Genomic DNA, 72,089 nt, shown 5'->3' with positions numbered 1-72,089 from the left:
ATGCACACCTTACAAATGTGCAGGCCTGCACACATATCTGCTTGCGTAGCTATCTCTCATCTTAGGATGAATGTCAGGTCCTGCAGGGCTGAATCTCATTCACAACTTTCTGCAGCATTCATGGTAACTCCGGTGTGAAGTGTCTCTCACTGACTTCAACAAGGGCATGGTTTGAGTCAATCAATCAATCAAATCTTTAATTTCGCCATACAGTCATAAAAAAAAGGATAATATTTTTTTAATTAAAACATTATAAAATACATATAAATTAAATCAATAAGTAAAAAAAGTAATTCAAATACATTAGATACTCCGCTGATCAGATAGTGAAGTTTCTGTAACACAAACTTTACACTTCATGTAAACTACTGTGCAAAAGAAAAAAGTGCTGAGTTACCCCCACATTCATAAAGTGCAAATGTAGCTTGAAAAATGGAAAGGCGTCAACTATGACACGGTGGTTAATGAACATGAAAATGAACAGTAAGTGATAAGCTGCCTCATTCTCCATGTCACCTGAGTTGGTGCTGGTGAACTAAGTGTGCCTGAATCGCCACATAGGTTACAGGAACCTAGAGACAACAAAAACTATATATTGGTTTGTATAGGTTTGCAGAATCCTGTAGGCACCCCAATGGTTTCTGCTTCCTAGGTTGCGACAGACCCGAATTATCCATTTGACTCTGGCCTTCTTCTAAGCTGGACAAAAGAGAAGGACATGTACCCCTGATGGGCATACTTGCTCCATTGTTCTTATTGTGTGAGCCCAGCATGCAGTGAATGTATGCAGTGGCAGGGTCCCAAGTCTAAACTGTATGAATAGCTTCCTAGCCAGTCCAGATTGTATCTTTTCAAGATACTGCTCTGCATTATATTCGTCCTCCTTAGGAGGACGGTGTCTGTCAGGGAGCCCATGGCAGTGCTATTCAAAGAGAGCTCAATCTGTGCTCTGCGAAGTTTATCTTTAGGGCCACCCTAGAAATATGAGAAGAAGCCCCCTTTGGGTCCTCCAACAGTCTTTCATTCCCCGTCATCCTCAATGTCTCTGTAACGTACTTTAGCCAGGAAAGGTCTCTAGAACCTGGAATACGAAGTAGCCTGCCCTTGTCAATAGGAGTGTAGCTCAGGGGAAGTCCACATCTTTCTCCAATATAGGATTGGTTTAAGGCCAGACCCAACAGAGATCGGTTTGAGGCCCACATCCAACCTGAAGGGGAACAGTGGAGTACTAACCAGGTGGTCTAGCCGCTGCTGCAATAATCACTTCCCTGAGGTCACAAGGGCATTTACACCTTGGGGCCCCATAACTCACCTCATGGAGAGCAGCCCCCAGGGCTTTGTGTTTATTAACCTGAATTATCAGTGAGATAGGTCTAGAGAAGGAGCCCCGCTGAACTTTTGACAGCCCCCATATGTGATGTTCCAATTTAAGTCTACACCATGAGGTGTCCCACTCCAAGTCTCAGTGAGGGTGATCCTAAGGTATTCAATTGTTTGCACCAGCTCAAGAGGGGCCCCTTCAGTGTGGGGTTGGATCTAGTAGCACCACATATTTTGTTTTTGCCACATTGATTTCCAAGCCTCTCACTCTGCAGAAACTGCTGAATTTATCTAGGATGTTCTGTAGCCCCATTAGAAATGTCAACAATTGGAGTGTATCATCTGCAAATATTAGGGTCGGTACCTTCATATTAGTTAATCTTGGGGCATCACTCTTATATAAATTTAGGTAGGCTATGAAGTCATGGACACAAAGTGTGAAAAGGGTTGGCCAAGAACACTGCTCTGACTCACTTCCGTATTCACAGGGAATGGCTCTACTCCCACGCATCTTCTTGGGTAAAGTTGTGCTCATGAAGCCTTACAACCATGGCTAGGAGATAACTAGGGATCCCCATATTGTGTAATACTTGCAAGAACATGGACCTGGGGACCAAGTCAAAGGCAGTTTGTAGGTCCACAAACACCACCTATAACCGCCTGCCATCAAGGGCAACAGTTTCCCAGTATTACAGCTGAAGTCTAAATACTTTGTTCAATGGTAGAGGTGCAGTTGTGCAAGCCAGCTTGCAATGGAATGAGTATGGAATTAGCCTCCATCCAATCCTGTAGTCTATCTAGGATGATTCTGCTTAGCAGCTTTGGTGTACGGTCTATAAACCTGATGGGCCTATAGTTGGTTGGTAAGAGAGGGGAGCCCTTTTTTATAAATTGCTGTAGTTTCAGCACCAGCCCATGACAGGGGAATGGGTAACCCACTCATAATGGCATTGAAGTATAGCATAGAATTTTACCCCAGACATAAATCTCAGCAAGGAACAGGGCGCACTGGAAGTTGTCTCTGGTTACTTGTTGGGGACTATCTTCTTGGTTGCTGAGTACAATTCCTGATTCATGATGATTAGGTAATCTATGTTTCCAGATACTTCGCCAGACCCTAAGTCAAGTGAACCCTTCTCTGCTGGGATAGAGGTACAATCTCCTTCTGCCAAAGAATATAAGCCAGTAAATTATTCTATTGAAGTGACAGCAGCAATATTTTTGTAAATGGGACAAAAACCCTTCTTACTTCCTGTGGCTAGTAAATTCCAAAAGGTTTGGTGGTCACGCTCTTTTGCTACCACTAAGCGGCCTTTCCACCTCACTAGACCACATTCCTTTTTTGCTTCAGAGATGGCTTTTTTATAAACTGAATCTGAATCATCCCTTTGTCCAGCTGCTTCATAGAAGTGATTAGAGCAAAATAATGATGGATTAAACCCAGATCTTTGCCACTGGGGGTGAATGTTTGCATTATTCAGCATTCTGTTGTTCACTTGTTTCTTTTGCTTTTATCAATAATACATGGCCAAGCCCTACATCTATCAGTATTTAATCCATAAGACTGATACTGTGAATACGGTTAAAAATGTGCTAGTGTTGTACTGGAATCTCGTGTACATGGAATCCTGTTGATGTCATACTGCTCACGGATGACATCGAGAGGATTGCAGTGAGAGGAGTTAATGGTGCCTGACATTTGTCAGGTTGTTCATGCCAATGAACTTATTGAAGAAACTCCCCAATCCGGGGTCATTGTCTTTTTTCCCCACATCATTTGGTGAGACGAGGATGGGATTGTGGTTGTCAGGCACCTGTTGGTCTTTTGGGACGTGTTGGATGAACAACCTGCAGCAGCTGCCGAATGCTTAGGTCAGTTAGTGGCATGCCCGGCCATGAGTAGACTGTTCAGTCTTGTTGGAAGCTACAACTGTCCGAGGTGAGGGACATACTGTGTCCTACTTTCTTTCCCAATGTGATGAGTGGCAGCGCTGGCTTGATCCTGTCTCTTGAGAGCCGGCCGGAGCGGTTTTGGCCCTGCGGACCGACATCCTCTTTCTAGTTCCTGCGAGGATGGACTGCTCGGTTCCCCTATCTTGGTAACAGTTTCATGTGGAAGCACTTTTCCCTGTTTCTGCTGGAGGGCTGCCAATACCACAATGTCTTGGCTTTGCCTTCCACTGTGTGGTGAGTCATGATATTACGTGCACAGCAGCTGATGGAAGCCTGGTTTGTCTTTGAATGCTCTTATTTTTTTTTTTATATATTTTTATTGAAAGAAGAAAAACAAGAGGAAATATTACACATATCAGGTGTCATACAATAGAATATATTACAACAGTGAGTAGGTGAATAAGCCAATGTGGTAAAATCAATGCACAGGAGTGTGGGATGTCAACATGAACAGGTATATGAAAAAGGAGAAACAGTACGATCCACAACCCCGTTAAGCTGACGCCAGCAAGGTCCGTCCACCGACGATTCAGGATAATTAAGACCAGAGTAGATACCCAGATATGTGAAAAAGATCGACTCAGGATAAGCAACCCACCTCTCATAAAAAGGGAAAAGGAAAGAAAAAGGCCATAGAACTGAACAAAGACAAAATAAACCCCCCCCATTCCCGCCACCCTGCACCCCTGCAATGGCTATGGCCTAACCTCACTACCAACGTGCCTGTCGCCCAACAACTAAAACCTAAAAGAAGGAAAATAGTGGAGGAGGACATGTCATACAGGCTCCCGGTCCCCCTCACTCCCCGCCAGAAGCAAACCACCCCTAAATATAGTCAAAACATCGTGAAGCAGCAATTACGAAACAACCGGGGAGGTTTGTGAAAACCGCCCGACTCCCGCATCATTATAGGCTACAAGTCCTGTATCAAATGAAGCCTTTTTATCAAACCCAGACAATCAAACTCAACCCTGGCCACTCCGATTTTTCGTGCAAGCTCTCTCTGCTCGAACCGCCATCTCGACAGGAAAATCAAAACGTTCAAGAAAGTCAGTCAATACGGTAGGATCGAATCCAAAGTATTAGTACTCGAAGTCCACAAGTCAAACGGAGATATCTGTCCACCAACAGTAAGTCACGAGAACGTAGTTGAACCAACTGGGAGGAAAAGAATGATAAATCAAACCGATAGTCACTAAGGAAATTATCCTGGAGTATAAGATCGGCTGTGTCCATCTTGGGCGGGTTCGACATTGAGTATGATAAGTTTTTGGTAGTTCCAGGCTCGCTAGCTGTTGTTCGGGAGCTGACAAAAAACACCAGATCTGGTTTCCGCACGGGGCCCTCTGTCTCAGGCATGCCCTGCTTCGCGGGTAACACAACGTGTTTCAAATCTATCGAAGGGTCGTAGTCCGGTCCCAGACACATATTTTCAGCTGTTAAGACCATTTTATGGATGATGGCGGTGACCTGCGAGTGAAGCATCCCAATGGCGGCCATTACGGTCTGCAACGATGGCGTACATTCCACCTGCTCCATATCCTCTCGCGAAGTGACAGATCAGATCTTTGACCCCGGAGGTCGACTACTCCGGGGTAACAGGCACAAGCGGGGCTGACGTTAACGGTGGGCACCCGTCATTCTCGCAGTCTAAACACCGTCGCCGCCAGCGAGGATCCAGGCACGTCGACCCCGGGGGCGCAGCAGGGTCTTCGGGCAACGGACCCCCGTCCACAGCATCCGGTGCGTCTTGCCGCCGTATCCTTGGAATCAACCTGACCACAGTACCACCATCCAAACCGGTCAGGATATTCTCCACTTCGAGAGACCGGACGCCGCCCAAGTCCCGCGGCCGATGTTGTTCAACTCCAACCCGGATGGTTTAGAAATCGAGGCCCCGGCTTCCACGCTGGGTTAGGCTGAGAATGAAAACAAGGCGTAGCTTCATCATTCGAGAAGATGGAAATCTCGGGATTACACCTTTAAGCTCATCAACACTTCAGCCACATAGGAGTCTGGTGCGAATTAAGGATCAATATCAGGATTTATGAGCTACTGGCGGAGGTCGGCGGAGGCGGGAGCTTACGCGTCCATCTTGGTTGCTAGCGTAGCTCCTCCTCTTGAATGCATTTATTGAGCCTTGGTGAGTACCTACATCATGCTTTTAAGGGTGACACTCACTTTATTAGGGCAGGGATCAAGGGAGCATTACATCATTGTTGCAGTTTTAGAGTTTTGTTTGGCAGTAGTGCCAGTTTTAAACATACTATAAGAAAATATCCATGAAAGGGGCACACTTTTTACCTGCTCAGCATTCTGTTGCTACAGTGCTACCAGTTGTTAAGTTTCGTTCTTATCAGCATTGCTCTACAAAATGAATATTAGCCAATCAGTTACTGTTTCACCATCATTTTTGTTGTAACAAGGGGATCCACCTATCCAGTGGGAGGATTGGTCTGAAATATTTGACAATTATATGTTGGCTTTTGGGGGTACAAATTTTTCACCAGCACGGAAGAAGGCACTTTTGATGGGATGTTTGGGCACTGAAGGTCAACATATTTTAAAATACTTATCTTGGCACATGAGAATAATGGTGATATCATAGAGGATGTCTTCAAGGAAGCTGCATTAAGATTATAAATTGGCTATGAGACGACACAAGTTCTATACGCAACCACAAAAACCTGATGTATCCATTGATGAGTTTATTAGCCCAGTTTGTGTGAACTAGCAGCTAAGTGTAAGTTTGGTCCAATGACTGAGGAAATGATTAGGGATCATCTCATCGATCAATGCAGCAGCAAGAAGATCCAGGAGAGCTTGTGGGCCATGTGTGACCCGACTCTTAAAGATGCGATAAAGATAGCCAAAATTGTATACAAGTCGGAGAGGTGCAAGGAGGAAATGCAAAGAGTGTATGTTAAGTCTGATGGCGTTATAGCAAGACTAGATGATGAAGACGAGTTATTTAATGTTGTAATGTCGGTTCAAACAAATCTGCAGGAAAGGTGCCATGGAGAAATCTTGGTCCAATATGAACTTACAAAAAAAAAATGAAAGTGCCCGTTCTTGTCACAGGTTTGGTAGTTTTTCGCACTTGGCAGATTCTAAGAACTGTTTTGCCGTGGGAAGGGACTGTCATAATTGTGGTAGAAAAGGTAATTTCACTCCTGTTTGCAAAGCATCAGGCAAAAGGGTTGACTTCCTGGAAAAGGTCTGATAAAGACGGAGCACAGAGTGTTGATGGTGGATGATGAGGATTAGCAAATAGAAAAAAGGAAAATACAACCCATGGCTGAATTTAGGATTAATGACAAAGTGTTGGCGATGGATTCAGGATTCTTGTCCACAATTGTTCCTAAGCACATGTTTGATTAATTGTTACCAAAAGAAAAGTTGGAAATATCATGATCTTGAAAGTTTATCAGGGAGCTGACATTGGCGTCATCGGCTACTTTGCAGAAAAATAGTGCTGAAAAGTCGTTCGACAAAGGGGAGAGTATATGTGGCAGTATATGTAGCAGCCAAGGGACCTCCTATATTGGGATGGTCTCATCAGTATTACCTGCATATCATTGTTAAGGGTGGCCGGAGCTCGTGTAGTTGCACTAGTGGAATTCCGCAGAGTTGCACAAAAAACTCCATGGAATTCCGCGCAGTTCCACTCTGCCTAGCTAAAACATGGTTATTGAACCTTCATTAACATATAGATTCCCTGGGTAGTCACAACATATGTGCGGTTTCTGACTGACTGCTCTGGGGTTCATGTGAACTGCTAACAAGTCAGCTGCTCTTTCATAAAGAGCTTCCATACCCATCAATTCTGTGTCTCAGGACTCTCGCCTCCCCAGGACCCCTCCTCCCCCCTTGATGGAAATGCGAGCTCATCTGCAAATCACAGAGTGCAGATTACAGAAGATGAAAGGAGGAGCGCGAAGCTCCGGAATGTAGCTCATTATGCCAGTGCATGCCTAAACACTGGAAGCGGAATGAGTATATTGGTGCAGGTGAATAATGCTAATGGGGATAAGCGCGGATGCTCAGAGCAACAGATGGTACCCAGAAACAGTGAGGCACCAGCAAGGATCCATACCTCAAGAATAGAACAACCGGTGGCACCAAGGAACCCCTGAACGTCACCAGGGCTAAACACATCCATATTAGTGGGTAGTTGCTAGAATCACTATTTTAAAAATACTGTAAAATTACTTTTTTGTCACTCACAAGCGTGCACGAATACACACATACATGTTAAGTGGCACATACACAGACACACACAGAAGCTTGCACACACGTACACGCACAAGGACACACTAACCACCCCTGCAACTTTCTCCTCTCTCACAGTTGTGCTTCTGCTGCCCACTCCCTCTCCCTCACTCTCACTCACCATCTGGGTTCAGCCCGTGCAGCGAGCTGCTCACCGGGATTCGCAGCTGCAGGTGTGGGTCAACACAGGTCAGGTGAGGTCCCCCTCATGTCTCAAGGTGCTCCAGGCGCTGCAGGTGGTGGTTCTTTCCGGCGGTGAAGGCCCGGCTAATGGCATCCAGGCTCTGGCTGTCCTGCAGCTGCACCAGGCCAGCGCAGGGACCCAGTGGGGATCTGTTAATCTAAGGACCTCTTGATCCATTCCACCTCAACCATGAAGTACTGCTAGGACCCCGAGGACTTCATGGGGCTCACTGCTGTGCCCCTTGGCCCAGAAAGCAGCAACTCCCCATAAACAGGCCAGCTTCACGATTGCCAAAATGTAAATACTCAGGCCGGACATTTGCTCTGAGAATGTGCACTATGCACGGTAGAGACGGTGAGGCTGCTCTTTTAGGCAACACTGACCTGGGCCATGATGCTAGCCTAGAGCAGCCGATTTTGTGTCATGCTGCAATCAACAGGTCAGTTCATGAATAGTGCTGTCTCTCATCGATTTTGTGATCATCATGACAGAAATGAACCCTCCTTAACTTTCCGGGCTCTAGTAAACTCCAATCATTCCAAGCAGAGTGTGGAGCTCACCACCCACATTTAATCATTGTGCATCCCAAGCCCAGGGAACAAATGAAGATTGTCGAAAAAGGACAGGTAGTAGAGTTGCTCAAAGGGTTCGAAACAGTATTTGAGGATCGTTACGGAGAAGTCAAAGACTACCAACACAAAATAATACTGAATGAGAATGTCCTTCCAATAAAGCAGTGCTTTAGGAAGATTCCGCTAGCTGCTCATGCTGATGTCAAGTCCATCATTGATCAAATGCTGAGAGACAAAGTTATCAAACCCGTTGAGGGATTGCAGTGGCTGTCTCTGGCGGTTTTCACCAAGAAAGTGGATTCTTCTCTTAGATTCTGTGTAGAGTTGTGCAGTCTAAACCATGTAGTAGTGATGGATTCCTTTCCCCTTCCTAATATCAATGAATTGATCCCTTTCATATCTGAATGTAGCTACTTTTCCAAGTTAGACCTCAGGAGTGCCTATCATCATGTAAAATTGCACCAAGACTCAAAGCCTTCATCACTACTGAAGGTGTATTTCAGTTCAACAGATTACCTTTTTGACTTTCCTCAGCTGCAAGTGTGTTACAAAGGCTCATGACATGCTTATTTGCTGGGATCACAAAAATAGTTTTCTTCCAGGATGACATATTCATATTTGGCAAAGATTCCCCTGAGCAGACCACAATTTTGCAGCAACTGTTAAATTGCATAGCAGATGCAGGCATGACTCTGTGGAAAGACAAGTACAAATTTCTAGTCAGGGAGGTGGATTACTGAGGCCATTTGATTATAGAGGAAGGTTTGAAACCTAAAATGAATTTTGACAGCGCGATTGTCAATGCACATCAATCTACAAACATGACATCGATTATTTTTGGTCTGGCATACTTGAAAATGTTTTCAAGAGATGGAACATTCAGCACACAGTGCCATCTTCCTGGCATAGGCTCGATTTTCCATCCTATTTACAAAAAAGGCCCTATCTCTCTCCCAGACAGGTATAGACATATTGCCCTACTGGACATTGAGGCAAAATATTCTGCCTAGTTACTACTCGAGGAATTACAAGATTGGGCAATGACAAACAACTTGTTCTCCTTCAACCGAACTGGGTTTAGAACACAGGCCGGCACCACAGACAACCTTTTGGACAAAAAGATGCTTGCGACTAGACAAATACAGAAAAAGGAAGAGCTGTTTTGCTGTTTTATAGACAGTAAAGACTTTGACCTAGTCAACCGTTGCTTACTGTGGTCCAAACTTAAAGCCTGGAAATGCCAGAGCCAATATTACAAGGCATCATGCTGCTCTTCTCCAACATGTGGGCTAGAGTAAAATAAGGACGAGACAGCACCGTTTTGGAAAAAATCTGCATGGAACAAGGGGTCAAACAGGCATGCATATTAGCACCCACCCTTTTTAATCTGTATATGAGCAATTTGATTCCCGCATTGAACCAAGTTAGCTTTCATGCTCCTAAACTAGCCTACCAACATATCTCTTCCCTACTGTATGTGGATGACATCATCCTGCTCAGCCACGCGCCGGTAGGGCTTCAAAGACTATAGATGCCTTAGATGAAAATTAACCATGACATAACCAATATTGTTATCTTCGGCCGGAAAAAGATAAAAACAACATCATTGGCATCTTGACAACCTTCACCTGACCCTCGCTAACAAAAAAAAATACTTGGCTGGTGGTTATACAGCAAAGGAGGTCATTTACTACATTTGAACTCACTAAAACCAAAACTAGCTTCATTGCAATTTGCCTTTTGAACAATCTTTAAGAGCACCAACAAGTTTTTTTTGAGGCACTGTTGAAAATAGTCTCTGCCAAATTAGCACAAACATTGCCATACAGGTCAGAGGCCTACCCGGGTAAACTGGGTGACTTCTTAAACAGGGCACAAAACGCAGTGTTGAGGTCTTTATTTCAATTACCAAGCAGGACCTCCCCAGCTCTGATCAGGATGGAATTTGCATTACAGGATCAACTGTTCGTACAGACGGCCAGCGTAATAAAATAGCTGCACTCCACAAGGTCTGCTGAGAAAAAGGATCATTGAGAAATCTTATCTGGCTCGAGGTTGCGTGCTTTGACAGTGCAATCCACTCAAATGCCTGGTCACTTGCCGTCTCCGAAGCATTGGTGCAAACTCGCTCATAGGAGCGATGAAATTTAAAATTACCACACTTTCAGTTTAAAACAGCCCTGAACAGAAACGTAAAAATTACATCTCTTAAATCTGACCAAAGAGCACTTGCTAGAAGAGAACATGCCCACTTGGTCCTTAGCAGTTACAACAGAAAAGGCCCACAAAAATATATTGACAAACCATTCTCCTCCTATTACAAAACTAAATACCTGCAGCTACGGATGGGCTCTTTTGCATCTTTAGATCTGTCGCCACCATGGGCGGTTAAACCAGACTCGAAAATATGTCGACTATGCGGCCTATCCCAGGAGTCAATAACTCACTTGCTCTGTATATGCCCTATACTCCTGAAAGACAGCAGAAGATTGCTCCGGCTCTTGTGGCCTAAGGAGGGGATACGGACATTACCATCTGCCGTCAGCTTCCTAGTGAAGCCGCAAGTGATCACCAAACTGGCAAAATTTTTGGAGAGTATTGAGAAGCAACTAAGAATAAACCCAGAAGCACAAAATGAAGAAGGGGGGACCTTGAGTCTTAGTAGCCTCAAATACTGCCTTCAAATAGACAGACAGTATGGATTTAAAAAATATTTAAGTACTGGTCTTTATGCGAACAGACAGAACAGTAATAGCAAGCTAGACACAGCGAAATTTTAACTGTAGACTATTTTACTAAGTTATTAGTTGTCTATCGAATTGTATTATACATTTTCTAACCATTGAGGAAACCTGCGGATTAACTATGGGTTATCTGTTGAATTATTGACACTCATGAAAAATTGTGACACTATCTATGATTTTTAATCTATTTGGCACTAATGCACATTGACAGATTTCATTATCTAAATACATTTTTGGGAATAAATGTATAGGCTTGCTAGGTTTCCCTGGGTGCCGGCTGAGCTAGGGTCTAAAGTTCACAGCTAGGCAGATTTAAAAAAAGGCTCAGTTTTCACAGGAAAATGTGATGTGTCCATGCTGCGTGTTGGGCCATTTCCTGTTGTAGGCGCTAGGCCTTCCCCCACACAAGTGAGATACCATCTTTATTATGAGGCATATAGGAATATAGAATAGTAGAACAAGTGTTATTACCAATTGACTTCATTTGCATTTCTGCCTTCCAAATATAAGACAATGTGTAAAAAGAGATGTCATTTTGAAAAATTTCCTCTAATTCACATGTGTCTATGGGTAATCACAATTTTGCAGATATGCAAATAACCACTGCTTCTAAACTCTATATTTTGTTCCCATTTCGGAAATATATAGGTTTCCTTGGTTCCTATTTTTCACTCTTTATATTTTACCAAATGAATTGCTATATGCCCAGTACACAATGAAAAACCATTGCTAGATGCAGCTCAGTTATTGGCTCTGGGTATCATGGGGTTCTTAATGAACCTGCAAGTCCTATATATACCCTCATCCAGAAGGGTCCAACAGATGTAATGTTATATTACTTTAAAAAATATGCCATAGTTTGAGGTTACAGGTAAAAATGTTGGCACAGGGGGGCGTGGCTAGCGACCGAACAAAATGGCCACATAATTGCAGAGCTCTGTGACTGAAGAGTCCTTTCCCTGAAAATCTGTGCACTTCTCCTGGACACAGACGGCGCTGAGACACTTTAACTGAAGCGGGAGTACCTCCGATCCACACGGAACTGCTCATTTCGGCCCTGCTCCACACAGTCTCGTTGCACGCCTGAGGTGCATTTTGGGGCCTACCTGCAGCGCTGACGCCGGGGCCTAAAGTTATAAGGCGGCACGGCGACGTGGTGATCCGACGGCTGCGAGGTACACTGGTGGCGGCGGACGGCGGCTGAGAGATGGTGCCCCAGGGACAGCAACGTGCACTGCAGGTGACGGTGATACTGAGACGGCTCCAGCACCCACGGGAAACAAAGGGCCCGACCTGAGCCCGTAAGTGAATGGTTCGGGCCCGCCGGCGGGAAATTTCACGCCCTGTAAAGTTCAGAGCTGGGCCCCGTGCAGCAACACCTAAAATCCCCATCAGGCACCAGATCGTTCACCCGGAGCCGCAGTTAAGACGCCGCGGAAGGAGAGCGGGCCCCGGGAGACGGAAGTGCCACAAGGCGCGCCAATACAGAAAGAGGAGCCATCCTGCTGACCAGAAGCGGCAAAGGTATGCAACACCCACCGCAACTTAGCGCAAGATGGTGTGGAACCATGATCCGGCAGTCCAGCCAGTAAAAAGGGCGCCACAGCAGCGTCAAAGCAAGCCCAGACAGTGGAGATCTCCCGCCCTAGTGCGCCATTTTAATCACCTGGGGGAGAACTGTTGGACAAGAGGGGAGCCCCCCGCCAGTGTGATGTACCCCTGGTCTCCACGTACCACAACAGCAAAGGCACTCTCCAGGACAAGTCGAGATGAGTGGCAGAGGGCCAAGAATACAGCCGCCTCCGAGACTGGACAAGTATGCGTACAAAAAAGACCCCCAGGACAACCCAAAGGGGGACACAACACGTGCGCTGCCCCGGCCAACCAACCCTCCTGACGACGCAGAGCAAGTCACCCAGCAGGATGTCATGGCGGCATTTAAAACGATGCAATCCTCCATGGGCACAATTTCCACAGATATTTCCCTAATAAGGGCGGACTTCTCCAAACTTTCAGACTGCCTAATAGAGGTGGAAAAGGCGATGACAGGGCTTGCAGGCGACACCACAGAACTGGAACAGAAAGTAAAGCAACTAGAAGATAATAACCTCCTGCTGAAGGCCAAACTCGACGACAAGGAAGGCCGCTCAAGACGGAATAACGTATGCCTGGTCGGTGTGCCAGAGTCCGCAGGTGGACCGGCGCTAGATCTTTTCACAGAAGACCTCATACAAACCAAGCTACAACCGAAAGGGCTATCCAACTATTTCTCGGTGGAGCGGGCCCACCGAGTGCCAGGAGGAAAGCCACAACCGGGTGCCCCACCACGCCCAATATTAGCGAGGATCTTCAATTTCCGCGACTGGGATGCCATCCTGCAGGCAGCAAGAGTTGCCCCACCGCTCAAAATTGATAACGCTGAAGACACTTTCTATCCTGACTACACGGCAGTGGTGGCACAGCAAAGGCGCAATTTCACAGAGGTAAATAGAGAGCTCCGATCCAGGGAACTGAAATATTCAATGATCTTCCTGGCTAAGCTGCGCGTCGAATCGGAGAGAAAGACGTGGTTTTTTTGAATCGTCTGGAACGCGAAAGACTGGCTGGAGGGCTGGAGACCGACAGGAGGACCCAAACACTGCGACGCATGACAGAACAACAGATGAAGGGACAGGTGAGATTCACAGCACATTACATCAGCGGCGAGACAGTGTAATAAGGCCAACTGGAGAGTGTGGACTTCACCGGACAACCTACTTTATGTTGCCCAAAATGGGGCATGGATATCTGGGACACCGCCTGTGGCTTGGCGGTGACGGAGGGGAGGCGGGATGTCACCTTTGCCGCAGTCTCAGAAGGACGCTATGAGACGCGGTATTGAGAAAAGTTACGGGGACTCCCGCAGGTAGGATCTAATGCATTACAGCAGAGCCGCATGGACACTCATAGGGGGGGATTATAAAAGTCACAGCAGCCTCACCCTCACGATAACTGCAGTTGGTTTTGGGGAGTAAGCACTCTGCTCAGTTGGGGTGGTGGACAGTTTTGGATGCGCCGGGCAGGGAGGCAGGGTGGGGGGCTAGGGTTTTAGATGTTGTAAGTTTCCTTTGGTTTAGTTTTCAGCTGCTACGTTATCAATCTCTCCATGTATGTCTACCGTTATCCCGATGTAGTAGGACCACAAGCACTCAAAAAGAAATGTTGTTAGTATCTCCGAAGTATATACGTACATGCGTCACATGTTTCGGCCCCGGTGCCACAAGGAACATTGCATCCCTGACACTGCTATACACTGAACGTAATGTTACACCGTAGCGAACGGGAGTCAGGCTCCCAAACCCCAAGAACATCGCACCCGACACTGTCAGTCATATCCTGGTATGTAAACGGATTAGGGCACAAGATAAAAAGAGGGCTAGTTCTACAATATCACAAACGCAGGGGCCCTACAGTCGCACTACTTCAAGAAACACACTTAATGGGTAAGACATGCAAAGCCATGGACCGCTGGGGATGCAAAATGGCCACCCTCGCAGAGTTTACATCCGGGTCCCAGGGGGTCGGAATCCTGGTTCATAAAAGCTCCCCACTGATTGTACAGAAAACATGGTCCGACGACCAGGGCCGATTCACCGCCATGTCCTGTCAATGGGAGGGACATAGATACAACATGGTCTCAGTATACATTCCACCGGCGCTCCATCAAGTGACCTTCAAGGACCTGGGTAAATTTCTCTTAGATCTCCCTGAGGGTGAGCTGATTCTGGGCGGGGACTTCAACGCAGTGCTGAACGTGGCTGTAGATAGACAGCCACCACGGGACACTAATAGGCACAATCTAGCCCTCAAAGAATTCATGGATGCAATGGGTCTGACTGACCTCTGGCGCCTTAAACACCCTACAGATTGCCAATACACTTTTCACTCGGGTGCACACAATAGTCTCTCACGCATAGATTACTTGATGGCACACACTATTGCCCTGGAGAAGGTGCGGGCGGTGGAACACCTGCCGCAAGGCATCTCTGACCACTCCCCTATTCAGCTCACTTACAAGCTGCAGTTGCCGAGCCGACGGAGGGTTTATCCACTCTACCCGGGCTACCTCCAGAACCTGACAATAGCTAAGACCCTCATGAAAGCCACTGCACAATACTTTACAGGGAATATTCATTCAGTAGAATCACCAAGCATCCTATGGGAAGCCTACAAGTCAGTAATCCGCGGTCAGGCAATCTCCACTATTACACGACACAAACGGGAACACAGGGAACACCTAGAGGCCCTGGAACTAGCGGAACAGTGGGCGGAGGAGGCGCATACGGAGAACCCCACTGAAACAACGGCACACACCTTGTCACTTGCGATCCACGAGTTTCGCACATATGCATGGGAACAGGTGAAAGCAAAACACACCGACACGATGCACAGAGTGTATGAGCTGGGAGATAAGATGGGGAGGATGTTGGCATGGCTAGAGAAAAAAGAGAGGGTGCAAAGATGGATAGCACAGCTGACACTCGCCGATGACACGGTCACGACTAACCCCCAATGTATAGTAGAGGAGCTAGCAACTTATTACGAGCAGGTCTACACGTCACGCGCCTCACCCACAGTGGAGGACAGCGCAGAGTTTTTGAGTATGGTGGAAATGCCCAAGCTGCCCTTGGAGGATATGCAGGCACTAGAGGTAGACCTCACAGCCAAAGAACTAGGGGAGGCATTAGCGGCCCTCCACACTGGGAGGGCCATGGGACCCAATGGATTGCCAGTAGAATTGTACAAGAAGGTGGCAAAAACCATCACGCCCCATTTATTGAATATGTACAATGACAGCCGGAAAGAAGGAATACTGCCCAAAGATCAGAGAGTGGCGACGATAGTGGCAATACCTAAACCGGGAAAGCCAGCTACGATGACGTTGTCCTACTGCCCAATCTCGCTAATAAACGCGGAGGCAAAGATACTGGCGAAAACGTTGGCACTTAGGCTGCAGCCACACCTTAAGACATTAGTGCATCCAGACCAGTCTGGATTCATGCCTAGCCGCAACACCTCCCTAAATCTGCGACGCCTGCACGGGGTCCTGGCCCGAATACCCATGATTAAGGAAGACGCTGCCATCCTCTCGTTGGATGCTACGATGGCCTTTGACCTCGTTGAATGGGCATTTCTCTTTGCAGTCCTCCGCAAGATGGGGTTTGGCCCCAAATTCTGGAAATGGCTTAAGCTACTATATATGGCTCCATTGGCACATGTGGTGGCTAATGGTCATATTTCAAGGGAGATCAAACTGTGGAGGGGGATGCGACAAGGCTGCCTGCTGTCACCGCTCCTCTTTGCCCTCATACTGGAACCTCTTGCCGCCTGGCTCCGGCAGGAACCAAGGATACGTGGGATCCGGTGGGAGGCGGATTGGGAGAACCTGGTTTCGTTATATGCCGATGATGCACTAATCTATTTGACTTGCCCTGGTGAGTCACTGAAGGTCCTGATGGAAGTCCTCATGGCGTATGGGCTGACGTCTGGGTACACCATTAATTGGATAAAGTCGCTACTGTATGTACTGAATGGTCCCACGCCGGAGCTACCTCCGGGTTGCATGCTCCAAATAGTGTCCAGAGGATTCAAGTATTTAGGGATTCACGTAACCCCACATGATAGTGTTTTCATAGACGAAAACCTGACGAAACCCCTTACACGGCTTAAGGCAGATGTGGGACACTGGCGATCTCTGTCGCTGACGCTTCTGGGGAGGGCGGCATTATTTAAAATGTTGGCACTCCCTAGATTCCTCTACGCCCTACAAAACACCCCTTCCCAGTCCCACTTCCCTACTTTAAAGCTATTGAGGCTGAGATCTTCTCACTATTATGGGATGGTAGACAACCCTACATAGCACAACACAACATAAACTGGTACATAGTTGGTACGATGGTGGCATTGCCCTACCGAATGTCAAATTCTACTATTGGGCCTCGCAGCTAATGATTATAAATCAGTGGCTGCATGTCCCCCAGGACGAGCCCGCGTTTCGGCAGGACAGGACCCTCCTCTCGGCTCACAAATTGATGAATGGCCTATATACCAACAAATGGAAGCATACCCTCACAGGCCCCACCGCACATGCGATCAAAATCTGGCATACCGCGCAAAGGGCATTGGGCTGGGAGGGAGTATTGACACTTGCCACTCCACTCTGGGAGACGCGGCGGCTGGGCACGCTAGCACACACAAAAGGGTTCAGACAATGGGACCTGATAGGCATCACTAAAATTGGCGATCTTTGGGTGCGGGGGGATCCTCACATTCGCTGCACTACAAGAAAAGTATCATATGGGAGCTACTGAACATTATCGACACATTCAAATCAGGCACGCTCTCCAAAATGCGATTCCCCAAGGCATTAAACTGGTAGACTCCTCCCCTCTAGAGGATAGAATTCTCACAGACCATATGGAGAAAAAAGCCATCTCCCAAACTTACAGCTAACTGGTTAATAATCAACCTGACCACACACTGATTCTGAGAGGCAAATGGCAAGCAGACCTCGGGGATATGGAAGATTCGGATTGGTTGGATGCGCTGGCGTCTGCTTGGGAAGCGGCGATCCCATCCCGGCTCAAATTGTTGCAACTCAAGGTGTTGCACCAGGTAAACTACTCCTGCACCACTTTGCATAAACTCGGACACACACCAGATCGGTTTTGTCTTCGAGGGTGTGGGCAACTAGGAACATTTTATCACATGTTGTGGGACTGCCCCAAAATACAATCATACTGGTATCAGGTAATGACGGACATCTCGGAAGTGGGAGGGGCGGAGGTTTAACGGGACCCCCGGTGTTGCCTACTAAATATTTGGCAACCCACAGACCTCAACCTAGCATTACAAAACTGGGCTACACTGGGCTTGACATTCGCCAAACGGAACATCGCCAGAAACTGGGGCTCAGGGTCACCACTTACATTGCGGCAATAGGCAGCAGACATGGACACAGCCATGGTCGCAGAGGGGTCGGTTTATATTCACAGAGGGTGTCCCAAAAAGTGGTCCAGAATATGGTGGAGATGGAATGAGTCCCGGGGAAATCTCTGCGACCCACCGCACTCCACAGGGACCCCAGACGATAGCCCATGAATGGTGGTGAGACGAGATGGACAATGTGCTAGCACTATACGTCATTGCGAATATGGGGGGATAATAAGGAAGCCGGCGCTCCTTGCGCAATTATAACATCGATGGGCTATGATGGACTAATGTATGTACACTGCAATTTTGAGTGCTTTAATTAATTCTTACTGGGGAAGATGGTTGTTTATTGAAATCCGTGGACTCTATGATTGTATGATTAAGAAATGCCAATAAAATATGTTTTTAAAAAAATATTGGCACAAATGGCTGTTGTTTCCAACTCAATTTCAATATTTTTCTATTTCACTTGTTAGTTTCTATAGAAAACCCTTGAAGGATCTACACAAATGACCCCTTGCTGAATTCAGAATTTTGTCTCCTTTCAGAAATGTATAGTTCACCGGGACCCATTATTGGTTTTACACCCATTTCTACCACTAACTGAAAGGAGGTTGAAAGCACAAAAAAATAGGAAACTTAGGCAATGTCCCAGTAAAATGCCAAAACTGTGTAGAATTTTAGTTTTCTGACAAAAGTCTTCCTGTTCCTGAAAGATGTGAAGATCGTGATTTTAGCACCATAAAACCTTAGTTGATACCTTAAGCAGGGGAAAAACAGACACTTTCTTCAGCAGCAGTTTTCCCCCATTTTCCCTAAAAAAACTAAAATTAGCTGTATTTTGGCCAATTTATTGGTCCCCTCTAGGGGAATCCACAAACGCTGTGTACCTTAGAATCCTCATGATGTAGGAAGAAACAATTCAAATTAGTAAGAACCCACCCCAAAATTGTACTTATCATCCTGGCTGCCCTGAAAACATTGCTATTTCTTTAAAATTGAGTCCTTAGCCTGATGACAGCTACTGATCTCTGCCTACTGAAAAAATTCAGATGTTGTTGGGAAATTACAAATACCAAGATTAATATGATCGTCACTTTATAATCTATTTGGCACTAATGCAATTTGACAGACTTCATTATCGAAATAAAGTTTTTGGGAATGAATGTATAGGTTTGCTAGGTTTTCCTGGGTGCTGGCTGAGCTAGGGTCCAAAGTTCACAGCTAGCCAGATTGCAAAAAAGGGTCCGTTTTCACTGGAAAAATGTGATGTATCCATGCTGCCTGCTGGGCTGTTTCCTGTTGTAGGCGCTAGGCCTATCCCCACACATGTGAGGTACCAATTTTATTAGGAGACTTAGAGGAACACAGAATAGTAGAACACCTGTTATTGCCATTTGACTTCCTTTGCATTTCTGCCATCCAAATATAAGACAATGTGTAAAAAATAAGTCATTTTGAAAAATGTCCTCTAATTCACAAGCATGTATGGGCACATGCATTTATGGGTGCCCATAATTTTGGAAATGTTCAAATAACCATTGCTTCTGAACTCTATATTTTGTTCCCATTTCGGAAATGTATAGAATTCCTTTGTTCCTATTTATCACTCTTTATATTTTACCAAATGATTTGCTATATACCCCGCACACAGTGAAATACCATTGCTAGATGCAGCTCATGTATTGGCTCTGGGTACCATGGGTACTTGGTGAACCTACAAGTCCTATATATCCCCTCAACCAGAAGGGTCCAACAGACGTAATGTTATATTGCTTTAAAAAAATCTGTCATGCTTAGAGGTGAAAATGTTGGCACAAATGGCTGTTTTTTCCAACTCAATTTCAATATTTTTCCATTTCAATTGTTAGTTTCTATAGATGAACCTTGAAGGATCTACACAAATGAGCCCTTGCTGATTTCAGAATTGTGTCTACTTTCAGAAATGTATAGTTCTCTTGGATCCATTTTGGATTCACACCCATTTCTACCACTAACTGAAAGGAGGTTGAAAACTGTGGTTTGGTTTTGGCTAGTATGTAGATAATATATCTGTAAAAGAAATCAGTAGGCTGGAAAGGAAAGGGCAACATTACATTTATTGCCTTTAATGTTGTAGCATGGTCACTGTTCCCCAAGCACCAGCCTAAACTAAACTGGATCATAGTCAAATATGACATCACTCCACTGCACCCTTGGTTTTCTGTGTCTACTAATCTCACCCAGCTACATCATCTACGAAGCTTTTGTGGTCCTGATGATATCATATCTGTACCCAACCCATGACATATGGTGCAGGTACTGTAAACATAATCATAATTAAGAAACAAATATGATTTAGCCAGCATACATTTTATAACAGTGTACCAAATGGTGGTAAATAGTGAGCTTATTTTGAGCTGGTGGTTGCAGGTGGGGGGCACAGCACTTATTGTTGGGGACCAGCACTTATTTATCAGCATCAGACACTTAGTGATAGCAAGAGAAGAAGAAACACAGAAAACAACAGAAGGAGAAAGACAAAAACTGTTACAGAGGGAAAAAGCTGGAACATGCAAGAGTAAACTAAAGGGGGAGAGAGTGTCTGGTAGTGGATTAAAGAGACATGAGGTGAATTGAAGGCTACACACCTTTGTTATGTGTGGTGCTGACAGTTAATTGCACTGCCACAGCCTTCTGAGCAGAGCTTTGGGCACTGACACTCTTCCAATGACAAAATAAGCACTAGGTAAAGGTGTGTTAATGTCACATGGAGGGTATTCAGCTCTAACTGTGTCTTCTCAGAAGAAAGTCTGATGTTTATCCTATAAGAAACACATTTTTAATTTGTTACTGCATTGTCAAGGACATGTTTTAGTGGCAGCAAAGAAACACAGAGAATAGAGCTTTTAGTAGCATCAGATGCCTGTATGTCCTTCATTCATTTGATATTATCCCCCATTCTGAGTTCTGTCGTCATAGCAAAGCTGCGGTTTAACATTAGATCATGTCATACCTAGATTCTTCCCAAGTACCATAAGAGTACGCAATGTTCAAAAATAATATGTGTGTTAATAAGATGTTGTGAATGTACAATTTGACATCAGGCTATTTTCAGGTCTCGTCTAAGACAACGCACATACTGTTGCTTGTGCGATCTTTCATTTTCTTTATAGTGGACTTAAAGTCCCCCCATTACTTACATTGGTTGGCTAATTGTCCGGTAATGTTTAGAATTATATGATGCAGTCATGATGCAGTGGAATTGCATCACACTGAATGTTCTAATGTAAACCAGTACTTGATGGGTTTGCTGAAGGTTGCTGCATTAAATTTATACTCCATTAAAGATACTTCAAGAATTTATAAGAAGCTTTCTTGTGTGGATTACTACAAATTGTCACTCGTATTTCCTTTGCTTCTTATTGGTCAATGGCTTTAGGCTTCCTTTCTCTTCATGGATTTGTCCTTCCCTTGGAGCATAGAGGCATTACTTGTGTCCTTCCGCTGCTCGCTTTTTTTAGGTGATACTTACTTTCTTCTTTGTATTTGTATATTTTACCAGAGTGAGTCTTTTTTTAGCTGGATCCCTTGTGTTCTTCTCCCCACTCTGTGTTCCCCATCTCTCTGTGTTGGCTTGCCCACACCAGTCCTCCCTCCTCCTGTCATTCATGTTTGCTTCGCCCCCCTCCTCCCACTGCCCATGCTGCCTTTGACCCCTTCCTCCTTCCCTTCGACTGTCCATGCTGCCTTTGCCTCCTCCCTCCCACTGTTTGTGCTGCCTAGGCCCCATCCCTGCCTACCGCTGTCCATGCTCCCATTGCTCCCTGCCTCCATCTGTCCGTGTTGTGAAGTCAAGTCAAGTCAATAATACTTTATTCAGCTTTATGTTACAAAATCATGAAAGCACAGATTAAACAATTTAAAAGGATCTTTACAAGATTAAAAAGGCATTATTAAAATACAGATGATAAATTCATTAGGTAGTCAAGATATGCATTACAAGACGCTGTAACCAGTATAAGAAGGAAGAACATTATGTATGGATTAACAAATTCAGTTCAAATGAAAAATAGTGTATATTCACTCCGTGCAGTCACTCAAGTTGTATTCCGAATGAGAGGAATCATAATCAGGCATGCATAATCAAGACAAATGTGGATAAATATATATTTACAGGTTGCAACCCTTCACATTGTATTCCGATATCTAATGACTAGCTTTAAAAAGGAAGATACTGCCTTGATTACGATTTCAGTCTCTAATTGTTGTAGTTTTAAAAATGCAACCCTGCACCTATTTAGCCCCCAACTTTTGAATATAGAGATCAAAAACCTTTTTCTTGGAACCGAGTACAATTTACAAAACAGAATACTGTGGATGTTAGATTGATGGGATATATCGTCAAATGGACAGTTTGGCAAATCCTTTGACCAATCATTACATTCTGGGAAGGTTATCAATCTATAGAATGAGTCGGTGCGAAATCGTGACAATAACGTCCGAGAATAACTGCTTGATTCAAGTAACAAGTAAGCTTGAATCCCCTCGCAGGTGGTCATCAGCTGATTTTCCATAACTGTACATTTCACCTTTTCGGAGAACCACCTTTTATTCTCTAAGTATTCGAGGGCCACCTTTTTTTATGTATTTCTAGGTACTGATTCCATGCTTATTGGTGTCTCAAAGTATTCTGGGTGCCCGATCTCATGCATCATGTTTTTTATATACATGATCCATTTTATGTTGGCAACTCTATCTAGGTTAAGGCAGTCTGTGATTATATCTCTATTTAGGCCTGTTTCTGGTGTTACCCATATTTTGTGCCACAACAATAAGGGGGCAATTTTGATGGTATTAGTGATGTGTGTTAAACCCAATTCACTATGGAAGCTGTAAGTAGCCGTGGATCTGGGTACTGCTAATAAGGAACGGGCGAAATAATTTTTGCATCGTTGTATCTGTTCCACCTTTTTAATGCCACAAATTCCAGCTCCATAGGTACCAGTAGAAATGCACTTAGATTTGTAAATCTGCAGCAGTTCTGGGACAGGTCTCCCACCCAATTTCCTAGAGAAATTTATCACAGCTCCTATAGCCCTGGAAAAACCTAATTTTCTTGCGGTCATGGCCGCCTGCCATGTTCCATTCCTGTCAAAGTTGATTCCTGGATAGGAGAATCTTTTGGAACTCTCAATCTTGTTCTTGTCCAGAAAAATATCACAAGTGGTCTTTATCCTATTTCCACAAGTCATTGAATAGGTCTTAGAAACATTTACTTTTAACCCTCTAAATTTCATGTATGCTGCAAATTTTGTTACCGCCCTCTGAAGACCAATCTTGGTCCGTGACATAACCACGACGTCATCCGCATACAAAAGGATTGGGGCATGGATACATCTGACTGTTGGATAATCATACTGAAATTCACTGAGGTGGTGTCCTATGCTGTTAATATAGAGAGTGAAGAGAAAGGGTGCTAAAATGCACCCCTGTCTCACACGTTTCATTTTGAATTTAGTTGAGCACTCTCCTCTCCTGCCATACCTTACCCTAGCTCCCGCTCCCTTTGACAGTTCCTTGATAAATAAAACAATTTGAGGGTCTACACCTATATCGTTAAGTATGTTCCATAATTTTTCGTGATCCACGCAATCAAAAGCAGAGCTTAGATCAAAGAACGTCAGGAAGAGGTTCCCCTCCTTAGCCTGCGTATATTTGCCTATTATCAATGAACGGTTGAGACCCTTTTCAATCGTACCTCTCCCTGTCCGGAATCCATACTGCAGGTCAGAAATTACTTCCTTCTCCTCTGCCCATTCTTTTATCCTATTTAAAATTATCCTACCGGCCACTTTCATTAAGGCGTCTAGTAAGGATATGGGATGGTAGCAATTTGGATCGTTACTGTCCCCCTTTTTAAAAATGGGAAATACAATGGCTTCTGACCAAGTTGAATTGAATTTATAACGGTTAAAACAATTCAACACATTAGTTAACATTGGGGCCCAAAAATCTATTTCAAATTTATAGACATCAATCGGGATGCCATCCGGCCCTGGCGCTTTTCCTGATGCACTTTCTTTGATGGCTCTAACAACCTCATTACATTCGGAAACAATATCCAGAGGGAACGTCCTAGATAGGCTATTATCTTCTGTTGTTTTAGTTGCATTGTCCTTATTACTACCATCTATTGTGGCCTTATCATAAAGGCCCATTAAATGATTAACCCAGATTTCTCCAGGAATAGCTAGATCTATTATGTCTGTGCCCTTATTTGATAGGAAAGGGGCATTAACCGCTTTCCAAAAGGATATATTATTTTTCCTTAGACATGCTTCGTGTAGCATCTGCCAAGCTTCCATTTTGAATTGTTTTTTCCTTTTGGTGATAGCTGCACAATACGATATTCTAGCTTTCCGCACTGTCTCATTTGATCTGGGTTCTTCATGTAAGGCACATTTCAAGTTAGTGTGTGCCTTTGTGCAATCCTTATCAAATCATCTCTGAATTTTATTGATGCTGTGGCAGTGATCCCTTGTTAATAGATTCCTTACCTCCTCTGTTATTTTATGGAAGGAGTCATAAATTATATGATCTTCCTCAGTTTGTGAAAGGCATATTTCAATGTTATTATGGGTCTGTTTGACTAGGTTTTGGAGGAAGACCTAGGGTTCGACTTTAGGCCATTTAATGGAGTTCCCGTTTGAACTCATAAGAGGAATGGGGAGGTTATATAAGACATCTCCTTTCGTGTTTTCCTCCATCCCTTTAGTTTTCAAGAGGAAGGAGATAGGGTAATGATCGCTCTACAAGATGTCAATTATTTCCCATGAAGACACGTTTGCCGAATACCTTGATGATAGGAGTGCGAAGTCAATTATCGAATTGCACCCTCTCCCATTAAAGGTAGGCTGAAATGGTACCGGTGGTAAACATAATTCATTCACATGGGACAAATTGAATTGAAAAGTCAAACTATTCAACAGGTCCCCTAATTTTGAATTTATAAAATACGTGGGGGTATCCTCCTTGTTATCACCTAGGCCGCAAGTACCCAAGGCACTGCGTGGACACAGTGAACAATTAAAATCACCCAACCATAATAGAGCCATATCTCTTGTCATTTGTTCCTCTAGACTAAGCAGATTACCATTAAGATTTTTTAAGACATTTTCCCAGAGTAATCTTGAGATATTATTATAGAAGTTTATTATGACTATGTTTTTTTCTCCTCCCCAAGGGACTATTAAGATCTGGAAGTACTCTGTTGTAATACATTTTGCAACTGTAGCTCCTCCTGAGATTGACACGTAGGTGCATAACCCCCTTTTATTTCTCCCCTGTGTACTAATGCTAGCTGGAGTATTAAAGGTTTGACACCCGTTTATGTGGATTTCCTGGGCAGACCAGGTTTCTTGGAGGCATATTATGGAGTATCCTTTTATTAAATCTGACCATTGGGGGAAGCCTACTTTGTCGAACAGCCCGGCGATGTTCCAGCTCAGGATTTTTAATTGCTTAAGTGTTTTCCCGTTAGGAAAAGCTCTTTTCGGGACTGTCTCTTTATTTCTAGCCTTTACCCCCTTGGAGGGTATCAGTTTTACTGTTGTGGGGGCATATCCTATATTCGGGAGATCCTTTGACTTCTCTAGATGTGTCTTCTTTTGGTCGCTGTTGACCTCTATATGTGGTTTCTGTGTATCCCCCCGTTCATTCTGATGGTCCACCGCCCCTCCCAAGTAATCACTCCTATTTAATTGTGTCAGTAGTAAAGTAGTCGGCTTTGAGGGTACCGCCCCCCTCCTGCAGCTTCCCTGTCAATCTTGGTCATTCGGAGATGATAATAATTCATATTGGTTGTGCAATGGTTTACTCCATCTTGATATATGCCTCACCCGCTGGGTTCTTTCGTAATGATTTATGTCATGCCTAAGATTAAATGAGCTCGGGTGGTAAAAAGCCCTCAGTGGTTGGACGCTTATGGCATTATTATGTGTTGGGATATGTCCAGAACTTGAGAGGATAGCATGGATGAGTCTGGAGTTGCTAAATGTCAGGACTATACAGTCTCCTGGGGTTGTCTTACGTTCCCTACCAACCCATGCAACCCTTCTTGCCATCTTAAAACATTTAAACAATTTGTTGTGTAATCCAGTTTGGTTCCTAGCCAGTGAAGTGACTTATTCCTAAGTTCCCTCCATGTTTCGTTGTCAGTAATACAGGAACATTAGTCAGAACCACTATGTACGAGGTAGCGACAGGTGGTAAATCAAGATGATCTGCTTTGTGGAGGTCAGTCTACTCTTATGGGGCTGCATACCTCAGTTGAGGATTTAATTGTATCAGGATATACTTGTTCCTTATTCCTGTACACTGTTGATCTGGGGACTGGTTGCATGATGTTTACTTGTGGGGGTTCTACAATTAGTGTTGGTGTAACAGATGTAGTATGTGAACTTATAGTTACTGTGTCCTGAGTACTTGACTGTACAGGCGTATAGTTACTCTCTCTACTCATAGTATTTTTCCAACTAAGCACCGCCTCCAAATTTATCATTCTATTTGATAGGGACTGTAGAGCTTCAACCAAAGTACAACAAAGTGTATCTATTCCCTTTGTGATGTTTTCTATGGGCGCTATGTTGCGCTCAGATTCTGTGGGCAAACTAATTTTACGTGTATTTTTATTAGTCTTACGGGCATATGATTATTTAAAGGTTGTTTCCCTTTGGACTTTTTTTACCATAGGACGCTCTTTATTTGAGCGTGTGTGGGGGATACTTAGGTCTAAGATGGAATTACTTTCTCCCTCAATACTGTCCGGGTTCTTAGGACGTTTTGTGGGTGGTTGCGCTTCTTCCTCTGATAAACTTGCTTCTATTACATCTAAGTGCTGTTGTATACATCCATTACGTAAATTCCCCCTCAGGTGATTCTCGCATATAGGAACATCAAATGTCTGGGTGGGTGAACTTGGCTCTAATTCCATATTTTGTTTCCCTTTTACCAAAGTTTCTTCTACAGTATTAATCTGTTTTTCAGTAGCACCCATGGCCCTCACGAGATATGATAACAGTGACTTTTGGCCCCTTGTTTTGTCTCTATAGTTCCCTTTGGGTCGACTTGGCTCTTCTTTCTTTTGCTCATCCTGCAACCCTTATGATGTCCACCCAATATCACTGATATTTGCTTACTTGTCCAGGTGAATCAAGGAGATTCCGTGTTGCTTTCTTCCTCCCTCCCAATGTGTGTGTTGCCACCCACCCGCCATAAAAAAATGCTATGACGCGAACATCGCTGGCGATGTCATAATGCTCCCCCCTCCATGTTGCCTTTTGCCTCACTCCGTGTTGCCTCTGCCTGCCCTCCCACCTGAGACAAAGAAAAAAGGCAATTCGATAGAGACATGAATTAGCTATTGAACAAGCATTGGCATAGCCAATAGGTCTCACTTTTTGGACCCTATAAGTATTTAGTTATGCAGCAGAATATCCTTGGTGCAACAACACCAACTGTTGCATGGCTAAACAATTATAAGGTCCCAAATGCGAGAATTATTAGTTATGCCAATGCTTGTTTTACTTGTGAGTAGAGTGACTGTGAAGGTTTTTCTCTGCAGTAGTCATGGGTTGTATTTTCAGATACCTTACTTACCTCATGCCCACCAATGATGGGGAAACACTTTGACCATGGATAGCTGTTAAAATTATTGACTAAGCATTAGCATTGTAAGACAGCAAGTGTGCTTATTCCACATGGTTCTAGTGTTCGGATAAGGAGGTGGATGTGCCACCAGAAAGCAGTGTTGTTATACAAGTCCACACAAAACAATTGGAAAAAGTTATGAAAGGTATGGGCCTGATGGAATCTCTGTACCCTTTTTGGAGCTTTGACGCTTTCCACTCCTCCCAACTAATCAAGTGCAACTCTGCATTAAAATAAAACACTTTTTCAGTTTGTCTTGACATTTCCTTTTGTACAGTGAACCACAAAACAATGAACAACTAATGCATTGATGAATAATAGATTCATATTTTTGTTTTCCAGCATTTCCCCAGCATTAACTGATGATTCTCCAGGTTTTGTTCCTTTTATCCGATTAACAATCTTATTACATTGTTTTAATTTTCTGCAGTAAAATTTATCAACCCTTTTTGTATTCTGTGTCATGCTATCAGCCCTGAGGTCTTCCTGGCTTTTACTTGCGTCGACCTCCTTTATTTAGTGGAGAGAACCACTGACACTGCCATTTAATTAAGACCTAATAATTGGGGTTGAATTGATATTGATTAAACGTGGCTGAAATAACAATTTTGTTGATAGATTAGTTGGTAAAAATGTTGATAATGCATTTGGTAAAGTTGGGTGTTCATTTCTTCCTCTTTCAAGCGTCAACCAATCTTCCACCTGTAGCAGTGGCTCCTCTACAAGAACCAAGGCTTAGTCCAGTCATCCTAGTCTCTCTCCAGTTCCCTCTCAAGCCTGAGTGCCACCTCTCAGAGGAACAAATGTTATAGTAAACCTATGAATAGGAAATATATATCCATTCCCCGCAGGTGCAATGTCCTCTCAGTGCTCAAGAAAAGTTAGGGACTGTGGTTTAAAACAAAAATCATGTATTAGCTGCCTTTTTCTGCTGGAGAATGGTGCAGTTAAGCTTGGCCTTGTGTTGAGGCTACCATCATTGAATCTGATTGTGAGGATTGACCAAGCCCTACTCCTGGCTTTAAAATGGGTAGTGTAACCACCTGAATACAACGTGAGTGTCTCTGCTCACCCCAGCACCTTTGTTTGCGGCTTCAGCCGTCTCTGGGACGCTGTCACTGCGTCACATATAAGGAATGCAGGCTTCGCAAATGTCGAAAGTAACTAACAGGTCTCATTTGATCATCGTAGTACAGAGTCCGTTGCCCCCTACAGCAGTTTATAACTTTGTCTGTTGCTACTAAATAAAAAAGCTGCCTTCTGAAGTGCAGCCTGCTGTGAAGTTGTTTGAGCCTGCTTCCCATTGAGGAGTTGCGCACCCGTGCTTCACTTTTAATGTTAAAAGTAAAGGACGGGTTCCGCAAATATAGCAAAAGTAAAGAAATAGATTTTTCTTTTCTATTTCTTTACTTTTCCTATAATCGTGGCACCGGCGCTTTACTTTTAAAGTTAAAAGTAAAGTGCGGGTGCCGCAATTATAGCAAAATTATATAAATAGAAAAAAACATCTATTTCTTTACTTTTGCTATAATCGCGGCACCCACGCTTTACTTTTAATGTTAAAAGTAAAGCGTGGGTGCTGCGATTATAGCAAAAGTAAAGAAATGGAAAAAAACATCTATTTCTTTACTTTTGCTATAATCGCGGCCCCCGCGCTTCACTTTTATTGTTAAAAGTAAAGCGCAGGTGTCGCGATTATAGCAAAAGTAAAGAAATGGAAAAAAACATCTATTTCTTAACTTTTGCTATAATCGCGGCACCCGCGCTTCACTTTAATGTTAAAAGTAAAGCGCAGGTGCCGCGATTATAGCAAAAGTAAAGAAATAGATTTTTTTTCTATTCCTTTACTTTTACTAAAAGTAAAGCGCGGGTGCCGCAATTATAGAAAAAGTAAAGAAAGAGATGTTTTTTTCTATATCTTTACTTTTGCTATAATCGCGGCACCCGCGCTTTACTTTCAATGTTAAAAGCAAAGCGCCGGTGCTACGATTAAAGCAAAAGTAAAGAAATAGAAAAAAAAACCTATGAAAGAAAACAAGGGATCCGTGCACAGCAGAGGTGGAGTGTGGCGCGAGCGCTTGTGCGTGTGACCGCAAGCTGGTGGCTGCTTTGGTAGCACTTTTAAAACAGCTACTAATTGTCTCACCATGCCGTTTTTCTGGCACTTTTAAAGCAGCTACTAAATATCTCGCCAGACAGCGCATGTGCAAGCTCAGGCGAGACCTAAAAATCAACCTTTGGTGTCCCAGAGACAATCTGATAGCCATTATATATTTTGTTTACCTTAAAAAACATCAATATATATTGAAGCAACAAATAACAATGTATACCTTGTCAGTTAATTGGTGCTACATGTACACCCCGTTTGCCCTCTCCCTCCTTCCTGCAGTCTGTGTTCCTTTAACCTCCATCCTTCCTACTGTCTGTGTTACCTTTGATCTTCCTCCCCTCCCTCCTACCATATGTGTTGCCTTGTCCCCTACCTCCATCCAGCTATCCATGTTCCCTTGCCCCATCCATTCTCTCTCCCACACATTCGTATTGCTCCCCACCCACCTTTAAAAAGTGCTATGGCATAGACGCTGCTGGCTTTTTTCCCCAGTTCTCGCAGTCCATGTTGCCTCCAGCCTCACCCTCCCTCATTAAGAAAATAATACACTACGAAGTGGCCAGCGGTGCCAATGTGATAGAGCTTTTTATTTTTCTAGCCTCCGGCTATGCTTCTCAGCAGCAGTGCTGCTGCACAACATGGCTGCAAAAAACCATTGACAAAGCCAATACTTCACAATACTTTTGAGACTGGAGTCAGATGACTGTAAACGCCAGGTGGTAAGATAAGACTCAGGGCCTGATTCACAAAGGGCCAACACTTTCATGGTGGAACCCCCTCAACCCCCTTTTGGCACAGGCCGGCCCCTTCACAACCAGTAACTGCAGTGCGGAGGTCAACCAGGAGTGAGTCCCCTGCAGCGCATGCGGGGTCTCCAGAGGGCCGACTGCGAACAGCAACCAGCCCTGGCAGGTTGCTGCTCGACCGCTCAGCGAGCATAAGGAGGGGTGGTGGTGGGGTGATGGTAGCAAGAAAGCCTGCTCCTGCTTTTCTTACAGGGAGCCTATATTGCAGCCCTGTAAGAAATGCAGCCCCAGCAACCACAAAACCGGCCCCCAGCCCTCCAGCCCAACCGGGGAAATGCCTGGTGCCAGCTACGACCAGTCCGGCCCTGGGCCTCCTGCCACAAGTGCAGAGGCCCTTTGCGAACCGGGCCCTCAATAATTTAGTACTCTACTCCTGACCTGCTTAAATTATTGCTGAGTGCTTTGATCCCAAGCTAAATGTTGAGTCAGTCAACTTTCCACAGAAGTAGATGCCGGTTGTGGCCCCTGGCACAGGAGACTTCTTCCCGGCTGGTATCAAGCAGGTGATTGGTCGCTGCTCGCCTGTTTGCCCCGTCCAATCACAAGGCCTGTTCTCATGTAGGGAAGGGAGGACATGTTAATCCTTGCCCATAATTTATGGACTTGTCATAATATCCCACTGAATCAGCAGTTCGCAAACACTGGGACTGATAAGCCAAATCAATACCGCAACCTGACATGTGTTGACAATATTTATGGCCATTTCGTCATTAAAGGCCGATTATAATCTAACTTTATTAAAAAGTGATAAGCTCTCTGTAAGCGACTTTCCGAGACATTCTCTGTGCGTGGCAGCCGGTTCTCAGAACAGTCCTCCTTCCTTCGCGTAGTGTTCGTCCCTGAATCTAAAATGACGGCCCCAGTAAGTATACCTTCATTTATTAATGTATCAATGTAATGTGAATTAAACCTGGGATCAAGTATCAGCAGTGAATACTGTTATACTTTAACGCCTCTAGACCTCTGTGTCCTCAGCTCCATAGCCTATGGCTTGCAGCAGTGTTTGGTTGCATCGAGGGTGCTGCATGGTTTGTTCACTATCGCCAGGAGCATCCGTCCTCACATTGCTTGTCAGTCTGAGCTCAGGGTTACCCCTAAACGCACCCCAATGGATGCGCAGAACTGGCTGACACCACAGTGGTGTTTCTTTTCCATAATGTTGGCTTGTTGTCCTCCTCCTGTCGTTATTGTACGCTATATTCTGTCATTACATTTCCTGTAAAGTCATATGGTTCCATTTCAGGATCCTTAGGGCATCAACAAAAATCCGATTAAGCTCTGGGGTGGGCGAGCATTAACCTATTATCTTAACTACTGATCCTGTGTGTCATCCGATGCTCCAATAAATATGTTTATAAATATATTAAGTCTATCTCCCCAATTTCAGTCATCTTAACTGTGACTGGGCCACTTTTTCACATTATTATTCTCAGCAGAATTAGAAGAGGGTAGGTGGTTTGCTGTTCCTAATTCATGGTGGTGTTAGAACTGACCACAGTCTCGTCACACACAGTGCTGGTCATATGTGTGTTGCTAAATATATATATATATATGGAAGTGGAAACTTAGATACGGAAGCACCGAATGTAATATACCCTTCGTGCCCTTCGTGGGTAGTGAGAGGGAGTGTTGAAGGAGTCTGGTATTCTGGCGTCAAATGTTATAAATGTTTTGGCCTTTAATTTTTAATTGATGTAATTATTTTTAACACGATCTAACCAAGAGATAACATGAACACTGGAAGAGGGTCTGGGCACTTTCCACCAAGGCATTCACTTTCAAGTGACACAGTGAACATATTGGAAGAACGGATAGCAAAGGAAGAAGTAAGAGAAGAAAGAAGTATTTAAGCATTGAAAATTGATGCTTTCAAGACTTTCGTCGTTATATTTAGAAGATAATTGGGTATTTTAGTCATATGTAGTCACAATAAAAATATTTAGGGGCAGATTTATGTTAACTGGCGCATCCCCAGGGATGCGCCAGTTAACGTGCGCCACAGTGCGCCACAGCTCCGCCACCCATGGTGCGCCGCATTTATAATGCGGCGCACCATGGTGCAAAAACGGCACAAATGCGTGACGCATCTGTGCCGGAAATGTGGCGCATTGCTGGAGTTGCGTCGCAAGCGCGACGTAGCTCCAGCAAGGCTCGTGGGTGCCCCATCTACACAATGCTGCATCAAGACCTACGCCTGCTTCAAGCAGGCGCAGGGTTTTGACGCAGCATTGGCCTGAAAGTGACTGAGTGAAATCTCATAGATTTCACTCAGCCACTTTCAGGAGGCGTTCCTGCGTAGGAACAACCCCCTGCGCAGGAACGCCTCCTTATGGCGCAGGGCTTTACAACGTGACGCATCTCCTAGATGCGTCACGTTGTAAATGGGGAGCATTATTTGCGCCGCAGTCGCGTCAAATAAAGTGACGCAATTGCGGCGCAAGGGCATCATAAATCTGCCCCTGTGTTAGGGGGTGTAGTTAGGTAACACAGTTGTTAAAATTATGTAATGGAACCCCCAACTCTAATGTCCAATCCCGGCTTCCCGTTACTCCACTTTATGTGATCCTGAGTAAATCTCTGAAACACCCATGCTTCAATTGCCTTGTCAGTCAAAAATATGAGCACTTACAAATGGTTGGAAATCTGTTGTTAGATGGTACATGAAAAAGAACTCTACTTCGAAGTAACTTTATATAACTTAAAGAATTAGGGAACACGTTGCCATACCGAATTAATAAGGTAGTGAAAATGCCTAAAACAATAAAATATTATAAAATCAGAGGCAAGTAAGTTTAAAAAAAAAACTGAATTAAGCTAGTAACATATATCGTACTCCTTTGCTACCACGGTCTGTGTAGTCACTTTCGGCAGATCACCTTGTGTCGCCATATGTAACAGTGTTTCATTTTATCGCTTTCCTCGTAGATATTGGTTGCAGCCCTGCTGGGTATCTTCCTGACCCAAGCATTCGCTGTTCAGGTAAGGGGTACTTTAATTCAACATTTATATATGGTATCCTCCACATTCATTAAACTGCTTTCCTAAAGTGGGTACTAAGTAATCCTGCACTGGAGTACCTGACATAGCGAATAAGCTTTGGTAAATGCATTAGGTTTCGCCTGTGTGATTAATAATAAGCAGTTTTTTGTTGTAAGTTGTAGCTTGTTGATTAGTTGTACAATATAAGTTACAGAACGTGTGCTGAAGTGTTTATGTACAATAAGGCAATATATTGTGCTGTTACTAGTGGTATAGTGCCGGTAAGTAATTGCAACATTAAAAAAAAAAAGAGAGAAATAATAGGATTAATTGATGTGATAGCAATATTATGTGTTTAGTGTTTAGAGGAGTTCTAACAACTTTTGGGCCCGGTGTCACTGCGCCTGTGGCACCATTCCAATCATGACCCTATTGCCTCAAAGGTAACTGCACTTGTTACTGCCTGCTTAGTAGTAAAATATTGCAATATTTGGTGTTTAAAGGGGTTCCCAGAGCTTTGGGCCTGGGTGCCACTGCACCTACTGCACCATTCAAATCATGCCCTTTTAACTGCAAGACAACTACCTGTTTAGTAGTAAAATATTGCAATATTTGGTATTTAGAGGGGTTCCTAGAGCTTTTGGCCCTGGTGTCACTGCACCTGCTCCACCATTGGATTCATGACCCTGGTACCTAAAAGGTAATTACACTTGTGACTGCATATTTAGTAGTTAAATATAACAATATTTGTTTTTTACAGGAGTTTTGACAACCTTTGACCTCGGTGCCACTGCACCTGCATCACCATTAAAATCATTGATCTAGTGCCTGCCTGCTAGATAACTTCACTTGTGACTGCCTGTTTGGTAGTAAAGCTTAGCAAAATTCTGCGTTTAGTGGGGTCCCTAGAGCTTGTGGCCCCAGTGTCACTGCACCTGCTGCACCATTCAAATTATGCCCCTGTTGTCTGCAAGGTAAATGCACTTGTGACTGTCTGTATTGTAGTAAAATATAGCAATATTAGCGTTTCGTAGGGCTCCTAGAGCTTTTGGTTTTGGTGCACCAATTAAATAACGACCCTATTGCCTGCTCAATAAATGCACTTGTGAATGTCTTGTTTAGTAATAAAATGTAGTAATAATCTGGGTTTAATGTGGTCCTGTGATCTTTAGGACCCAGACTCACTGCACCTGCTGCATCTTTCAAATTAAGTCCCTTTTAGCTGCAGGGTATCTACAATTGTGACTGCCTGTATCGTAGTAAAATACAGCAATATTATTTGTTTAGAGAAGTTTTGAAAACCTTTGGGCCCGGAGCTACTGCACCTGCTGCACCATTCAAAGAATGACCCTGTTGGCTGCAAAGTAGCTGCACTTGTGATTGCCTGTTTAGGAATAAAATATAACAATATTAGGTGTTTAGTGGAGTGCCTGGGGCTTTTGGTCCCCCTGCATCTGCACCTGCCGCACTATTAAAATCATGACTCCAGTGCTCGCTAGATAACTGCACTTATGACTGCCTGTTTAGTAGTAAAATCCGGCAATATTAGGTGTACAGAGGAGTTCTGACAACTTTTGGCCCTGGTGACACTACACCTGCTGCACCATTTAAATCAAGCTCCTTTCAATGGCAAGGTATCTGCAATTGTGCCAGCCTGTATTGTAGTAAAATATAGCAATATTAGGTGTTTAGAGGCAGCCTGGGTGGTGAACTCCGCTCCGCTCATGGAGTTTGCGGAGTTTTTTGCACTTCATGTCACGCAGAGCTCGCTGAGTTCTGAAAAACTCTGCTTTGCATTATGGAGCAGAGTTTTTTCCTCACTCGCGTTTGTCAACGCCAAGTAATTCTGAATTTATGAACTGATAAACGCCCCCTTTTAAGATATATTAAATACAAGAGGTTTCACAAGCACATCGCAAGCGCTGTGCAGGGTAAAGCTAAAAACTCAAATCCGAGACCCTAGGTCTCCCTATCACAAGGGCGTCTATGAGTACTTGTACAGAGGGAGTTAACTTATGCATACATTCCTTATCACTTCCTGGCAGACTGCTTTAATGGAAAGGCTAATAAGGCTGGGGCCAAGTCAGTCATAGGTCAAGGTAATGTCTTCTCAGAATGCACGCTTTTCATGTCAATGCCTAAGAAACATAACCAAGAAGCTGTAGAGCAGAGGTGCGCTTACACCTGGAATGTGGAGAAGCACCAGATTCACAGGTCTTAATGCAAGTTCTTTTCAGGTACTGTGAGGAGACCAGGGAAAACTCAACAGTAGGAGATGTCCAAAGTAGGTTGAGAAGCTGTGAATCCAATGTGGATTGTGAGGTCAGCTGCTAACTACTCTAAGGAGTTCACTTCAATTATTGTAATTGTTTGTAGATGCATATTATATGCACATTGTCACTCATCCTGCCCATGGGTCACACCTTTTCTGATATGTGTTGCTCCCTCCTCCTCCACTCTACAATACTTTGATCCTAGTGTTTGACTGGTCAACTTGATGTTTTAAGGTAGGGACTTTTTATGAAAACCAATAGTCATATGTGTGTTCAGACTACCTCTATCTCAGTTTCCCTAGTTCTTCAGTGTTCAAACAAATGGAAATAAGTCTATGGTCATTATTATAATTGCTGTAGTTCCATTCTAAATAATGAAAGAAGGACTACCATTTTGATGCATGGGGCTGGGCATGGGGTGCATATAGATCCTACACAAATACAGGATAAAGAGGTCAATGAGGTTGATGATTTGGGGATATGTCTTGAGAAATCTGAACCCAAAAGTTAGCATGACCATTGAAAGGCACCATTTTTGCATTCCCTTTATTTCAAATTCAGAAGTTTGGCAAAAGAGAAAGTTACTTCAGGGAGCAAACCACCTGGACCAGAGGTGGGAACTGGGCATTAGTTGAAAGGGACCATCAACGCATATAATTGTGCATTGCTTTTATAGAGGTAAATCATGAATGGTGGGTCTTTTGGGACCCCTAGGGTTACATTAGAAAGACCACTATATTTTTCTCAGCATCCCCACTTCTTAGAGTACCCAGTAACAGAGGCACTGGTAACTTTCCTCAGGGGGGGTTGTTGGGCAGTACAACTGGTACCCTGGGTGTTCCCTTAGAAAATATGAATAAATACAAGAATCAGTAACATCACTTGTATTGCTCCCGGTAATTAATCATGATTCACTGGTATTTCACCAGAAGACTCCCAGTGAAACACCACAGATCCGGTGAGCTGCTCATCCACCCTCTCCATTAAACCAGACTCAGTAGTCTTTAATTGGGATTTATCGTATGGCTTACTGTGATATCTGTTAAGGATGCTACCTGCTTAGGAAGTTAAGTTCTTAAACTTTTAAGATGGCCATGTCATTTTTGTATGGTACCAGGAGTTTTTGGCCTAAATATTGTATAATAAACACATAGGGAAAGATTTGCAAAGAACTCATGCAACTCAGCACCGCGCATCAGCCAGGGTGGATTCATTGCATGAAAGGGAGAGAGCAGGACAGCACACGCATATCTTGTTGGCATGGTGCTGTAATCCCCCTGCACTGGCACATTTTAGGCTGCCCTGCGCCACACACGTACCCATGCATCATAGTGAAAAGGTGTGAGCATGATGTCTAGAAGATAGGTTTGGTACTGGATGGGGATCCTTCCATCACAAAATACTATGCTTATAAATAGGATTCACAGGCAAAGGCAGAAAAGTTTTGAGAAAAGAAAACTTTTCTCAAATGTTACACCTGCCTTGAGTAGGCATGCATTTTTGGCACAAAGCATCTACCTTTAGTAGATAGGCCTTTGCATCAAAATCAATGGATGGTAGTATGGGAAAACCCATGTGCATCGCATTGCGCTTCTTTGCATTACTTCAGGGACACCTTCGAGTGCTGTATAGTGAATAGTTTACCAAAACTGTGTGAAACTTTGTATCACATTTTCTCACGTTGGGCCAATGCAAAGCCTTGACAAATCTGGCTCATAGTGTCCTAAATATCATTTACAAAATTGTCGCTCATTTGGCGTTAGTAATAGAAAATCTACACCAATTATAGCAGTATTTTTAAGTATATGCTTTTTTATTACCAATCCTTTGACTTGCAAACGTCATTTTGCCCTTTATTTCTTTTTTTGGCTGACCCTGTAAAATCAATATCTTCATTTCCACTGGAGTTGCTCTGTATGTTTTGGTATTGTAAACTAGCAGAGCACAAAGGCCCACTGCATTATGCACATTCACAGTGTATATGCACTCACAGTAAAGGTGACTACTAATCCATACCAGTGTATTGTGAGAAAGGATGGACAGTGAGTAGTGTTCTCTGAGGGGACTCAATATGTGTGGTACTAGATGCAGGTTCTCTGCATTGGGGCTAAGGCTACTGCAGCATCTTTGTACGTCAAACAAGCTCTGCAGCCTGCATTTTGGATACTCCTTAGTAGTTTTGACCATGTCGAGATGCCAGACTAAAGGTTAGATTCAGTCCATATGAGCTAGTTAGCACTCGTCCGGGTATCTTCAAAAGCAAGTTCCGAAGCACCAACTCCAATAATGACATACCGTTGACAGGATACCTCTTTGCTCCTTCTCCCAGACTGAAACTAAGCCAATTAACAGCAGATAAATCCCAAGTAGCTGCTCTTGCATGTGGGCTGAGTAGTTGGACTGCCTGATATGGAGAGTACTTAGTCAAACCACCAGTAAGATGTAGTCAAGATATAGCTGGCTAAGACAGGCATGGAGGTACAACTCATGGAGGAACCCTACCCTGAACCAACCAGATTCTGCAGCCCAGCTGGACTGGATCAAATCTAAAGCAAGATCAACAAATTCATTAGAACAGTGCCCAAACATCCTATAGACACTAAGGGACTGCACCAGCTGGTGAACCTGCTCTACCTCTTAAGTAGCAGCTTCTTGGTCCATGGTCGCTACAGTCCATTAGTGTGCACTGGTGACCCTGTGATGGACTGAGAGTTTAGCTTGAAGAAGGCTGCAACACCACTATGATTTCGTAGATTCACTGTGTTTCAATGCCTGCCAAAGAGTAGGACTTCAATTCCTATCTACTAATCTTGGTGGGAATCATTCCATCCAGTTGGTGCTCTCTGCCTAGTCACTCAGATTTGTGGACTTTATTAAAAACATTAGCTACAGCCAACCACTTCCAAGATATATCCTTAGTTATTTTGAATACCTTTTGGAGCTCATCGCCAAGACACATTTAGTTTTGTGAGGCTTCTTGACAATTATTTGGAGTTCATAAAACTGATAAACCCATGTTACAGTCCACTAAGATACTGGATACTACATTATTGGGAAATGTCATCCAGACTTTTAACCAGGAGTTGCCCTTTCAGTAGATTTTGTATCCACAGTTAACATTTGGAGTATAGATCTTTGAAAATTGGCACAGAAACCACAGTATTTTCTCATACCCACCAAAGTATCCTGCTGTAGCCCAGCTATATAAATGAAACTAAAGCAAAAGAGAGATGTATTATATCCACTTCATTTCAACTCCACATCTACCTACTTTGAAGACTTATACCATCAAGTGACTTTGAAGTAGAGATAACTTTAATATAAGTAATCATAGCAACTTGACCTTACCTTGATGATGGTAGTTGATATTCTGTAGATGATAGTTTTGGAGGTTAATAAAAAAATGTATATTTAGGTAGTACACTCCCACCTTTTCAATATTCAATATTTAGGTCCCTTAGCTGTGCAACAGTCTCTAGGTTCCATGAACATATTTATTCTATGCCGATTCTGAAGAAATGAAACATTCACGTCTACCATCACATACAAACTGCTCTTTTTAGAAAAAAATTCAGATGTTTGCCCCTTATTAGACATTGGATTACTTATATGTACTTTAGATACATATAAAATTTCAGTCCCATTTTATTTTTGTCAGTAGGGTATTTACGACAGTGAGCCTGTAACCACAAAGAAGTTAAATATGGTCTCCTATTTGCTCCCTTTATTGGTATCATTGCCTTGGATATTATCTGTGATGTCATAAAAAGTGTCTTGACTTGGAGAAACTAGTTGATGTGGCTAAGTAAAAGTTTTAAAATTAATAATGTGAAGATCAAGGTAAGACTCACTTGAAGCACTTCACTATAATAGCGCCCTCAGGACATTGTCTTGCCCGAAGAAGTAATCACATACGTCTATAAAAATAAGGAATTTTCGGGTTACTTTTAAAGAACAGGTGCATTTTCCATATGAATGTCAACAGATTATGTGTTCCTTGTTCTAGGACCATAGATTGTAAATCAGCTGCCGCTTTTTGAACTCCACTATTCAGTGAGGATGTATAGTAGCGTTTGGGACTTTGAGTGTGAGTTTGCTTCTTTGGTATTTTGGCGATCTTTCTTTAATGGTGTGATTGGGGGGGGGGTTGGCATTGAAGTGTAGTTTTTGGCCTAACACTCTTGTTTCGGAGTTGGAGCCCCAGTACTATGTTTCCCAACTACTAGCTTTGATTTGGACAATTTAGGTAATTCATAGGTGAGGAGGATGTATTGGATGGCTAAACCGAGGGAGCTGACATAGTCAAGATGGGTTTTGTTGACCATAGAGACTAATACTCGTTGGCCTGTTAAGGGAGGGAGAAGGTGTTAATAGGAGGCATAAAATGCAGAGGGGATATCGTTTTGGGCAGTGGTGATTATTGATCCAATTTTGGCATTAGTGTACAGAGTGAAATCTCTTGACCTTTGCCTTACTTTCTTGAAGTGGATTTATGTTCTTGTAGGAGTGGTAGAGTTACTACCATGTGGAGGTTAATGGAGGAGATACAGTTGAGCTACATGTAATCTCTTTATAAAGGGTTCATAGCAGCATGTGCCCATATGAATAGGTATGCTCTTAACAGTTACTGCCTCCAGCACTTTGTTTAACTTATGTTCCAGTTCTTCCTCTCTTGCAAAACGAATTTTCTACATTGACTTGTCTTAATGCATGTGGCATTTCTGCAGACAGTGGACATTGATGCATTGCAGAAAGTAGCCTACTTGAAGACCGAAGATGGCCTGAACTCTAGGGTTACCGCTTTGGACTACAACTTGGTAAGCAGTTTTATGTAAACTATTTGTGTGTCGAATTTTTATCTGTGGTTCTACTGTTTTCTTGGGCAAACGTTGACTTCATACTGATCCTCAGGTGGTTAGAATGACTACATTTGAATAAAGACTAGAATGGCCAATATGTTGTACTCATTTTAATTGAATCAGATTAACTACATGTTTTTGAAGGATGTTTGGAACTTACAAAGTTACTATAGACAGGGTGCAGTGTTCCTTCTCCTCCCTCGCCCTAAATCTTTTAAAGACTCTCTTCCATTTATTTTAAACCCCACATCTGTGGACCATTCATTGTAACATTCTGTTTGTGTTTCTGTTTTTTTAAATTGTAAACACATATGGTAATTACATTGCCAAGAAAAGCAAAACAACAATGTAATTCCAGTCAGATGCAAGCACCAGTCAAAAAGAAAGAATCCCACAAAAATTACTATTTGTGAAAATACTACAATACACTAGAGGTCTTTGGAGGATATACTACTTGATTCTTATTAAATCTTGAATATTTCTAAACAAAATGTGGAAGATAACTGTATCAAAATATCCAACTTTGCATTCTGTATAAAGCCTCTTTACATAAACACCAAATGCATGGTTCAGTGAGGTTCGCCTTTAAGTAGAAAGTGCAAGGAAGACCAGGAATTTAGTGCATCTATGCTTGGCCGTAAAGAAAATGAAGACAGCTATCGACCTGCCTATCCAGTTAGCCAACTGGAACTGAGGAGACACATGTAGTTTAAGCAACCCAGGGTTTTGAATGAACACTTTGTGCAACAGGATCATAATATATACATTTTTTTTAAATCTGGAAATATCTTTTGCACTCCAGGAGCAGATTATCAGAATATACCTCATTCACTAAATTTAATATACAGATATTTATGTCAGTTGATGGAGGCATAACGCCGCACCACACTGATCGAATCAGTGCTTTACATGAGCCTATATTGACTAGCTTGTTCCTTTGGGGATTTATTGTATGCGCCTCCAGTGGCCTATTTGCCAAAACGATAATGTGTTGTATGGTGGATATGCTTCTGATTAAGGTCTTCCAGCTCTGCCATTCAGTCTTTAAAAGTGAAGAAGAAGTAATGTGATCAGGAACGGTGGCAGATCAATCGCCCTATCTAAGGGCGGCTGTTTCAGCCCCATGTCTGGCGAAGTTATGCAGCCAAGGATGAAACCAATGCTGAAGGGAAAATTCACAGTCAGAGCTCTGAAACTGACCCTAAAATGTTGCTGATGGCTCAGCAAAGAGCTCAACGAGAACCATTTCAACTGTTAAAGTTGCTCTATTTTTTCTGTCTTGATGGAATTTTTGTAAATATTATTGTAGAGCGGAATGGGGGAAGAAGATAGATACATTCAACCATCCCAGTTCCAACTCCCAACTCAAATAACCATGGTGTCTGTGACCATTTTTAATGGTACTCATTTACTCATGCTTGTAAAGGTGGAAGTCTAGGTTACTTATCTAGGTGCTAAATCTTGGATCTGCCGGTGATAGACAGATCTATGCAGCACGCTAAACCTCCGTGCTTAGTTACTGAGACTGGAGCTAGTTACAGACAGGTTACCCGTTTTTCTGTCCAGAAGGCACATTAATTCCTTTGAAGTTCTACAGTGCCAGGAACGAAACCTGTAATTTATATGTGTGATTTCTTCTGAGCATCTTTCTGAGGGAGACTCGAGCTGCTAACAGAAAAAATGTCCACAGTGGACACTGACATCCCCTTAATTACCTTGCTGCCATCGAAAAGTGCTACCCGCAGTTAATCCATCAACTTGCTCATCCATGTATCCATCCATGCACTTACCAACTCATTCTTCTATACACGCCTAGTCCTCCAACTTCCATCCATTCACTAACTTATCCATTCACTCATCTGTTCTTCCATGCACCCAGTCAATTAGCCAATAACTATTCATGCACTCTTTCATTCATCCAGGTACTGACACATTTTCTTTTTTATTTACCCATCAACATAACCACACACAGACACATACACACATTTGTCAATCAATGAAGAAACACTTGCACTTTGTCAGAGTTTGCTACATTCATTAATCGGATCTCGTTTCTACAGCTATTGTAGAATACAAATTGAATTCACGCTCTCAAAATAAACGAACCAAAAACAGATTGCAATTTCTCACGTGAACATTAAACATTTAAGCATTTGTAAGTAGCTGCCAAAGCTAGTGTAGAGCTTTGGAATATGCGATGACATCATAGTGATGATTCAAACATTCTTATTACAAGTGAAGTAGTGATAACCCACTTAGAATAACATGGAAAATAAACTCAAAGGTTACAGAGGGATTTCAGTCTTATATGTATTACATATTTTGTGATAACACATTTGTGGTCCTACCTGTATGGCCCTGAATGTGCTCTGTAATTAAAGAGTTCAACTATGCAAGATCACTTTATATATAATTATTTTAAATTTCTTTAAATGATCAGGGAATGTGTCATCTGTTGACTTTGCAACACTAGAGCAATGCCATGTTGTATAGGAAACTTTCCATTAACTTATTGAACCCAGTGCAGAAACACATTCACAATTCACAAAAAATGTTGACAAATGTATATTCCAGACCTGCCAAATAGGCAAGGGTAAAATCAGGAGAAAGGTGAAACTATCAAAGTTTTCTTTTTATATTTACATTTCTGGACGAGGAGATCTTTCAATGCACAGAAAGTCAATCGGTGATCTGCATTTATTTGATTTCATAGGGGGTGGTTGCGACCCGGCTGCTATCCACTCAGAACTGCGTTGTGATGATGATGAATAGGGAAGTCATTCCCACCTTGGAGCAGCTCACAGAGGAGACCCAGGTAAGGACCTTGGAGGATCGGCAACTTTTCATTTGGAGCAGGGGCTGACAAGGACCCAAAAGAAGCCATTGCAAAAAATATATAAAATAGCCCCCTACTGCAATGAGCAAGTGAGCATGGCGGGCCAGTCAGACCCTCTCAGTGGTGCCTTGGGTGGTTCTCCATCCTAAGAAATTAGTGGAAATATTAAGGCCACATGAAAATGAAAGACGTGTTCCCATGATTCTCTTCTAAACTCTATAAGGATGAGCATTATATAATGCAGGAAGAATTGGAACCTATTGAACCTTTAGCTCATTTAAGGTATAAATAGGATAACGAGGAAGCAGCACGGGACAGTTTTTGTAAACCAGTAACACTAGAAGGACTAACTGAGGTCATGTTATCAGGCCCCCTCAATAAACCAGCAGGAGATTATGCTAGTCCACATTAGCTCTATTATGTGTTCTAGGATTTATTAGATGTGGTTTGCTATGAATTACCCAGAACTTATTTAAATATTCAGTTATTGCTGAATTTTGGTTTTCGACAAACATAGAGATAGAAAAGGATATGAACCATACGTCACTCATCCTACAGACATATTTCTCGTCTCAATAGTATTTAGCTACCCTTATTACAATATTAGTACTAGATTTGGTGTCTGCTGAGCAGCATGGCACTGTGGCAGGAAGATCTACTTTTGATCATACTAATCTAATGATGAATCCATTTGACGCAGCTGCTACATATGACTCCTTTAAAGTCCGTCTTCCTTGACGCTGAAAATAAGTTAGATAGAGGAGCATATTTATAAGGGCAGCGCGCCACAGGAACGGCACTTTTAACGAAGTTCTGGTGGCAGAATGCCCTGCTCCATATTTACAAATTGGCGTTTTTTGGCTTAGTGTTTCTTTGTACATATGGTACCCTTTCACGCAAGTATCTGCATCAACGGGGCGTGCAATAGGGGTTGCTGTGGGAGTTCCACTGCAACACTCATTGCTTTTTGACCCTGCCCCATATTTACAGGATCTGTAAATACAAGGCAGTGCCTAGAAAAATACCATGCAAGAGCAGGCATTAGGATGGCGAAATGAGGAGAAATGCTTTTATTTCTCCTAATTTTTGCTTTTTCTACATGTGAAGCATTCTGCAGCACAAATAGAAAGAGCAAAACACCTTGAAATATTGCCTATGTGCAGGAAGGTGTCCCTTCCTGCACATAAACATTCATTAAATAATGGTGATTTGCTTCTTCTATATGAGCTGTATTCAGTAGCACACATAGAAGTAATACATTGAAATTATTGAATATTTATGTGCAGAAAAGGACACCTTCCTGCACTTAAACAATCTTTACCTGCAACATAGGCAGCCTTACACTATAGTGCAAGGGTGCTTGCAGGTAATGATTGTTTATGTGCAGGAAGGTGTCCACTAGGCAACTAGCTTTAGTGCCAGCACTAGGGAAAACTAAGTGGTGCACCGTATTGTTGTAAATATGGCGCATCCCTGCGTTATGGAAATTTCGGAGGGCCTTGCTGCCAAATTTGGCGCATCTCCATGTTCCGATATTTCATTATACATACGCCCCAGAGTCTTTTGACGTTTCATGTAGCAAATCTTTAAAAAGTATGAATTTCTGACCAATTGTAAATGCACCATTAAATTATTCAATCCAGATGAAATGCAGCGCTGTGCTTGAATTTGTCACTATCCAAGGCTTGTATGTAGAATGGGGGACAAGACAGAAATGCCCTTTATCTTCGTCCCCCTTAACTCTACATATAGAACTTTTCTCTGTATTAAGATTCTAAGGCCCCTTTGTCTATTACAAAGCAGCTGAAATATGTGTTCATGAGCATAACATAGAGGTGGTCACAAGCACTCCATTTTCCACGATCACTGCATTTGATGAACCTATAGAAGATTTTTGCGCCTCTTCGGGCTAAAAGGATAACTTCAACAAGAGTCAGATTATACTCTGATAGTTCACTTAGAAATCATCCTGTCAAGTCAACTGTTCTGTATTTAGGGATTAAGATTTTTGCAGATCATGATCGTCTCTGGACTTCTAATTTTGAGTCTCTACTAAATACATTTGGTTGATTTCAAAGAAACAGCAAAATCTACCTCTGCACCCAAAAAGTAGACTTAACGTAGTGCAAAGCTCCATTTGAATTGGATTCCTATGTTCTTTTCCACCATCAACCAGTTTTGTCCTGGGGCTCTTTTTCCAAAAACTGAAGAGATGTATTACATTGAAAGGGCCTTTTTTATGAGGCCTTGCAACAGTTTTGCGCTTCTGTTGCATCACTTTTTGTGACGCATCGACGGAGTAAAACATGCCTCCTGTTGCACCCTATTTACAAAGTGACGCATCTAAGCAGATGTGTCACTTTGTAAACCCCTGTGCTACATTATACCTGCGTCAGGTATATTGTATGGAGGGTGGGCGTTCCCACGTAAGTAAGCCTCGTAGAAGTGACGCAGTGAAATCTACGAGATTTCACTGCGCCACTTCTCGGGTGCAAAAGCGTCAATATCTTACGCCTGCCTCACAGCACTGAAAGGACACCTTGCTGGATTTGCGTCACTTTTGTGACACACTCCAGCAATGCGTCACTTTTGCACCTACAGATACGTCAGAAATACTGTCGTATCTGTAACTCCTTGCGACACGATGCCGCATACAGTAAATATGACCCATCCATCATGTCGCAAGGTGGGCACACTGAGAAGTGATGCATCGCTGCTTTCACGCAGCGATGCGTCACTTCTCATACATGAGGCCCAACGTTTTTAAAAACCTCAGACATCCCTGTCTTCTCTACTGAATGCTAAATAAACTTTCCCAGAGGGCACAGCAGTGCTTCTTGGGCAATGAATACTCAAAAATCAGTTTTGGAGAGTAGAAAGGCTGTGTTCGTACTCATTTCATGTTCAGAAAAATCATGGAAGCTGCTGGGAAATTTTAAATACAAAATATTGAGGAATTCAACAGTCACTCCTGCCTCACTCCTAATCATCGAGCATTAAATGAAACACTTTCCCAACAGCCCATGATCTTCCTCATAGTTCTGGTTATTTGGCGTGACCGAAGTAAACTCTTAGGCCCCCATTAGGATGGCGGGCGGATTAGCGGTGCTGGGACCGGCTGCCAGGGGTGCGGCGGTCCCGCACCACAGATTAGGATACGACCACCACTTTGGTGGTCGCATCCCGCATATTCAACATTGTGGCGGGCGGTGCTGTATCAACACGCGCCACAATGTTGAAAATGAATGTTGTGAATTGGCATGCACAACGTGACAGGCACCTCGTGGTGCCTGCCACCTTGTGGATGCCAATGTTGCGGGGTACCATAGGTACCCCCCAAGTGCAGTCCCCTACCCCCATGGAGGCCTGCAACGAGCCCCCGAAGCGAAATCTGCATGCTTTTCCATGGCGGAGTCTCCACCATGGAAAGGCATTGTAAATGCCACATACTAATATGGATAGCGAAGCCTGCAAGGCACCGCCACCATATTATGGGCCTTTTTTTGCCCGGTAGGCAATCGTGACGATTGCCTACCGGCGGAAAAGTAGCGGACAGTCTTTCCGTCCTCTGCTGTACCCCCCCGCCATGCCAAATTGGCCGGGGGTAAATGGCCGTCCGGCGAGGTGTTTTGGCAGGTGGATCCCACTGTCGGGCGGTGGCGATTCACCCGCCATGCTAATGGGCCCCTTAGTATGTATCCCAGAGGAGAATACAGTACTTAATTTGTGCAGGTGTTTCCCAGCACTTATTTATTAACACCAGCATTTAGTTATGACAGTCCACCATATGATGAGACAGCCTGTGTTTTTTGAAGACCGCCAAAGTGATTCACAGTTCCAATACACTAAAAAACCATAATAAACTAGTGTGTCTAGTCCACCCTAAGTGCTAGAGAGGTGTGTATTAGTCCAAAATGACATACTTGTATCAGTGTGATGGTTAGTAGGTAGCGCCCTTATTAGCATTTGTCAAGCCTAGCAGGGGCAGTGGGTGGCATGAGCTCCAGTGGCCTCCTGACCAATAATCTAAGTCATGGTACTTCCTTCCTTTTTTTGTTTTGTTTATAAATTAACAGCTTGGAAAGGGTATGGGCAGGAGAGTGGTATTGTAGATAAACAGACAAACACCAAGAAGAAGATTCTTCGTGGCTTGTGAGACAGTTATTTTAAGACAAGAGAATTTTGAGTTTTCAACTGAAAGTGAAAGATAATGGAATATGATAGGCCAGGCCCAACATGGGCCGCAGACAATCGCTGGTATCTGCATATTGTGAGGCAATTCTGCCGAGATCCCTTAGAAGAACTGACGAGTGGCCTGATCAGTTCAATCATTGCATTCAGTCTTTTGCAGGTCACATGGTGCCTAATGCATCCAATCATGATATGTTTCATCCAAATCTATTTACATTTCTGCACACTTTCATAACGTGATTGCTACCTAGGGCCCGTGGTTTGATAGCTCATAGCTCATAAATAGTGGGGGGAATTATTACCATAATCAGTGGGACACATTTTATCAACCTCATAGCTGATCTCTACTCCAGATGCATTTACTGACCAGACTTGATTGCAGTGCCCTCAAAATGATTAGAATGGCACTTGCCTGATTTAGTGAATGTGGAAAATTGGGGAGGGAGATTCATGCCTTATTAACATGTATTAAATGCTATAATTGTTAAATTTCAAACAATGCTGTTATGATACAAGCTATCGAAGTAAAGCTATGGATTGATTGATTGCTATAATTGTTCATTTATTTGCAGAATTCTCCCAGGCCACAGTTGTCCTACTCCCTTATGAATACACCAATGAAAAATGCTGCATTGTTTGGGAGACAAGTAGAGCAGTTATGTGCCGGTGTCCCTAGCTACTATGCAGAAGAAACAGAAAGTGAGTGGATTTAACTATTAAATGCTGTAGAAGAAAAGAAGCATGCTCGATGTGCACACATTTTGCCCTTTGTCAGGGGTTCTCACTGATGATCAAAGCATAAGAATTAGTGAAGGAATCTACAATTGTTCATTGGGGCATTTGTGCTCAGCCCACATTTGATTAGAAACTCTTATTTAAAATTACTTATATCTTTTTTACATTAATATATGGAACATTATCCTGCCAGCATATTTCCTAGCAATATTGTGCATGAGTAGATCGGAAATATCGGTGTGTTCTAGTAAAAAAACAAAGGTATGGAAATAACATTTCAATTTTTTTTAAAAATATATATAATTCACTGACAAAACACTAATTTTAAAGTGATATAGTTATAGTTAGTCACTATAGTTATAGTGAAAATGTTATAGTTATGTGAGGTAATAAGATTTTAGGCTACCTTTAGAAAAAAATCTAGAAATTCAATGAAAAAAAACCTTGAAGTTATAGTTAGGTGTTGTAATAATATAAAAACATACATTTAAAAACAAACAAATCAAAACATTGAAATTCTCTAGTTATTGTTTACTGAGAAAATGATAATGTTTGCCCCATCGTGCACTGCTTATGACTTCACATATTACATCACTCCTGACATGTTACAAGACATCACTGATGACATCACAGATCTTTCTGGGCAGGCCCTGTGCTCAACACCTTATGAGCAGCCGATCAGCCCATGGGAGGCCAACTGATTTGGTACCTCAGTCTAAATTGTTCTTTTGTGTTTTTTTAATTTTTTGGGCTGTTCCGTTGCTCTTCACTGTACCAGAGCTGAAGAGCCAACAGTGATACTGTTAGACCACACAAGCTTTACTTCTGGAAATGTGCATGGTCTTGTGGTGTCACAGCTCCTGTGGGTGTCCCACAGTGATACACAGGATGGGGGAGCACAATGTGTCCCGCTCGACCGGCGGCATGAAAGTTTATTATTTTTATTTTGCCCCTTGTGGGATCCAGCTGGGATCCCCTACAATGGCCAGGGGGTCCTTACTTTGCAGTTTGTATGTCAATTTGTTTGTAAACACAGGAAATAGTGTCACAGTGCCAGACTCCTGAATTGGTGGCTGCAATATTTTTCTTAATGTTGTTGCCAGCTAATCATATAGCTCGGTCATGAGGACCCGGTACTGATCATGTGGGACAGAACGGTCTGACAGGAAGAACCAAAGCAATCTTAGCAAATCAGAATGCTGTTTTTAAAGTTTGTGGGACTAAAAAATGGTTGAACGGATTTACACCAAATTACAATCAGCACACTTTTCACTTTCTGCCAAATTTGGTGTAATTCAGTAGAGCAGTTTTTTTTTAATTGCTACTCAAAAGTTCCTTCGAGAATTAAAATTGGGAATATTCCAAAGTTCAAGGCTTTATCAGCACCGAGTATACAAGAAAAGCCTGTTGATAGGGAAGGTTCCTGGTCATACAACTAGAACTAAACAGGAAACAACAACAATTAGGGAATTTGTGGAGCCACAGACAGGTACTGTGGTCTTGGAGAAGGATAGGATAGCTAAAATCTTCTCACAGCATTATAACAATTCATATGTGGCACAACATACAGTCTCAAAGGAGTCTATATCCCCTTATTTTCATTCGCTAAATCTCCCACAACTAACAACTACATACAGGTATAACAGCAGCAGAAATTAAACGTGCCCTCTCTACAAGGGCAAGTGGCAAGGCTTCCGGCAATGATGGTTATCCAACAGAATTTTATAAAATCTTTATTAAGGAGTTGACACCCTTTCTGGTTGAGCATTCTAACACAATGAAAAAAGGGGGAGCCATTCCATCTGATTTTAAAGAGACAACCATAGTTAGCTTTGTCAAGAAAGGAAAGAACCAGAGAGATGTCAATGCATACAGACTGATAAGTTTATTAAACGTGGACTATAAAATCTTAATGAAAATTTTAACTGGTCGTGTGTAGTCCACAGCTCAGTATTTAATCCATATGGACCAGACAGGATTTATTGTCAATACAATAATGTCATTGAATAAAACCTTTTTAATACAAGCACTTACTTATTTCAATATTAATCAGATTCCGCAGTCATAATGATGCTAGACGCTGAAAAGGCATTTGACCTAGTCAATTGGGATGCCCTTTTTTGCCCTTAAGAAGTTTGGTTTCCCCTCACACAGGCATAGGTCCTTGTAAACTCAAACTCAGCAGGCTTTGTTAAAATAAATAGAGGGAAAAGATGGGAATGCCCCCTTTCACCAGTGTTGTTTACCTTTTTTATTGAACTGTTAAATATTAGTATTAGGGCAAACAGGTGTGGAACCACCAATTTTGGGAATGTCTAAATTAAAGTTCTTTGCGGACGATATAGTGCTTTATCTTAAGCCAGAAAGACATCATATTGAAGAATTAATGGCAAAATTCGATCGTTTTTAGGCAATAGGGGGATATAAAATCAACGATAACAAAACAGAAATGCTTGCATTAAATGCTTTGCCTAGTATATTCCCTATAAATCTTCAGGAACAGGCATCTAACAACTAACCAATTTGTTATCTAGAGGTTAGACTAACTAACCTAAACAAAGAATTTTAATGAATGAATTATAAACCAATGTATAAAAAAATGAAGGAATTATTGGATGGATGGACATTTCTCCCCCATACATTGATAGGACGCGTAGCGTTAATTAAGATGTCTATCCTACCCTTGTTGATTAATGGGCATATTTTAAGTAATTGGACACACTTTGTATGTGCTTTATTTGGAATAAAAAAGTTCCTAGAGTCAAATTCCCAATACTTCATTTGTATATAAGTAAGGGTGGATTGGCTTTACCCAGCATGTATTCTTATTATGAAGCTGTCATTTTGGAAAGAACAGTGCAGATTTTGGATGCTGTAGAAACACAGGATAATTTCTTTTCGGAAAGAATGGTGAAGGAGGAGGGGTCTCAGCTGCCTGATTTCTTAAAGACTGCAAAGCTCCCAAAAAAACAAGATACAAGATTCTTCAGGAATACTCTACCCAACTGCAAATATTTTATGCCGCAATGGGACAATTTGCAGGCTATAGGTATCTGCATTTAGATGAATGCCAGGTCTTGGGGTTGCAAATCCCTAATAGTCATTTAAGATATTGGTATAGAAACGGATTTAAAGAATTTGGGCATTTTCTGATAGGAAGCAGTATTATCTCCTGGCAGAATATCCAAGGAAGAAGTGGCGATCGCTTACAGTTATTTTATTTTTGATATCAGCAGGTCGTGCACTTTATGAAAAAATTAAATGTACTAACAAGCTCCATCTATTTACCAACAACGATGGCTCTTTTTAAAACAAGAATGAAGGGGATTTTAATTTGGTATAGGCTATCAAGGAGCCAAACTGAATGTCTTTTCATAAATAACTTTTAAGAGAAGATTTCTTTGACAACTTAGTGTACTTTTCAGAAGCGGAATGGCAGATGATCTCAAAACTAGGGAAACTCAGCTTTAAGAGCTACAACCTACAAAATAATGTCCTTTTTAGCTCAGTTGATGGCATACTATAGCCCTAGAGCCCTCTCAAAGATGTATCCAGAGGTTTCCGATGTAAGCCGTTTAGGAGCGGAGATGGGCTCCATATCTTTTTCACCTGCCCTGGGATATTGTTATTTTGGGAACAATTATTCAATGCCTTAATGCAGGGGACTAAATATAGAGAAAGAATCTGATGTATGTGTGGCACTGTTTGGGTTAAGTACTAAAAGGCAAGTCAACTTCTGAGCAAATGCGCTGATGTATCTATAACTATTACAACGTAGTTGCGCGTTCCTTGATCCCCCAGAACCAGGGACCTAATGAAGTGCCTACTTATCGTGAATGGTATAATAAGATCATCCTAAATCAAATGTTTGACAAGGCATAAACTAGCAGGGTCGGGTTTTTAAAAGATTTACAGCTCTTGGCATTTTATGACAGAGTTTTAGAACTACATGTTAGCTGCTAAATTCCAGATCTTTGCACTTTATCTATAACATAGCCAATATTTGCACTTACGCACATCCACAATTTCTAGAGATATATTTAGGATCAGATGCATTGTTGAAAATATATTGAGGAAAAGAATTGTAATTGTTTTCATAATTTAAGCATATTTTAATATGTCTTAAAACTGATATGTAGGCGTTATTAAGATATGTTTAATGAAAGACTGTTTGATAAATTGAATACTTTCTCTTACTTCTTTGTAATTCCAACTTGCTTATTTTCATATATGTATTCTGCTATCTTATAGAAATATCCATCCAAGCTCTTTGTTTAAGCTGAAACAAATATGACTAAGCTGATGTGTTTTATTCTTTTATCTGCTTAATAAAACAACATTTAAAAAAATAGAGAATTAACATAGGGAAACATGTTGTGGGAGCCCCCTTTCTCTAAACCCCTGGTGATGTTTCACTTTGAAACTCATCAGTATAAATATTTGTCAAATGATGTATTAGTAAAACAAAAATGATCTTACTCTATCTAAACTCTGACCTCACAATAACTACACAGTGGTGATTGGATTATGGAATATAGCTAAAACAAATTGCAAAAATGCCCTAAGGCTGAAACCTTGAAATTAAGCCAGAAACAATAACAAGTTCAGCCTTGAACTGACGATCTAAGCATTAGGCGATTCACAGGGTCTCTGTTTTAACAGACGAAATAAGTTAATTACTCAGTCATGTTCAACATATGTATTTGCCTACTATTTTCTAGAGCCTAGTAAACCCCTGAAAGTTCCTGCGAAATTATTCCCGAAACCAAAAGTCTCTTTCCTCTATAAAACCTTCAGAATCATCCCTTGCTTTACTATCAAGATGTGCTGTTTTAAAACACCTATTTTCACAAAGTAAAGAATGATACTGTGCTGGAGATCGAATTTCTCTTTATCTGCATTCTAGCTATGAGCAAACAGTAGAATATTAAAGTAACCTCTGCATCCATTGACATGCATCCTCAGTTCCAAAAATAAGGACTCATTTACTTATCTCTATTCTCCTACCTAGGAGACATTCCAATGCTTTGATCACCTTGCACTAGAAGGTTCATAGAGACTTACAAGTCATCAACTTATGACTTTAATGGGCGCATGTGGTTTTACATCTACCATAGCTTTCTGTGACACCCACAATCCTTGTTAGCCTGCATTGGGAAAAATATACTTGAGGAAAAACAGAAAAATTAAGTATTTTTATCTTATTGGCATTAAGTGATTTATGCAATACAAAATCTTCAATATATACTCATCCTCTGAGAAGAGGCCTTATTTTACCAAACCCCCCCCAATGTATCTATGTATTCCAATCCACCTCATCAGCTGTATGGCAACTACCGTAGGTCCCTGACAGAAATCTCCTTTTAAATCCAGCCAGTGTAGAGCTTCCTTCTGCTCTTTTAATCATTTCCTTCTTACCCCATTTGGCCAGCTGTTTTTCCACCTATTTTAATTGGAGCTATTTCAACCATTAGAGTTCAGACACCCTCACCAGTTACAGTTCTTCAATGGATCTATGCGTTTATTAGTTTGACGAAACCCTGCATCAGAAAATCAAGAGATGAAACCAGCTGGAAGAAATAGCGCAATGTTAACTCTGTTGTAAGCCTATGGGAAATTGTGTACTTGCTCAGCTGCAAATAAAAATCACCGCTTCTTCAGCAGTGCTGAACAAGATTATAGTTTTAGGTCGGATAGAGTTCATCCACCCTTCAGCAAACATCTGGGAAATATTTCAAGGCTCATTGTGGAGGTTTGAAGGCACAAATACAATTTGAACTGTCAATTCGGGCTTTACTGAAGAGCACTAGGATTGAGATAGATAGGGTGGCCTTTAAAAAGCTGAATTTTATCAGAATTGTATCGTTTATTGGATTCAGGCAGCCAATCAGAGTCAAGTGAAGTCTATCTCACCTTAGCATCTTGTCAAACCATTTCAAGTTAACATTCGGTGTCAATAGCAATATCAAGTATTTCGCAGTCTAGGCAATTCAATTACAAGTGAGTTATTCAAATGCATTAAATCACAATTAGATTTATTGACATGGTAACCAGATAAAGTCCCAAGCTCTCCTAATAGGTATGAGGCCTCTTGTGTGTGGTTTTATTTTATTGCACACATTTTGCGTCTTTTCTCATGGTGTTGGATAAGCAACTTTCAATCAGTTCAATTAAATTATCTTTATTTGGCTTATCAAATCATAAAAGTGTGTCACTGGGGTTTGCTATGGGGCCGCAATTTGGGGGAGAGCATCTGCTGTTACCTTACAAACACAAGAAAATAAATTGTTTAAAAGATTATTAGCGGTCCCCCAAGCTACAGCCAACTGCATAGTGCATAAGGAACTAATGGCTCCATACCTAACCCATACGATAAACTTAGCTGGCTTGCTCCTGTGTAAAGGGATATGGTCCAATAATTAAACTAAATTCTCAAACAAAATTATAATGGACTGTTTGTCACTTGATTTTTAGAGGAAAATCCCATGGTTTGAGCACATTTATTAACTATTAACATAGTGTAAAATTGACTTTGATCAAAAGGATCCCTCGACCATTCAAGAGATTAGCAAAAGGGATTTGTGTGCTAGATATTCCAAACGTGTGGAAAAAGATAGAGATAGAGATGCTAATCTAAAAGAAAGTGTTGTCTCCTGCCATGAACGGGTTGCCACGGTTGGCTTACCCTTATACCTTGTATTGGTGAGAAACATCCAGTATAGATTCTACCTTACAAGGTTGAGCATGGATACATTACATCTTATAGTAGCCTTCCCAAAAATGGATAAATGGAGCCAAAAATTGCCTAACTGTGACGGTGGATCTGCACAACCAACTATGCACTTTATCCTATTTTGTAAATTCTATATAAATATAAGGAAATCGTTTTTAAAGCATTTATTTTGATCTCATAGACTTTTTAATTACAAACATGCTTTTAGTTTTATTTGTAATTTAGGAAATGCAAAAATTATTAACTCCATTATCAGATATGTACAATGTGTAATTAGAAAAAGAAAACAACATATTTTTTTGGAAGTCTTATCATATGAGAATGTGGACGATATAATTTAGCTGTGTAAATATAAACATTTATAATTGAAAGTTCAATACGTAGAAAAAATCCTAAGCCCCTAAGTATTAAACATATCCCATCCTGTAAGTAAGTACTTGTATTTTATGAAAGAAAATTATTAATGAAATATTGTTTTTTTATTATTCATATATGGTATGAACTGTGATTTATATTAATTGACAGAGCTAACTTCCCCCCAAAAAAATCCTGAAAGAGAAATACTGGGAGATGATTAAGCAAAAAACACTGAGTAAAAGTGTGCCTTCCAAAGGTATCTTTCTGGATGTTAAATTGTCACCGATCTTTGAAGCCTTCTGGGACATAATAGCAAAACCCCATGATAGGAAACTGTATTTTCAGTTCAGGGTGGGCACATTGCCCATCAAAGCTTTCACTGCTAGATGGTCAGAGTCCCATGACAATCTGTGTACTCTATGCCAGACTAGAGTGGAGTCGGTGGTACATTTGTTTTTTGTTTGCCCAGCATATGCCGCTCCTCGCCGAGTATGGCTAGCTCCAATCTTTAAAATACTCGGAGCTAGAAGGAGCAATGAAGCAGAAAGGATTCTATGCACAAATGCTCCTAATCTAATTTCTACAACTGTAGCGAAATTTCTAGGCTGGGCTTGGTCGATAAGGTCACAGCTTCTTCTTACATACCATTTTGCCTGCCTGTGTCCTTTATTCTTGCCTTTTTGTAAATGTATCGGACCCCCAATGCTTGCTCCATAAGCTAGGACTAACACGTTTTAATCTTCCTTTCAGATATCTGTTATAACGTTGACTAAAATGTTTTAAGATGTCCCTCTTTCTGAGTTCTTTAACGGTGCTTGTTTTTTAATGGCCGTTTTATGTAAATTGTAAATTATGTTCTGATGTTTTTTAAAGATAACGGCCTGAAGCTATTTTGTATTTTAGGTAGTCTTACAACCATGCTTAACTCAATTGTTGACTGGCATTGACATATTTTATAACTAATGTGTTTTGTACTTGGCTTTTATGACAAAATGTAACGAATAAAGCATGCTTGACTGACTGTTACAAATATTTTATGGCTTCAGAAAGTGTTTCCATGTATATGTTGACAGTGGTGGCGGGTAAATCCATTTGAGTTTTGGCCAGTTCCGCCAGACAATATCAAACTAGAAGTGCAATTTCTCTATTCTAGCTTAATCTAGATTGTTTGAGGGGAATACAATTGTTCACTTAATCAGATTGTTAATGGTAATGCCAAGGGCAGCTCAATGCATGTATGATAGGTACCCTGTAGGGCCTCGGAGGTGTGATGCAATTGCCGTAGGGTCCACAAAATGTGTCACAACCCCAAGAAATTATGGATTACTGTTGTAAATAGCAGAGGAGGGAGAGGGTTCACATTTGTACTTAAGTGAAGTGCTGTGTTTTTTCTGTTTTTCAGGAACAACATTTGCTGCCCCCTGTGAAACTATCATAACCATCTTGGGTCTCACCATTTGCACGACTATCTCAATTTGTTAGTTTCACAGGAACTCTGATTACAGATCCAGGAGCGCCCAGTGATGAAGGAAAAATGCACCTTTTCTTGAACTTCATTAATGTCACTCAAATAAACATAAGAGCTAACCAGTTAAATTCACTTGCAGCTACTTTATATGTTATGTTGTCATTTACTTTTCACAAGAATGAATGTCTAGTATTTTTATAAACGTGAACTACAAATGTAATCAATCAAACATCTAGTACAAGAGATAGCAATAGAAATGAGCACCATTGTCATTGTGTCAATTCAGTTTGCTTTTGGGCTACTCTGGTACCCATACTTTTTCTTATGCATTTATCTTTAACTATGTAACGTTGTATAATTCAATATAGGCAATAATCCTCAAAACATGGTTCAGTTTCATAGAACTTCAGCATGAAGTGCTGAGTAGTGGCTGTAAATCGTCAGGACTTTTCATTAAAAAAAAAGTAATTTAGAGTCCTTTCCTAATCCCCACCGGCAAGGATAAGCATTATCCTAATCACCCCCAATGCTTTCACAAATGAAGGATTAGGAATTGTCCCAGTACCATGGCTGTAACTCTCCGGTGGCCATCTTTGGAATATGCAGTTGCTTCTATCACAAAGATCCATATTATATATGAATGAGGATGTAAGGAGGTCATTGCTTAATTTGTGCCCATGGTTGCAGGTGATGGGCACCAGCGCTTATTTTTGGGTATCAAACTTATGTTATATCATCAGATTTTAACACAGAGTAAGTGTGAAGAACGGAAAAGGGGAAAGAAGGAAGAAGATAAAAACAGTAAGATAACAGTAAGGAAGAGGAAAGCAGAGGTGAAAAAGAACTTACAAAACTGAGATAATAAGATAGGAAGTGTAGCATGGTGCACGGAATAAGCATGAAATGGAATCAACCCCCGGCAACCTTGGTATTCAGCAACCTTGGCATTCAGAAGAGCTTATGGTGAGTTCCTAAGAAAAACTTCAGTTCCCTATACTTATTTTTTTACAAATAATTACAGGAGGAGACAAAGAAACTCACAAGATTGCACTATATTTTGAATAGTAGGAACTTGCTAATTCCAAATGCTACATCCAAATGGAGCCTACAACATTTAAATTCAAACAAAGCCCTTTGCAGTCCGTGCATGATTGTGAAAGGTAGGGCCGATTTCGACCGATAACCTTCAAGTATTGCCCGGCGTTAGCCGCCTCTCATACCACTCGAAATTATCAAACAAAGAGACAGGCGCTGGAGACTGGAAGGCAGGAAACAGGAGTTTATTCCGACAGAGCAGAACACATCAAATCAGACAACAGGGTGCTCTAACCGCATCTCTGAGGCCTGGCCTCTTATACACAGGTTTATGGATTTATTACATGAAACTTATCTTTGTCAATACTTTGAAGTACGGAAAGACATCCTCGGAATCCCTGCTTCAAGCCCGTTCCCACACACATTTACAGTAGAAGTCCCCACCCCGATCTCAGTAGGTGATGACTGTTGCGCAGCTGGACATTCCGCTGGTTCCCGGAATGCGTGCGGCTGATCGGATCTCATTGGGTGGGGGCTTTGATCAGTTGTGGATCCTTTGAACAGGGCAGCTTCCTACTGTAGGGGGTAATAAACTGCATCTGCAGGGCCAGGTGGTGGCCTGGGATCGGGCCGAACAATCGGGCACAGAGGAAAGGGGTTCATCAAAGGATGCGTGATCATGAAAGGGATATAGGGAGGAGTTAGCTGGGTACGGGATGTGGCTCAGAGGCAGGGTCGCGCTGAAGGGGAGGTGTATGGCCCAAGCATGTGAGAGCGGGGGATGTCAGTGCGCGGGGGTGTTTGAGAGGTCAGAGGGAGAGAGAGAAAGACACGCTGGCTATCGGCAGTGGGCAGAGAGGACATTGCATTCAAAATGGCTGCTACTTACGCGCACATATGAGCCTGAAAAGGGACAAGATGGCGCCGATAATGTTGATGTCGCAAACTAGATTTTAACAGTCCTCCCTTTTCAACATATCTAGCCAGCTTGTCAATCTATATCTATCCCCATTATATTTCGAATTTCCACTTCATACAAGGCTTTCATGCGTTCAGCTTCAAAGTCAAGAGTCGTAGGGCAGATACAGTTTGCAAAGAGTGAGCACAGGGGTGGCAAGCATTGAACACCCAGGCAGAATCCACATATTACGACAATCGGTATCAATATGATCATAAACAACCTCCACCCCCAGTTCTTTACAGTACTCCAGAACCAACTCCCAAGCGACCATTCTTCTTGTTCCTGATGAACTTCTGAGGAAAGTCTGTGGAGGTGTTCAATGGCTTTGTAAACTGAGGGTGAATTGTCCGGTATGTAGGTGCAACAGCTGGATCCAATGATACGGCATGCTCCTCCACGATCTGCTAGAACCACATCTAGAACAAGGCAGTTCTGAAGAGTCACCAGGCGGACCGCCTGAAGCTCGGCTGTATTGTTTGTGAGGATGCCAGCTGTAATGTTCATTGTCGTTTCAACTGCCTGGGTGGATGTCTGATGGCACGGCTGTTCGCCATCGGACCCCAGATTGGAACAAGTGCCTTCATTGCGTCCAGGAACTGTGCCCTGGTGGAGTTGGCTTGCTCCATGTCTTTTGCTCGCTTTTGCCGGTGATGGTTTGCTGGAGTCACATAGGTTGGAGGAAGGATGAAGGCAATGTAACAGGTACCCCCTCAGCCTTTGGGGAGCCAGGTGTAGGCTTTCGTACCACAAACAAAGTACATGTTCGGAGAAGTGACAAAGGAGGGTGGATCAGTTGAGTCCAAAGGTCTGGTGATGCGACAAGCGCTGTGGCCTACCAGCTGTGTCAAGGCCTTCGATGCATACAAGGCCCGAGACATTGACGACAGATAGGGCCACAGTCAGGGTGGCAGCTGTTTCGGAGATAGGAAAAAGTGGGTCTGGCTGGGTTGTTGAACACCTGCATTTCAATCCATTCTTTGGCAGGGATGTCCATATGAATAGAGGCGTTGGATGTCAGAGGGCAAAAGGGAGCAGCAGTTCTTCCTGTTTTGTTCTGCCAGACTCCATGATAAAAGTGTGCCATAATTCTGCTGGAAGTGGCATTGTCTCTGTAACTCTCTTGCAAGGATCAGCCAAGCAAGGCAGGAACCATGAACGGAGAAAGGTGAAGGGATGAAGGGGATGGAATGTCCAGTGGCATGTGGTAACAACCCACAGATCCAGCAGTTCATGGCATTGGCGGCAAGGTTATATTGGTGCAACAACTGCACGAAGGAGTTGTTCCAGAACTCCTTACGTCTTTCTCGGAGTTGAGGTGAAAGAGAGACCAGGTAGTGTTCTTTCATGGCAGTAGACTGTGCAGTAGTTAGAAATGTCTTATGAGCTGGTGCGCTCTCTTCCACCATCCAGAGGGTGGTCATGAGGAGGAGGCAAAAGAGAAGGGCGATAAAGAGGGCAATAGTCTTTGAGCTGTGAATTTTGTCAGTCTTTGGGTTTCTGTAGTGGGTCTTCGGATGTCCGGGTGCTTCCATCATCTTCGTATCGGGCGCTTCCATCATCTTCAAGGGGCTCGGTAGCGGGCAGAACCACAAACTTTGTTTGGCTTCTCTCCTGGCAGCCTTAGTAGTGTTAGGCCACCGCTCTGAGAATTGTAACTTAGTCATGGTCTGCTTAGCCGAAGCTCCCACCTTTCGTCGCAGGTTATACCCTTCTCTGGATGGCACAGTGGGATCAGGGAATTCTGCCAGTTCAAGTGTCTCTTTATCAGGGTAACAGCTCAGGGATGGTCGATCTTTGTTCAGGAGCTCTTCTTGGGTGGCCACGACTTCGGTCGACGTCAGGGTTGTGGAGATCTTCTTGCAGTGGTGTGCATGCAGCCAATTCTTCTTCCCTTCCACTCGAAGAGCTGTTCGGGTGGTGATCAAGACTTGCCAGGGGCCTGTCCACCGGGGTTCCAGAATCCTTGCACGCTGGAAGTTTCGTATCAATACGAAATCTCCGGGTTGGATGTCGTGTCCATGGCCCCTGGAAGCATCAGGGATGGCCTGCAGCACCTGTTGATGGATAACAGACAGTGTCTTAGTCAGATTGTACAAATAATCAGACATTAGGACGCCCGGGACGTCGTGAATGGAAGTCGGTTTTGGTGCGGACCAAATGCTCATAGGTCGGCCGAAAACGACCTCGTATGGTTCAAATGATGTTTGGTGGGGTGGAACGCATTGATAGCAATGCCAATAGGAGAGCGTCTGGCCATTTCAGTCCTGTGGTAGCCACTATCTTAGCTAGTTTGAGCTTCAGCGTGGCATTATGTCCCTCAACCAGTCCAGCAGATTGGGGGTGGAAGACTGACTGGAATTTCTGTTTTACACCCAACCCCTTCAAGATGAGTTGGATAACCTCGGCTACGAAGTGGGGGCCATTGTCGCTCCACAAAATTCGACAAAGGCCGTAGCGAGGGAAGAATTCTTTCAGTAATACCTTTGCGGTGGCAATGGCAGTGTTGTCGCAGGTTGGATAGGCTTCCACCCACTTGCTAAATGCACACATGACAACAAGTACATATTTCAGACCGTGGCATCTTTCTAGTTGGATGTAGTCCATCAGTAGGACTTCAAATGGATGATTGGGGACCCCAAACCCTCCCCGGGGTACTACAGTTCCTTTCCCAGGGTTGTGTTGCAGGCAAATCAGACATTGTTGGACCAGACATTTAGCTTAGTCTGTGATCTTGTCATTGTGCCAAACTTTGGAGACAAGTTCAGCCATAGGGGCAGATCCTATGGGCCTCATTTATGAGGCCTTGCGTCAGTTTTGCGCTGCGGATGCGTCACTTTTTGTGACGCATTGGCAGCGTAAAACATGCGCCTTGTTGCGCCATATTTAAAAAGTGACGCATCTAGGTAGATGCGTCACTTTTTAAACCCCTGCGCCACATTATACCTGCGTCAGGTATAATGTATGCAAAGGGGGCGTTCCCCCGCAAAAAGCCTCGTAATAATGACGCAGTGAAATCTATGAGACTTCACTGCGTCACTTTTAGGATGCGGTTGCGTCAAAATCTTGCGCCTGCCTCACAGCAGGCGTAAGACTGACGCAAGCCCTTTCACATGGGGCTTTCCCCATGTGAATGGACGCATTGCTGGAGTTGCGTCACTTTTGTGACACACTCCAGCAATGCGTCACTTTTGCGCTTACAGATGCGTCAGAAATACTGACGTATCTGTAAGTCCTTGCGACATGATGCGTCATACATTAAATATGACGCATCATTGGTGTCGCAAGGAGTGCGCAGTGAAAAGTGACGCATCGCTGTTTTCACGCAGCGATGCGTCACTTTTCATAAATGAGGCCCTATGTGTGCAGGGGAGTGTGCCATGGTCAGCATGGGGATCAGGTATGAATTGGGTAGCAACCATTTGTTCGTGTCTTTTGTCCGCCAGCAGCCTTCATCTTCTTTCAATCCCACCCGTGCCCATTCAGTCAATTTGTGTGGTGAGCTGGCCATCTGGATGTCCCTAATAGTTTCCCTAGCGTCCGTCCATTTTTCTGCTTGTGACCTGGTCACATACATGCGTGTCGTTGTCCTATTCTCGGCTGTGGTTCGGGCAGTGATGTCGGCCAGTGCATTCCCCTGCCCAATGATGTCTGTCACCTTTTTGTGTGCCTGGCATTTGATTACTGCAAGTTGCTTGGGAAGGAGGACTGCTTCAGTCAGGGCGGAGACTAGATCTCCGTGTAGGATGGGGGTGCCGTGTGAGGTCAGGAATCCCCTCTCCTTCCACAAAAGCCCGAAATGATGAACCACCCCGAAGGCGTACTGGCTGTCGGTGTAAATGTTTGCTGTTGTTCCTGCTGCTAGGATACACGCTTGTGTGAGGGCAATCAGGTCTGCTGCCTGTGCAGATCGTTGTGTGATGCGGGCGGTCTCTACTACAGTTTGGGCTGTGGTAACTGCATAAGCAGCTGAGGTGGTGCCGTCGGGGAGTTTGATGCAAGAGCCATCCACCCACAGCTCTCCGTCAGGGTCTGGGAAGGCAGTGTCTCGGAGGTCAACCCTACTCCTAGTCTGTTCGTCCGTGAGGGTCACACAGTCATGTATAGGGGAAGCATTGGGGTCGTTTTCAGGTAGGGGCAACAGAGTGGCTGGATTCAGCGTGGTGCATCTTTTCAGTGTGATGTGGGGTGCAAGCAGAGTCAGTTCGTACCCAGTCAGCCGTGCACTAGTCAGATGTTGCGTCTTAGTCTGGTTCAGGAGGGTGTCGACCGCATGGGGTACTAAAACCGTGAGGGAGTTCGAGAACACGATCCCCTCACTTTGTCGGATAGAGTTAGCAGCGTGAGCTACAGCTCGAAGGCAGGCAGGCAAAGCTCTGGCTACGGGGTCAAGAGTGGCAGAGAAGTAAGCGCATGGGCGTTGCTTGGGGCCGATGAACTGAGTCAGGACAGACAAAGCGCACCCCTCCCTTTCGTGAGTGTAGAGGGAGAAGGGATTTGTGTAATCGGGGGTTCCTAGGACGGGGGCTGAGCAGAGGGCATCCCGTAGTTCTTTGAAGGAGGATTGGCATTCAGGGGTCCAAGGGAGCGGGAAGGGGACATCTTTAGCCAGCAGGGAAAGTAGTGGTTTCACAATGAGGCTGAAATTTGGCAACTACTGTCGACAGAAGGGGGTGAGGCCTACAAGGGAGCGGACTTGTTTCTGGGTCTTGGGGACAGGGGTTTCTAGAATGGTCTGAATTCGATCGGGTGTAAGCATTCTCCCGTCTTTGGACAAGAGGTGGCCTAGGTAAGTGACCTGGGTTTGGCAGAATTGCAACTTCTTCTTGGAGACCTTGTGGCCATTTTCCGCGAGGAAGTGCAGGAGTTGGATGGTGGCTGTGACTGCAAGTGGAGTGGTGTCGGCCGCCAAAAGGATATCATCGACGTACTGTATCAACACCACTCCGTTGGGTAACTGGACTGCGTCCATTTGTCTCTTGAGGGCCTGGCTATAGATGCTGGGACTTTCAGTGTAGCCTTGGGGTGCGCGACAGAATCTATATGAGCGGGCTTTTAAGGTGAAGCCAAAGAAGTATTGGCTGTCTGGGTGGATGGGGATAGAGAAGAATGCGTTCTTGAGGTCGATTACAGTGAAGGTGGTGGCAGTGGAAGGAATCAGAGTCAGAATGGTGGTGATGTCTGAGACTACGGGGTACTGAGGTACAACTACTTTGTTGACCTCTCGCAGGTCGATGATGAAGCGGTACGCTTTCTCATCTCCCTCACCCTGCCTCTTTACAATGGGTAGGATAGGGCTGTTGCAAACATTGCTAACTACTTCCTCTACCACTCCTGCATCTATCAGGGACTGGATAATCTTTACGAATGCCTTCTCGCCCTCGGGCGATATCCGATATTGTGGGAGTTTTGGGAGTATTGCGTCCTGTCGAACAGTTATGTGCACTGGGTCGATCATCATGCGTCCTACGTCCGAGTCAGTTTTTGGCCTACAGATATAGGGGTAGAGTGTCAAGCAGGGACAAGTCGGCATCAGTGATGGAAAACATGCGTCGGGTGGGGCAAAGTCCGAGCAGAGTCGGGTTGTCGTACAAAAAGACTCTAACTCCGTCTTGCGAACACCTAATAGTAGCTCGGAAAGGCTTCAGTAAGTCAAGTCCCATAATGACATCGGGGGTGTTGGATGAGAGCAAAAACGTCGTGTCAGTGATGTTTTTTTCCAAGTCAAAGGAGATCGGTGTGGACAAGGGATTAGTGGAGGGCGTTCCATCGAAACCTATTGATGTTACATGTGAGCCAGACAAGGGTGCCCTTGGAATCAGTCGTTTAGATAACGCACTACGTGTTGCGCCAATGTCTACCAAAAATGGAGACTTCGTACCTAGGACCTTAGCAGTGACATAAGGACCTTGCTGGTCAACATAGAGCTCGACTGGATCCCTCCCTTGCCCTTGACAGTCCTGTGGCTTTCTAATCTAGGATCCTGATCAATACTGTGACCTTATGCCCCTATTCGGCTATAAATCCATTTCTTCCCTACATTGGCATAACCGTTCAAGTGCAATATTCAGAAACTCATCTCTGGCCTCACACGAACAGAGCCACATTCCAGAATAGCTTTCTCTGCCACTTCCTTTGCAACCAATTAGTGCAATGACAGAGCAGAAGTCACTATCTGAGATTCCTAGATTAACACTCTGAGTTCTTCAACAAGATAAAAACTCAGCAAACCTGGAAATCCCCGCTTGCTGTGTTTTGATTAGTAATAGAACTCTAATGAGTACTGATAGACGATCACTTCCTAGTGACATTTTATTGACGTCTTATGTCCAGCAAACTTACGTCAAACAAGGCACCTTTCAGGTATAAATATTACCAACGTTGCCTTAAGCAAACGCTGCTGTCTCGTTGCTGTTGGTGAAGCTGATGCTGCCAGCTATCTCGCTGCTGCTGAAGAAGCTGTCATGCTGATGATACCATAGCTGCTATCGCTACTGCTATCACTGCTAACTAGCGAACGATGGTGTGGTGAACTTAGGAGCTGACCAGCCGTCCCCTGCAAGAGCCCAGCAGATGCAAGCTGCCCGCGGACGCTGCCCCTCCTCCTCCTCAACGCGCTGAAGAAGAGACGCTGCCTTTCTCCTGCAGAGAAATCCAGCTCCGGCGTTTCTAGTCTACCGTTGCGGGTGACTGGGATATCGAGCCCTGAGGGAGATACCAGACCTCAATCATTCTATTCCAGAGGTATGGTGTTGACTAAACCCTTGAGAGAGAATTCTTGAAGCAAACCTTGGCAAAACCAACTTAAACTAAAGCTACTTACTTACTCCCCTCCCAAGTATTAGGCTTAGGTCAGGTACACTGGGGTAGGCGTAGTTAGAAGCACCAGTTGAGTATTTTAGCCTAATGTATATATGAATGTATATATGTTTTATTCCTTTTAAACCATTGTATAGCTAAGAAACCATATCAATGCTTTTACAGTATTATTTCGCAATACTTATCTTACTGTATGTACTTTTTATAATAACAAGTCTTGCAATTGTGGCAATTCATTTCTCTTGTACGAGAAGAAAGACTGTTCAATAAATGTTACCTTTTATTGACAAACGCTCGTCTCTCTATTCTCTACATATTGTGAAAGTAAACTGCACCAACCTGACTGAGTAAAATAACTGTCTATTGTTTCACACGACCCTAGAGATTGACTCTTGATCTGAGGAGCAAAGTTGTCATATTGCACGGTTGTTGGAAAACTGAATCCCTTCTTGTCTGTGTCAGGGAAGCTGATCACTTCCTATTTCAGTCAAGAAAGTTTCCAGTGACCTCTGAGCTAGTTGGTAACAAACCCAATTAAGTTTAGCATAGTCAGTGGAGGCCTGGAAGATCCGCACTTCTACGTCGATACTACTGTTTATGTTATTCCAATGCGCAGGGCCTATTGGGAAAATAGTAACTACGCTACATGGCGCCCAACGTTTGGTAAGGCGATAAACTAACGCAAGACATTAGAGTAACTCAGTCGTGCATATTTCACACAGACCCCTTTCTCCCGTAAATACTCCAATAGACGTCTGGAGTGGGTGAAAGGTTAAAATCCGCCCGAACTCAGTAGGAAGAAATTCCTATGTAAAGCTCTGGTTTATTCAACGTTGAAGGATACAGTGTTCCAAAATATTGTGCACCTAATCTTTGTCTCCTTGGAGACCTGCTCTGCAAAGCCTGCATTAATAAAATGTCAGACAGTGAAGAAGAAAGGGAAGCAGCTAGGCTGGCAACCCTACTAATAGAGGAAGACACGAGTCTCCTACAGACTGAGCCGGATGCAATAATCATCCCGGTACACTTAAGAAAATCTATAACGTTAAAACTTATAGAAAACGGACTGACACCACAAGGTGGTACAGTAATTTTCGTGATAGAGGCACACGAATATCGGCAGACAGAGGTATTCTATTCATGGATAAACTTTCCAGTGGCAAACGCTAGAACAAAAGAGTTTCACTATTACAAAATAGAGAAACCACCGGATGAGTACGCTCCTTTGAGGAGACTGAAATCCCACTAAAATTCCAAGAGCACCTGCTCTGGTTTAATGGTGCCCTAAAACATAATGATCATATTACCAGGCTTGGTCCACTAGGTAGACCAGGAGCAACGTGGCCGGTTCTAGCCAGCTACACACCACATCCGGACATTGCAAAAATGTCAAAGGAAGAGCTGTTAGTACAGCTAAAAACACTAATTAAAATACATAGGCAATTAGCCCAATATGTAATGCGGACTGCAACAATCGAACCAGCTGTTAATGTACCACAGCTGACCCCTCATCAGGGGAAAACTAATAAAATCACACCACAGAACATACAGTCATGTCTTGGTAAAACACCCGTAAAACGGGAACAAATTCCTTTCTGGTTAGCACAGAAAATCACTCAAATAGAGGCAGTATTCCCGGATACTACCCCTATTGAGAAACACAGAATCTTGACCATCTGCCTTCCTATGGGAATCGCACCACACGTGGAGGACTGTGACACTTGGGGTACAGTCTTTGCTTCCATTTACACAAAAACACATGGTGTTCCGTCTATGGCGGTAATACCAGAAGTGCTAAAACAGATTCAAAATGAATACGGTCCAGAGCCCGCTTTAAATCTTGGTATGAAATTACTGAAAGACTTCAAGCAGGTCTCGGCTATATTATTAGCCGACATAAAGGGAGAAGCAGCATCTGTGGCGATCCGCCAGAAGTTGAAGGAAACAGATATAACAGATCAGCCAATTGAGCTTGCCAAAATCATAGAGAAATGCTATGAAGAATTAGGTAGAGACAGCTTGGGTGGAAAACAAATAAAGCCCCAACTGCTCGAAAATCCTGAAAAATTATTTATTAAAAATAATTCAAACACTCCTAAAAAGAGCTGGGATGGAAATAAACAATCCACTCCCAAGGAAAACGTTTTCCAGTCCAGAGGAAGGTCTCCTCGACGGAGGGAAAGAACTCCGACTCGAGAACACCAGTCTCCCCAGAGGGAGCCTTCTGAGAAAAGATATAACCTTAGAAATATGGATAATTTGAAAAAACCTGATAGATATCAAAGTATTGATACACGTCCCTCTCAATCTTTTTCGCTGAAATCGGAAAGAAGAGGACGGTCAGACCCAGGAGAGCATACCAAGTCCAAAGACAAGGAACATGCTCAGAGTAAAAAATCTCAATTTCCAAAAAAGAAGGTAGCCAGTATTAGAGTAATCAACCATGCCGAGAATACTGAAGACACAGTTGAAAAACGGGGAGTGGGCATTGACAATGTTAGACAGTGCAGCAGAAATCAGTATAGCCCGCAAGATCTTGATGAATCATCTAGAGACAGTGGACACGAATGCATACATTCAGGTTGAAACTGCCGACACCAGACTTAGTGAGCCCCATAAGATATACGAAATAACATTGCGTATAGAGGGTGATAAGACTAGGAAAATAAAGGGTCTATTTTGGGACAAACTCTCAAAAGGCTATGATATTCTGTTAGCTGAAAAAGATTGGCCCCCAGAGTTTGTCAGGGAGTGCCCTCGTGGCGAAGAAATGATTATGCCTGCCTTCTCGAATCACATTCCGATTCACAAAAAATATACTTATGCAAGGAAATGGGCAGTAGCCTAGGCACCGGCATATTATAAAAATCATGTAGGATGGGATGAGGACTCTCCTCCCCACAAAATCCAGTTAAAAAGTGAACCAACTGCCCAACGGCAGTATCCCATTAAGCAAGAAGCTAAAAAACAAGTCAGGGAGATCTTAGATCAACTTGAATACCAGGGGGTGATTGAAACATGCACCTCTCAAATGAACAATCCTTTGTTTCCTGTCTCCAAGCCAGACAATTCATATCGTCTAGTTTTGGACTACAGACACCTTAATGCATGTTGCAAAACATTTGCAGTACAAAACTCGCATAGTGCAGCCCTAATGAATAATATAGTTAGGAAAAAGTATAAAACAACATTAGACATATCTAATGGTTTCTTTTGTCAAAACATTGCACCAGAAAGCAGATAATTGACCGCTTTCTCAGCATTTGGGTCGCAGAAAAAATTCTGTCGACTCCCAGAGGGGTTCAAGAACAGCCCAGGACTATTCTCAGCTAGGGTAACAGAGTTACTACAAATATATGATGATGAGGCATTATCTTACGTAGATGATATTTATCTCACAGACGACGACTTGGATACTCACTTGAAAAGAGTGAACACCATTATACTTGGGTTCGCAGCAGAGGGTTACAAATTCAACTTTAAAAAGTCTCGAATTGCCCATCTGACAGTACTATTTTTAGGATACGAATTATCAAGTGAAGGAAAAAGCCTAGCGGACAACTTCTTAGAGAAGTGCGCTGTACTCCAAGCTCAAAAAACGCTGAAGAATTTACAATCGATACTAGGTTTTCTGAATTTCGGAAGAACATACATTCTAAGTTACGCAGAGAGGGTTAAACCTCTTTACGAACTAATAAAACCTGATTTTAAACAAATCAATTGGACTCAAAAACACACAGAAATTTTGAGATCACTGCAAACAGACATGTTAGCAAAAACAAAATTAGATACACGTGACAACACACACGATCCTGTAATCCGAGTCATCCAAGGAAGATGCGGATTCACGTACCTAACCTCTAATGAGGGAGAAAAGGTACCAATTTCAATTAAATCTCACTTGTACACACAAGTAGAAAATACATTCAGTCACACAGAAAGAACTGTGAAAGCAGTGCAAATTGCATTAGCAAATGAACGAGAATTAGCACACGGCAAACGGATTAATATCCTCACAGCGGAATCCGCCTTCGAGGCGCTATTCAGCCGAGTAAACCTGCCAACAGTGTCACTGGATCCGAAATGGATACAGTGTGTAGATTCGCTAGGAGCGGAAGATGTGAAATACTATTTCGCCCCGCAATTCGAAGAACTGAATGATTTAGAATATGAAGAAGAATATCCTCTGCCAATCGAACTTCTGCCTCTCCCACAGTACGCCTGTATAATCTATACAGATAGATTTGTACAGCATTTTAACGTAGAGAGCTAATCCTACGATGCAGCGTGTGTGATTATTAAAGGTCGTTGGCTGTGCGGTAAATTCAGACCGAAAGTAACAAAAACTGAATCATTGAGAAACTGTTCGGCTCAGAGAGCTGAAATCAGATCTTTAAAGATGGCGCTTGAAAATGCAGAACGTGAATTCCCGACACTTATCGTGTGCGATTCTCATTCGTGCGTCAACTCTTACAATAATAAACTGCAGAGCTGGATTGAAAACGATTACAAAGATGACACAGGTGCCACAATAAAGGATAAATTGCTCTGGAAACAGGTAGCTCTTTCACAGAAAGAACTACAAAAGACTCACGTGATACACGCACAGAGTCTTCAACGTGATGGCGTTCACGTTGCAGGGAATTCATTGGCTAATACAGCCAGAGCGGAAGCAACTAAACCGGCTTCCATAGCCACAAAAAAGCGTACAGAAAAATACATAGACGGGGAAACCATGCTGGCAGTAAAAACGACCGTAAAAGGCGACTGTGCAGCACTACCCGTGAACTATCCACTCAATTATGCATACGTAATTGATGCAAACTCCGTTCCTTTTGCTCGAATCCCTGGAGTGGGGGATAGGGTAATTCCAAACACGAACAGGTGAATATTTTTAATAGCAGACGCACACATGGGTTTGGGTCCTAGGCACAGAAAGATCAAGGAATCCCTAACTGAATTACAATCAGTATACTGGTGGCCGGGAATGAGTGTACAACACCAGATATATGCAAACAACTGTGAAAACTGCAACAGGGATCACAGTAGTGAACCATGCTACCGGCTACCAATCAGAAACAGCGTAACGCTGTCTACACCCCATCCTGCGTCCTATTAATCATTAAGGCTAAACACACTTAAAAAAATGTGGCCTCCAGCGCTCGGCTGACGCTAGAACGGTTATAAAAGATCTGCGAGTCTTTATCGGCACATACACAATTACCACGTTCCATTCTGACCAGGGTCCTGCTTTTAGCTCTCGAGCTTCTAAGGAGGCCATGGCCAGCATGGGAATTGGGTTGCGGTATTCTTGTCCGTCGCACCCCGAAGGGAATAGTGTGGTTGAAAGAAAAAAACGGGACATAAAGCGATCTATAACAGCGAAGGTATTAGGATCAGGCGCTGGGTGGGTCAAACATTTAATAAGTGTCCAGACCAGTCTTAACAATTTGCCAAGAAAATCTCTAAAAGGTTTCAGCCCATACGAACTATTTTTCGGAATTAGAATGACAATTCAGGACTTAGATAGTCAGGTATCAGTGGTACAAGATAAGAAAACAGACTTTGACATCAAAGATCGTTTGGCTGTTTTATAGGAACTGAATGAAACAAGAAAATCCTTAAGCAACATAAAGTTAAAGCAACAGCCAGATACCACTGACGAGGCACCACAAGCAACAGCCCCAGCAAGGCCTGTCTGGATTCCAAAGATTGGGGATCTAGTCATAGAAAAAATCGCGGTGAAGAAGGAATTTGGGCCTTCTTACAGAAAAGCAGTACCTGTCTTGGCAGTCACCGGAAAAAGATCAGTAGTACTACCGCCCCTTGCTCGTAAAAAGGAGAACAGAGTTGTGTCTATCGACCTGGTGAAACCACAACCATGTGGCCTATAATCAACAGTAGGCCCAGTGGACTCCCAAGAAACAACAGAATACCCAAACTTGCAACAATCCAAGAGGTTCAAACTGAAAGACTAATCACATTCGATCAGCCTGCAATGCACAGAGAAGGACTGTGCAATAATACCATGGAACTCGTGCCTCTTGAGACACAGATTGAAACAGTTCGTCAAGAAACACCAGTCTACAATAATGTGGCATCAGAAAATGCTACCGAGAGACGGATTGAAAGAACAATCCCAACAATTGACAGAACTGCCTCTGGTTATTTCATCGACTTCGACAACTTTTCTGAGGATCAAAGTAACCCCGAAGTGATGCCA

At 43.0% G+C, this 72,089-nt stretch overlaps 1 protein-coding gene across 1 annotated transcript; it reads left to right on the top strand.

Annotated features, from left to right (window-relative positions):
- Window positions 1–31,359: 31,359 nt before the first annotated feature.
- Window positions 31,360–57,182, top strand: LOC147679930 (gastrokine-1-like). Its single transcript, XM_086943498.1, has 6 exons — window positions 31,360–31,485; window positions 33,549–33,602; window positions 40,603–40,692; window positions 43,448–43,549; window positions 48,334–48,460; window positions 56,989–57,182. Exons 1-6 carry the CDS (start codon window positions 31,474–31,476, stop codon window positions 57,066–57,068), a joined length of 465 nt encoding a protein of 154 aa, XP_086799624.1. The 5' UTR covers window positions 31,360–31,473; the 3' UTR covers window positions 57,069–57,182.
- The last annotated feature ends 14,907 nt before the right edge of the window (window positions 57,183–72,089 follow it).

This window comes from Lissotriton vulgaris, chromosome 11, assembly GCF_964263255.1.
Source record: "Lissotriton vulgaris chromosome 11, aLisVul1.2, whole genome shotgun sequence".
NCBI lineage: Eukaryota > Metazoa > Chordata > Amphibia > Caudata > Salamandridae > Lissotriton > Lissotriton vulgaris.
This window is presented reverse-complemented; position numbering and strand designations above follow the sequence as displayed.

What these genes read in the sequence shown, in the direction of transcription:
- LOC147679930 (XM_086943498.1), top strand. An exon ending in CCCAAGCATTCGCTGTTCAG is followed by an intron (nt 33,603 to 40,602) that starts GTAAGGGGTACT and finishes GCATTTCTGCAG; the next exon opens with ACAGTGGACATTGATGCATT. An exon ending in AGCTCACAGAGGAGACCCAG is followed by an intron (nt 43,550 to 48,333) that starts GTAAGGACCTTG and finishes ATTTATTTGCAG; the next exon opens with AATTCTCCCAGGCCACAGTT.